This window comes from Amblyomma americanum, chromosome 1 (genome assembly GCF_052857255.1).
Source record: "Amblyomma americanum isolate KBUSLIRL-KWMA chromosome 1, ASM5285725v1, whole genome shotgun sequence".
Taxonomy (NCBI): domain Eukaryota; kingdom Metazoa; phylum Arthropoda; class Arachnida; order Ixodida; family Ixodidae; genus Amblyomma; species Amblyomma americanum.
Window position 1 is genome coordinate 407,761,842 of NC_135497.1, and position 72,089 is coordinate 407,833,930.

Sequence of the window (72,089 nt, forward strand, 5' to 3'; positions counted from 1 at the left end):
GTTTCTTGGTGCAGATGCTATCTTGGAGCGGACTTAGTCATGACTCGAGCGACCGGCAGCACGTTCCCTACCTGACATCGACTGTGCGCCCCGTATCGCCTCTTCGGCTGTCTGTACCACCGTTTATAAAGCTTCTATAAACGATGGTCTAAAAAAGGATCTATAAACGATGGTCTGTACACTTCAAGCCCGACTCGCTACGAATGAGCGAATGTTGCCCGACGCCACCGGAAGAAGCCATCGCCTTCAAGTGGTCTGCACCTTTGGCCGCGCAAGCCCCATCGTCACAGTCATCAAGTGTATCGCGCCAAGTTTTAATATAACCTCCTTGATCGCGCCCATTTAAGCACTGGCAATCACCGAGCGCCTTCAGTGGGCATGGAACAGCAGCAGCAATGCAGCAACGACCAATGTTCTTCTGTTTCTTGGTGCAGGTCAGTTCATGTCCTTCTTTGCACTGTAAACGCACAAGTAATGTCAACCTGCTGCTTGTGCCATGCCCAAGCGTATTCATGTGCATTGTCTGCGAATGTGTATATGTGCTGAAATTATTGCTCCTAGGTGGCGACATTGAACAGAACCCAGGGCCCCCTAAAAAAGATTCTAGCCAGTCCAATGATGACGCAGTCACTCTGTTAAAATCTTTAAACGAAAAAATTGACAAGAACCATAGCGAAATACTCTCCCAGCTCAATGAAGTTCGGCAAACACAAACAAAGCTTGAGCGTCAGATGGCCAGAATGAACGATAGGCTTGTTGCCGTCGAAGAAAAAGTATAGCTGCCTCGCAAGCCTCCAGCGCCCTTGACATTACCCAGGAAGTGTCTGAGGCTGTACAGAATGAAGCCTGGACTCCATGTACGCGAAAACTCACGCGAACGCGAAGGCGACGGCGGCGGCGACGGCTGGCGTTCGCTCTGTCGCTTGTGGGCAACCTCCATGCAAGCGAAGGCGGCAGGCGACGCGAACCCGCGACGTGCGCAGCGGATTCCGTGCTTTGCGCACTCAAGCTTAGAAACACGCCCGTAACCTGTTCTCTCTCTTAAAATTTTGTGAGTGTGCCTCATAGTCAGGGCCAAAGGAATATTTCCTCTACGGCAGCGGTGTAGCGGCAGTAGAGATAGCCACAGGCGTGCTTGCGGAGACGAAGTCACATCACGGGTTCACGGGGGAGGTGTGCTTTCGTTCGGTGCCTGTGCACTCCGGCTTAGTAAAAACACTCCCATAAACTGTCACCGCAACCTGATTGTAAGTGAGCAAACTATAATATACCACTGAGAATGCGCGCCGCGAGTGTTTCTGCACAGTTGGAGCGCAGCGGCACGGTGGATCGAGCGCCGGTACCCGCGGCTCGACACGCATCTCTCCCTGCAGTACGCCCGCTCGCGTAGCCCGCTCCAAATGCAGTTAGCCCTCCGCACCCAACAAGTAGATTGTTTTAATTATTTACATCATGCGGGTCTGCCTCTCAGCTACAAAACCAAATATTTTATCGACGGTGGCGATGACCAAGACGACGGGCTGGTAGGGTTTCGTGAGATGTGCCCGTGAGAAACCGTGGACAAACCGGAAACGGCTTTGGGGGGCTCTGATTGGCCAGTCGCGTGGGGGACTTCCGGGCGACGAGCGAAATTTTCTGTGGGTGCAGATCCGAGCGACACGGCAAGCGACACATGCATTTTGCTTCGCGCGACGGCGTCGCTCGTCGCTTGCCGCCGTCGCCTTCGCGTTCGCGTGAGTTTTCGCGTACATGGAGTCCAGGCTTGAAGCAGTGGCGTTTCATAAACGACTCAACGACCTCGAAGGCAGGTCACGACGCCATAATCTATTTTTTCACGGCCTCCCTGACACGCAAAACGAAACATGGCATGAATCTGAAAAGCTCGTGCGTGAAAAGCTTCTTTCTGAAATGGACCTTGAGCTACCCAGCGAGGCCATAGCACGCGCGCATCGGCTGGGTAAATTTTCGAATAATAATAATAATAATAATTGGTTTTTTGGGGAAAGGAAATGGCGCAGTATCTGTCTCATATATCGTTGGACACCTGAACCGCGCCGTAAGGGAAGGGATAAGAGAGGGAGTGAAAGAAGAAAGGAAGAATTAGGTTCCGTAGTGGAGGGCTCCGGAATAATTTCGACCACCTGGGGATCTTTAACGTGCACTGACATCGCACAGCACACGGGCGCCTTAGCGTTTTTCCTCCATAAAAACGCAGCCGCCGCGGTCGGGTTCGAACCCGGGAACTCCGGATCAGTAGTCGAGCGCCCTAACCACTGAGCCACCGCGGCGGGTCAAATTTTCGAATGACAAATGCCGTCCTGTCATAGTCAAGTTTACGAATTTTAAGATCCGAGAAGCCGTGTTTACTGACCGATGCAAAATGCTGGGATAAAGGTTACGGAAGATTTCTGCTTATCAACTCGCAACGCACGTAAAAAACTTTTTGACTTTGGACAAGCAAGTGGAGAGAAGTGCGCTATTCGTCAGAACAAATTGTTCATAAAGAATAAGTGTTACATCTACATTTCGGCATCAGATAGCATCTGTGAATATCATATCAATAACCAAGCATCCCCACGCAGCCCTGATAGTAGTGCCTTGCCTGCCGATCTTTCTACCGCGTAGCTACCTGCTCGTGGTCATGAGCTTCCAAATGAGATATGTGTTTTGTTCTCTAATATTCGTAGTGTTGTTAACAAGCGTGATGATCTGTGTACTATCATCGACACGTGCGATGCAGACATTCTGGTCCTCACCGAAACCTGGCTGAATTCAAAGATTTGTAATGAAATACTAAACTGCGAAAAGGATTTCATTACTTATCGATGTGACCGTGGAGACAGAATAGGAGGCGGTGTTCTGATAGCGGTCACTGATCTGCATTCTTCACACGTGTCACTTGTTTCTTCACTAGAAATTGTATGCGCCTCTATACGCATTAATCATCGAGACGTAATCTTCTGCGCATGCTATCGCCCTCCAAATGCTCCATCGTCTTTCTGTAGTGAACTTCATGATGTGCTCAATCGCATTTTAGTTAGGTTTCCTTCTTCGCCAATCTTTTTACTTGGCGATTTCAACATGCCAAAAATAATTTGGTCTGGCGCGTTCCCTTCCACTCTGGATTCGTCACCTGACTCGATTGGCTTCATAAATCTGTGCACTGACTTCAATTTTTCTCAGCTCATTTACCCAGCCAACCCGTATCACCACTACTAGCGCTAACATTCTTGATCTTGTTCTAACTACGCTTCGTGAGCTAGTTCATTGGCATTTCTACCAGGCCTCAGTGACCACTCCTTCATCCAGTTTGACCTTAAAGATACTAGCACACGTGTGCGACCGAATCCCAAATATATCAGAGTTTATTCAATGGCAAATTTTCCGTCGATTAACGCTGAACTCGAAATCTTCTTAGGAGAGTGCATGCCAAACTTTTATAACCGTACTGTGGAAATGAACTGGCGCCTTTTTAAAGAAAAAGTTCATTTTCTCGTCCAAAAACACATACCTTTACGCGTCATATCAGGCAAGCAACGTTCCCCGTGGTTCACTGCCGCATTAAAACGCCTTTTAAGTAAAAAAAACGAGTTTATCGTAGAGCGAAAACCACCGGTTGCCCTGATCACTGGGATGTGTATCGTGCCATAACATCTGAGTATCGAAAAGCCTTAAGAAGCGCCAAGCAGGCTTTCTTCCAGAGTACGCTTCCATTTTTGTTGATTGATAATGCCAAAAAATTTTGGAACATCATTTCTGGTCCCAAGCATAAAGCAATAGCTCTGAACGATAGAAGCGGCGCAGCCATTCCTTCATCAGAATGCCCTCAAGTGCTAAACGACGCCTTCTCAAATACTTTTTTACAGCAATCATCTGTTTCTCTGCCCTCTTTTCAGCCTGTGCAGAATCCATTAATGGACCCGATTGTGTTTGACAGTCTTGGTATAGAAGGTCTAATTAATAATCTCAAAATTTCTTCGTCTTCGGGAATCGACGACATAAATTCTAAATTTTTAAAGAATACAAGTGTTTATTCTTCCATTTACTTGTGTGCACTGTTTTTGCAATCTTTGAATTCAGGAAAGCTACCCGGGGACTGTAAGGTGGTACCAATATTCAAGTCTGGTGATGCTCATTGTGCTCTTAATTACAGACCCATATCATTAACGAGTGTCCCGTGTAAACTGTTTGAACATGTCATTTATTCTAATCTGGTTAAATTTCTAGAAAATCATTCGTGTTTTTTTCCTCGTCAGCATGGCTTTCGTCAATCATTTTCTTGTGAAACGCAACTCATTTCCTTCACCCATGATTTATTTGATGCATTAGACAAGGGATTTTTCATTGACTGTGTATTTTTAGATTTTCAGAAAGCATTCGATCTTGTTAATCACCAACTACTTTGTTTTAAGCTCGGCAAACTAAACATCGACCCAAACATTCTTTCATGGATCGAGAGTTTTTTGCGTAACAGAACTCAATTCGTCACTGCAAATAACGCTGATTCCTCACCATGCTCTGTTACCTCCGGCATGCCTCAAGGTTTTGTGCTCGGGCCGCTATTGTTTCTAACATACATAACGATCTACCAATTTCTATTAACTCCACAATTAGGCTTTTCGCAGATGATTGCGTTATTTATTGAGTAATCAAATCCGCTTCAGACTCATCCTTACTTCAAAGTGACCTAAATAAGGTATCTAGTTGGTGTAATATTTGGCTCATGAGACTGAATACTAACAAGTGTAAGGTCATGCATATTTCACACCGGTCTGCTAACGAAAATCTTATTCCCTACAATATTTCAGGTTCTCTCCTTGAGCAGGTTACCACATATAAATATTTAGGGGTTCATATAACTGCTAACCTTTCATGGCAGGCACATGTTGATTATATTGTTAGCAATGCTAACCGCATGCTTGGCTACTTGCGTCGTAATTTTTCCATGGCTCCATCTTCTTTAAAACTGCTACTCTGTAAAACCTTAGTTAGATCGAAATTAGAATATGCGTGCTCTGTGTGGGACCCGGGACTTGAAACTCTTACCCGGGACTTGAAACTCTTACTAATCAGTTAGAGTCAGTACAGAATCGTAGCGCCCGATTTATTTTCTCTAATTTTTCCCGCACTGCTAGTGTAACTACAATGAAAAATTCTTTGAACCTTCCTAGCCTTTCCCTTCGTAGAAAACTCGCGCGAATACTAACTTTTCACAAGATTTACTACCACAATCATCAGCTAAAACGGGATCTTCTATTTGAACCATCCTTCATATCACCTCGCACGGATCATCGCCACAAGGTACGCATTCCATACTGCCGAAGCAATGCATATTTTAACTCGTTTATACCCAAGACGGCGAGCGATTGGAACCACCTGCCCACCTTGCTTGCCGACATTTCTGACACCTGTTTATTCAAAAATGCCGCGGAAAACTATGTGTTTGACTAGGCTGTTTTCTTACGTAATCTGATTTGTATTTTGTTCAAGCTTATGTTTTTTCATTCCTTGCTGTATTACATTACATTTTCCATTTACTTTTTGTTTTCATTTTGCTGCATTGTTTTTACTTTTTTATCCACTCCCTTCTGTAACGCCCCACTGGGGCCCTGAAGGTATTGTAATAAATAAATAGAGCATGGGGCGGGCGAAGCTTTCTCCACCTTGTCGGGGCGACTGCTTCGTGCACGGTGTTTTTACGGAGATCCGGGCGTCGGGGAGGGAAGGGGGGCGCTGTTCACATGTTTGCCCGGCCAAAAAGCCGCGGAGACGCCCTGTAGTCGACGTGCAGCTGCGCGAGAAAAATTGGCTGTGGTTTAGCTCTTTATTGTAGTTAGAAATTTATATTGACCTTTTTAAAGAGAGAGACACTGACATGGTATACATTTACAGCACTTTACTATACAACAAAGTAAGAGTGGTTTGATTTGTGTGTGAAGCTCCATTTGAAAATAAGAAGTTTCGAGGTTGTTTCATTTCTTTGAAATTCTTTATTATACTCCATAACCTGTGTACCTTATCAGAGATGTGCATTACAGAGTAATAAATGCAGAAATTTGCACTGGTGCCTGCTGTGAATACTCACATATGTCGATGGGAAGTTTACAGTTTTCATCTTCATGTGAAGATGTTTTTTTTCTCATGGTATAACAATGCTACCGTCGTGGTAGGTATGCATTCTTTCCATGTTTTATATGAGGACATGCATGGCTGGGCCCTTACTAACAAAGGCATATCAGTGTGATCCAAGGCTCTTTGTTGCAAATGATAGCTGCCAGCAATTCTTTTGTGTCGGGTGCCTGATTTTTATGCAGCTCAAGGAGAAATAATAGCTGAATGGGTATGTACAGGTTTCATTATGGTGCAGTTAAAGAAAATTACATCCGTTGCTTTACAATCCTGAATACAAAGGAAGATCGTTGATGGTGGCGTTCTTTTGTCTAGGAATACTCAGGGAAGACTTCTGTAGAAGAATTGAGGATTGGGCGAGTTGTGTGGTGATCCATGTCGTATTTGGCCAAGAGTCCAACAGATGGCGGCACCGCCCCATTGCTGTGCTTAACTGCACAGTTCGCGGAGCGCGCGAACATGAATAAAGTCAGTCGTTCACCGGACTCTGTGTTGGCTGTTCGTTCCCTGGCGCTCGCCCGCAACGCGCGGGGCTCGGACATCACAATGGCGACGAGGAACACGTGTTGAACTGTTTGAAGCGTTCCTGTACTTCGGAAATGCCAGGCGTCGGCAAGCTAGAGCCGTTCGACACGCAGACGAACTGGGACGAGTACCGAGAGAGAGCTGTTCAGTACTTTATTGCCAACGATGTGCCGGATGACAAGAAACGAGCTGTCTTGCTCACGTGTTGTGGCCCGGCCACATACACCTTGCTGCGGAATCTGCTGGCGCCCGTGAAGCCGTGCGAGGCAAGTTTGACTACCATTTTTGATGTCCTCGGGAGGCATTTCTCGCCACAGCCGTCGGAAGTTGTTGCCTCATTCAAGTTCAACTCCAGAACACGACAGGCGGGTGAAGCGGCTGCTGACTACTTCGCAGCCCTGAACAAGCTGGCCGATGAATGCGGGTTTGGCACCTTTCGTGAGAGAATGCTGCGCGACCGCATAGTGGCGGGAATTAACGATGAATCGATGCAGAGACGACTGTTGGAGCTGCCGGACTTGACGCTTGACATGGCGAAGAAAACGGTTATCGCGATGGAAGCGGCAAACAAGGATTCGCAAGTGCTTTCAACGGCGCCCGCGCCCTTTGTCGCGCCGACCAACGCTGTGTCACGTGACTCTACGAAGCCGAGGCGAGAAGAAACGGCCATTTTGTGCTTTCGCTGTGGTGGCGGGCATCTGGCGACGCAGTGCCGACATCTAAACAGTGTCTGCCACAACTGTGGGATTAAGGGCCATCTCTCTCGTGTGTGCAAGGGGAGAAAAAATGCGACAAACACCAGGAGAGCGAAAGATGTAGCAAATACCAGGAAAGCGGCGCCGCCGTCTGTGAACAAATCTGTGCATGTCGTGAACGATGCCAGGTGTGATGAAGCCAATGAGCGACCGGATGCGCTTCAGGTATACGAATTGTGGAGTCTGCAAGGCACTGCAGGAGTTACTCAGCCATACCGCGTGGAAGTCGCGGTGAACGGAACTTCGCTGCTAATGGAAGTTGACACGGGAGCAAGTGTATCCGTCGTATCTGGGGACACATTTCACCGAAAGTTTCCGTCGGCACGTCTGAAGCCTTCAACTGTTGTGTTGAAGAGCTACTCAGGTGAACTGTCTCCTGTACTAGGAAGTTTGCCTGTGACTGTTCAGCTGGGGAACCGGAAGTGCGAGGAGGTGTTGTACGTTATTTCTGGTGATTGCCCGTCCCTCATGGGGCGCGGTTGGATGAAGGGTCTTGGTTTGGAATTATGCAATGCGAGAGAGCTCAATGCTGTGTCGTCGCTTGAGGATGTACTGGCTGCGTACTCCACTGTTTTTGATGGCAAACTTGGAACTCTCAAGGGCGTGGCTGCCAAGATCACCATTCAAGACAATGCCAAGCCAAGGTTTTTCAAGCCTCGATCTGTACCGTTCGCGATGATCGATCGTGTTAACGAGGAGCTGCTCCGTATGGAACGCGCTGGAGTGCTGCAACCGGTAAGATCATCAGAATGGGCTGCACCCATTGTGCCTATTCTCAAGCGCAACGGACAGATTCGAATCTGTGGTGACTTCAAGGTCACGGTGAATCCTGTGACTGTGCCGGAGAACTATCCGATACCGCGTGTTGAGGATCTATTCGCCAGACTGAGTGGGGGTGAGAAGTTCTCCAAGCTCGACCTCAAGGATGCCTACTTGCAAGTGGAGCTGGACGAGGCGTCCTCGAAACTGCTGACCGTCAACACGCCAAGGGGGCTGTACCAATACACACGCCTGCCTTTCGGCGTAACCTCAGCACCGTCGATTTTCCAGAGGGAGATGGACAACTTGATGCGCGGTCTACCACACGTGGTCGTGTACTTCGATGACATCCTGGTGACTGGGCGCAATGATAAGGATCACCTTCAGAACTTGTGCCGAGTACTGCATCGCTTGAAGGAAGCCGGTCTGAAGCTGAAGCTTGACAAGTGCACCTTCATGGGTCCAAAAGTGGAATACCTGGGCCACGTTGTCACGTCGGCTGGTTTCCATCCTAACCCTGAAAAGACTTAGGCTGTGCTGAAGGCCCCCAAGCCTAGCGATGTGAAGTCACTGCAAAGTTATTTGGGACTGGTAAATTTCTACCGGCGATTCCTGCCAAATCCGTCTGCTGTTCTTCATCCACTGAATCAATTACTTGGAGCCAAGACACCGTGGATGTGGGGTGCTGACCAGGAACGCGCGTTTAGGGAAAGCAAGGAGTTGCTGGTGTCTGCTGCGGTTTTGGCACACTACGACCCTAGGAAAACATTGGTGCTGATTTGCGATGCATCACCGTATGGAGTGGGGGCTGTGCTGGCTCACCGTGAGGACACGGGCGCTGAGCGTCCGATCGCTTTTGCATCAAGAAGTCTCACATCAGCTGAGCGCAACTATAGTCACTTGGATAAAGAGGCACTTGCCCTGGTGTTTGGAGTGACCAAGTTTCGGCAATATGTCTGGGGCAGAGAGTTTGAGGCGGTCACCGACCACAAGCCTTTGCTAGGCCTGCTCTCCGCTGACAAACCCGTGCCAGAGACGTGCTCTCCTCGAGTGCTGCGCTGGTCACTGATGCTGGCCGCTTATAACTACAAGCTTAAGTACAGACCCGGAGCCAGCATCGCCAGCGCTGACTGCTTGAGTCGGCTGCCGCTGCCTACTTCGGAACACACTGTTGAGCGGCCAGCTGAAGTATTCATGCTTGAGGCTGTATACCCCAGGGTTTTGGTGGCGTCTGTTGTGGCGGAAGCCACTTCCAAAGACCCTGTGTTAGCAAAGGTTCGCGAGGCACTGTGGGCTGGAACAGAGCTGCGCGATCCTGTGCTAAAGCCATATGCCAATCGCACAACGCAAATGAGCGTCCAAGAAAATTGCATCCTGCTGGGTTCGCGAGTGGTTATTCCTAGTACACTGCAACCTCAAGTGCTGCGTCTACTCCATGAAGGCCACCCTGGAATTTCAAAAATGAAGGCAGTTGCTCGAAGCCATGTGTGGTGGTCGACCCTGGATGAAGACATTACGAATACGGTGCGTGGATGCCGTGTGTGTCAGGAGAACCAGAGAACTGCGCGGCCAGTAGCTATGACGCCATGGCCGTATCCCGAGAAGCCGTGGTCACGAATTCACATCGACTTTGCTGGACCTCTCAAGAATCGCTACTTGCTGATCGTGACGGATGCTTTTTCAAAATGGATAGAAGTTGTTCCTGTGACCACACCATCAGCAGATGCCACGATTCCATGCCTACGGACTATGTTTGCTGCCCATGGTTTGCCAGACGTGATTGTGTCGGATAATGGGCCAGCATTCGTGAGTGCCTCGTTCAGGGAATTCCTTCAGCGCAATGGCATAAAGCATGTGCTGACGCCACCGTATCACCCGGCATCAAATGGTGCTGCGGAGCGTGCAGTGCAAACTATCAAGACAAAGCTGAAGAAAGCAGTGGGTGGAAGCTTCGACTGTCAGCTAGCCCGCGTCCTGCTGAACTACAGGTCAACGCCGCACGAGACTACTGGGTGCTCCCCGGCTGAGTTGATGATGGGGCGCAAGCTGAAGACAGCTTTGACCCTACTGCGGCCTGACATGAGGTCCACAGTTCTTACAAGGCAGCTAAAGCAGAAAGTTGCGCACGAGCAGCATGCCCATCGGACGCCGCTTGTGCAGCCAGGGGATTCTGTATATGCACGAAACTTTCGAGATGGTCCACCCTGGTTTCCTGCAATGGTGACTGCTACATCGGGCGACCACATCGCCGATGCCACATTGCCTGATGGTCGGTCCTGGAGGCGACATCAAGAACATCTGCGACACGATTTCTCCGCAACCGAAGTGTCTCCGCCGGCTGCAGCAAAACATCAAGTCGGTACACGTGATGTGAGTGCAGATGACCAACAGACCTCTGCCATGCAATCACACCTGAATGCCGGCAGCGAGGACGGATCTGTACAGCACGAGGCTCCACCAAGGGATAATTCAGCACTGGGTGTGCCGGTTGATCCAGAGCTTCCCAAGTGTGAGCCGCAAACACCACCGTTGCGAAGAAGCTCAAGAGCAAGACAGCCCAATGTACGCTATTCGCCGTGAGGCCTGTTCACGTTACCTTCTTTGTGTGGGTGGGGAGGGGTGTCGTATTTGGCCAAGAGTCCAACAGATGGCGGCACCGCCCCATTGCTGTGCTTAACTGCACAGTTCGCGGAGCGCGCGAACATGAATAAAGTCAGTCGTTCACCGGACTCTGTGTTGGCTGTTCGTTCCCTGGCGCTCGCCCGCAACGCGCGGGGCTCGGACATCACAATCCATAGTATTAAAAACAAGCGCTAAAAAACACTGACTGAGGACGAGACTAGACACACAGAAGGCGCTGACTTACAACTGCAGTTGTAAGTCAGCGCCTTCTGTGTGTCTAGTCTCGTCCTCTGTCTGTGTTTTTTAGTGCTGGTTTTTAATACTATGAGACTTCTGTCTTGGGTGTGGAATCTTTATAGTAGCGAGGTAGGCAGAGTCACTTTGGGACATTGAACCCCATAAAACCACATGTAGTGAGGGGCAGTGAAATTGCCTAAAAAGCTTCAATGTAGCAGGAGTCATGAAACTTTCAATAAAGATGGGAATTGACGAGTAAGTGTTAGAAGTGTCTTGGATCCTGCCCATGCAAGGCAAGATGTGGCTTATCTCAGTCTTTTTCATGGAAAGCTGTTCGATTTCTTTATTCGGTAGTTAATGCCTCATTGAAGTGGATGGGGGCATGTGGCTGGCCTCCATCCTTCTTGACCTTAGTGCTGTTGTGCAGTTATTAGGTTCATTATAGAAGCCCACAAATATTCAATTTCAACAAATTTCAACGTTGCTCACAAATATGCTGCGAAAACAATGAGAGATTTGGTTTTTAGGACAGTGTTTATGCTTTTGGAATCTTCATGAAGGTGAAAAAAAATAATAAATGGAGTAGGAGGTGAAATGAGAACCGTTGAAGCAAGTAGTTAAATCCCATAAAAAAAAAAATTCTAGAGTATTCCTGGACCATTGAATGAGCTACTCGGGTCGCTGTCAGCCATGGACTGATAGCCACCTAGCACGGATCATCTGCATTTTGCCTTCTGACGAAATAAATGTTTTGCAATCCAATCCTAGGCTGGATATATATTCATTTCATGAATATAGCAATCTGTTATGTGGTGGTGGTCAGGTGCAAAAGTGCATGTGGCATGTGAATGTAGTGCACATTATGGCAGCTAGATACATTAAAGGCAATCTATGGCGCTTCCATTATTTCCATTCCTTTTATTTCCTTCCATTCCTTCAATGAATTAAAAAAATTTAGGATGACAACCACAAATGAAAAAGAAATGATCTAAGCTTCATATCTTCTTCACTTCTGGTGTAAAATCTGTCTTTTGCTATAATTATCACATAGTGTTGTGATAATTGCCTTGGTAACCATTTGTAACCACTGCTGAAAACTTAACAAATTTTTCTGTTCTCGAGTTGCTAAAGCAGTCATTCAGTCTTTTTTACTTCATTCTTCAGCTGCCTTTCAGCATGTCAGGGAAAACATCGAGGACCTCAATGGACGTGTGGGTGTTCGGGACACTGACCTCATTTTTCTCAAAGGTCTCATGGAATCGCCTGTCATGAGCTGCTTAGTGCAGGTATGGCACTTTCATAAATTTTTGTCAAATCTTGTCGTTTATCATCATAAGGGCATTGGACATTTTATTACTACTTTAAAGTTTTTGTTTAACTTGGAATAGTGATCAGCGAAATTCGAGGAAGTTGAAAATAGCTACGTTCTGCAACTTCATAGGCTGGCATTTTGCATGTTAATAGCAACGTCCCTTGCAGCTGGGCATCTATGCATGTTGTACAAGGCATTGGAGTCACTGCCCTCTCTCTGTCAGAAAGCTAAAAGAGTGTAATTGGCATGGCATTTATTATCATGGTCATATTGTCTACATCATCGCTGTGGTTGTTATTAGTGAGCAATTTAGGTACATTGAAGTGAATGTTTGTTTCTTTTGATAAGCAGGTTTTCTAATGAAGCTTAAAAAGATTTTTGAAAGGGTCTTGTTTTCTTTTCTTCTATAAAAATTAAGTGTAAAACTGGCTTTAAAGCCTGGTGCTGGCACAAAGTCACAGACTACAATGGCAGTCAATAGACTTTTCACCTGCACCCGCAAGCTTAACCAGAAACGTGAGCCACCAGTAATGTGGCCGAGCGCAGTGTTCTAAATGAGGCCAGTGTTGGGGAAAAACTTGCGAAAGTTCTGCCATTTCTTCCACGCTTGTATGCTACATGTAGTGTTGTGCTTGCTTTTGAGTGTGAGCTCTGCCACTTTTGCAGCGATGCTGAATATGTGTGAGAAGTCTTCCTTGCGGAAATTTTTTATGTTCCCTTTTTTTTATTTGAAAAATGGAGAACCTTTGAGAATATTGGAACAATGCAGTCTCCATGACTGCTTAGCCCTTCATATTTGATAAACTGCACTTTGTTACCTTTGGAGTGCACAGGAACTAATTGGGGCTCTTACTTGTCTGTCCAACATGAAAAATGTTTGGTATGTTCAGTTATTGCTAGGGGCTGTAATTGAATCTGCTGTATCACCATGAATAGTTATAACCTGTTGGTTGGGTACCCTTGTATTTATTATGAATTTTAATTCATTAGACGGTCACTTCGGGTGCATCTTGGGGTGTTTGGCATTATGTTTTTTGAGTATGCCCATGAGTGATAAAAATGTATTGCCTCCTCAGCTTCAAACTTCAGTAGTGACCCAGTTGGTGTTATCTGTTGACGTTCTTTGTTTATTACTCATTTTTGTCCTTCAGTAATGCCCTAAGTGAAAGAGGTGTAATTAATATAAAAGATTTGTCACTTCAGGGATAAAATTTTGTTCAAAGCAGAGAAGGGGGTTTTACCTTTGCTTATAGGTTCACATAATAAATCTACCTGCAAGGTTTCTTTTGTTTCACATCTTTTAAATAACAGAGTGTTGACAATTCTCTGCAATAAGTGTTGCATTAGCCACAGAATTTGTAAAAAAAGCTACTGGAAAATCTTGCCATATGTGTCTTCAAGGTTTATTGAGATCAAAATTGTAAAACACTTTACCTTGCTTATAAATTTACCATTCTTAATATATGCATCAAGAAAAACAGTGAAAGCTAGAGGGATAAAAATTACTACCAAATGAGCATTTGGAGTTAGACTGCAGTGAGTTCTTGTATTTTGTTTTTGATGGTTCTTTTGTTCATGGTAGGCCTTGCTCAACGCCCATGATGCTGTAGTTACAAAGAGCTATGAACCTGCTAAACCACTAGCACTTGAGAAGGAGGCACCAGCAATGGCACCTGAGACCCTGAATGACACTATCAGGATGGTGGGAATCTGAAAGAATGATGATGAACCCTTGGTGAGTGGCTGTTTCATTTCCAGCTTGCTGCTTTTCTTATTCTGCATACATGTGGTATAAAGGTGCTTTTGCTTAATGTTTTCAGGGGATAACGGTACGAGTTGAGGATGACAATTTGATGATAGCTCGCATCCTTGCTGGTGGAATCATTGATAGGCAAGGTGAGTTTGAGTGCAAGCTTTCTTTTTCACTAGATGCTAGGATTTGAAGTAGATTTCTTGACTGACTGATTGTGATGCTTATGGCAGTATCAGACTTCCCGACCTTCCTTGTGCAATATGGTTTCATGTGATTTGAGGATTCTTTTCTACTTGTTACTAGCTCTAATCTTTTCCTTTTGTGGAAGAATAATGAATACCAGAATGGTAGTATTTGCTGTCTGTTAGTCCCTAAAGAACTAAAGTAATATCATAGCTACTTTTCTGATTTGTATATGTGTTTTATGCCTTTTAGTGGTATTCATGATAATGTATTTTGCCTTTTTAAGTTCTTGTGTGACTTTTTTTTTTTTCAAGTGGTAACTTATGTTGAAATAATAAATAAATTGGTTTTTGAGGAAAGGAAAGGTATAGGAATGGTCTCATGTCTTACTGGACATCTGAACCCTGCTGTGAGGAAAGAGATGAACAAGCTTACCAAAAAAATTTGTGGTCACTGCATTTTCTGTTTTCAATTTCAATATAGGTTGAGGTGTGAAGGTCAAAGCATGCTTAACTGTAAAGTGTGGTAAAGGCATGCTAAGTATAAACCTCATGTCATGACATACACTGAATGTTCAACAGAGGAAGGCATGTCTGCACTAGTTATTTCATTTAGAACATTCAGTTTGTGTTTCCTCATGGTTACTTTTAAAAGGAACTTTCAGAACATGCACATTTTGTTGTGTTAAAGGGAATGCAACTTAGTATTGTGGACACCTTGCTTATATTTCAGGGTTGTTACATGTTGGTGATACAATCTTGGAGGTCAATGGAGTGCCAGTTCACACGCCTGAGCAGCTGCAGCTGCAACTGAAAAAGGCCCAAGGCAGTGTTGCATTCAAAATCCTCCCCTCATATCACGACAACCTGCCAACATTTCAGGTATGTGTCTGTGACATCAACTGACATATTACAAATGTGAGGCTTTTTTTGTATGTGTGCTTGAATGGTACTTTATTTTGCAGTGTTTTGTGAAAGCACTGTACACATATGAGCCATCTAAAGATACCCTTCTACCATGTAAAGAAATTGGGTTGCCATTCAAGCAGGGTGACATCCTGCAAGTGCTCAATCAGGAGGATCCAAACTGGTGGCAGGTAGGTACAAAATTATAGTCTGAAGTATTCATGCACCTCTCTTTCAGCACATCTAGTGGTCACAAGTGAGCCGGCAATCAATTTTTTTGCTTGGTTTAATCTTCCTTTTTTTTTATTGCATAATCAATGATGAATCAGGCAAAATAAAAAAGGCTGCTTCCTGGCAAACAGTTTTTTTACCCTTTGCTATACACGCAGAGCTGTAATCTGCCCACAAGAGTGCTGAAACTGCTGCTGCTTTGATTGCCTCCGGAGTTTTTTGAGCATTTATGCTTCACAATGCGACGACTCTGCTAGACACCAGCATGCCAGTGATGCATGTCTCGTCAGATGTCAGGCATCAGGTGGTGATACGTACGAGCTCATTTAAACCTGCAGTTTCTTTTATTCTTGCTAGATTGTTGTAGCTTGCTAAAATTCCACATAATATGTCAGAAAAGCAGCAGCACTACAGAAGTGAGTGCTTTATAGGGAACGTGCTGAAGTGAGCATTTTGGTTTATTCACAACACTCACAACTCATATGTGCACAACAGTTTTTTTTTGGCCACAATGACTCTAGAATAGGTGACATGTCTGAACTACTGAGGCTAAGCTTTCACTTTTTTTTTTGTCTCTGCAGTGCATCATGAATCAGTTCATTAGCTGGGCTCTAAAGTCTTAATAAACAAAGTGCACATGTCAAAGATCAGGCAGACTGGCATGAGGTTTTGTGGTGCCAGATTAAGCGGATCTTAATTGCATTTGAATTGATAAGTGTCATCAGGTTGAATCTACTACCTTATTAAAGTATCTCTGTTAAAACAATTATGCTATCAGCTTGTTGACTTAGATTTGAATTGTATTTTCATTATTTTTGTAGTTGTTTTTATTGTGACTAATTTTAATATATTTGTTTGATTACAAAGCCTGAAGGTTTTCATGTGTCATTCTTTGCTTACACAGGCAAGAAGAGTATCTGCTTCAGGTCCGGCAAGCCTTATCCCATCTCAGGAACTTGAGGAACGAAGACAATTCTTTTGTGCGGCCAGAGTATGACTATGCAACAAAGACAAGTATGCATTAATTGCTGCTTTTCATGAGACAGATATGTCACAGGTGTTGAGGACTGCAATGAAAGTATTTTTGCATTTTAATTTCACATGTGCATAGTACCTGTTTTAAGTAGTATTGTCAACTTGTTGCTCGCACGAGCCTGTTCGCAGTCAAGATTTTGCATTTAGATTTAAATTCATTTTGCTGGACTGCATACTGTTGTCATGCAGTATTTTATTTTGACATGAGCAGGCTTTAACCATTATAGGCACGTACTAGCGTGTTTTGCATAACTGCAAAGTTTCCCAGTTTCCCTCCTGTAATGTAAGGATTTTTGTGATTTTAAATAGGTGTAGAATTAACACTCAAGTTCCCCAAACTAGAGGGGAATCCATTATTGTTGTGTAGCTAAAGCTGCATGACAATGAAAGCTTCATTGCTAGGTTTCAGCCAGCTGCCAGTGTTTTACAATGGTGTGTCACCACCGCACTTCAGTGGTTTGGAGCTCTGCCGTTTCTGGTTGACAGCTATTGGATCTCAAATGTGCAGACCACCTTATAACTAGTTCGAGCTTGGCTGACAGGTGCTCTGAGCAAGCATGATGGCAAAGTTTGTTTCACGCTTTTTCTTTATAAAAGGCGTGTGCAGTGTTAAACTTGCCTCAACTGTGGCCCCATTGGTTTGGTTTTTATATAATTTTATGTTTGCATTTACCTTTCTGTTGGGTCAAGCATCGCAAACAAATGGTGAAATGAAAATATTTGTCTAAATGTGCTTGAAGCAATACATGGCGAAACTTTGTAGTATTTTATTGTTTTGGAAAGCTAAGGATACTGCATTGCACAGTTTATTTGTGGCACAAATGTTTTGTTCACTACAATCTAAGCACCTGAAGGCTGTAAATTCATGGGGATGTATGCACAGATTTGAAGGATGTTTTGAAATGTTAAATTTAATCGCTATAACATGGGCAGTGCTTTAGTCAGAGGCAAAACTCGGCATTGCGCGTCCCTCATAGGCCGAGTCGCTTTGGGACATTAAATCCCCATAAACCAAACCAAAACTCGGCATTGCAGTATTATGTAGTTAAAAACATGTGCTTGCAGCATGAGCAGTCATTGACGCCATTCCTCTTTAGATTGATTCATGTTGTTGCTTGAGCTGCTGCTCTCAGTGACCGCTGTTTCATCACAGTGGTTTGTGATTCATTGTCCTAAATGCCATCGTGGAAGGGGTGCTCATACTTGAGCACTAGCAACTTTATGGTTGCTATGGAAAAGGTTGAGAAAATTTGGACAGACTCTATAGTGAGAGTTAGAGAACAAAAGTTTTTTTTGGGGGGGAGGGGGGGGGTACCAAATGCCATATGATGTTTGTACTGAATTTAAACAGCAGTGTTTATGTGTGGTACTGAGGGCCCGTCCATTTATGCAATGAACAATACTTGTGTCGGCATCTGCATATATCATTGGTGAGGTTTGGGCAGTTTTATAATATCTGTTTTGTATTTTTGCCTTTTTGTTCTCACTTGTGAATTGTGCGGGGATGAGATAGAAAAATGTAGTAAACATAAAAAGTTAAAAAAGATACTAATAAATTCAAGATACGTTTGCAGGAAATATTTTGACAGTGATGAGTTATACCATTTGTAAAAACATGAATGTTGTATGAAATAGGTTGCAGTTAACTTTCCTTGCTCCTAATTATGGTTTTCTTTTGCAAGTTTCCTACTTTTATTTCAGCATGAAATTGCTAATTTCCTGTAGACAGAACTTATTCTGGTAAATAATTTCTGGTGGAGTACATTCTCATCATATACTTACAGCTGTTAATATTGAAATTATAGAATTCTAGTGCATCGTACCGCTATTAAATGTTTGCATTATTTACTTTGGTTTCAGTGTGTTGGCTTGCTGTGTATGATGTTTGTGTGGGATATGAGGAAAAGGAGGTGCTGCTCCTTGGCGATCTAAATATGAAATTTGGAACATCCTAAGGAGCTGCTGCAGATATTTTTGTCATTTTTTTATTTTTACAGTGTACAAATGTTATGAACATCAAAGCAGTGAAAAACTAAAAATGTATGAGTTTTGTGCAGCAAACAGCTCAATTTTGATGTTGGCCATTACAAATCAAACTTTTGGGGCATGATACTGTAAGCGTATGCCTTGCGGTTTCTTGTTAATGTACACTGTGTCTTTGAAAGCACTCTACCACAGGCTTTGATTAGTTTTGTTTTCAGTGCATTTTATACACACTCATGTCACCAGTAGACTTGCAGTATTATTTAAGCTTATTTCTTGTCTCTATGTGATAGTGCAACATATTTTGGGCCATTTCCTACAGAAGTGTTGGTTTATAACATGTTAGTTGTGTGACCAGTAGTAGTCTGTGAAGTAAAGCTTGCTTAATTTTATCATTTTTCTAATGCAAAAATAGTTTCTGTAGCCAGGTAGTAAATGTGTGCTTGACATAATATTATCTGTATCCATCTCTTTCCAGAAATGTGTGGTACAAAGATTACTAAAAAGAAGAGAAAAACAATGTATGAGAGCAAGGCATCAGCAGGTATGTTTGCATTTCTGCTTGTGTTTGTTTTTAATTTATACTCACAGGCACGAGAGTTGAGTTAGATATGCACAGCGGAACCTTAATATGATACAGTCACACCGCCCCTCGAAAAGGCCACCAAAATGGCGATTTAGAGTCAAGATTTTTGTTTTTTGGCAATGCAGGTATTTTTTTGTGGTTGAAAGCAACACCTTTTGGCTTACAGGATGTAAATGGCCCTATGTGTATAAATGCATGGGAGAATATGTGGGTGTGTTCTTTTTGCTTTTTTTTTTGCCGGTACAAATATAACGATAATCGGTTATAACGATCAGATTTTCTAGTTTTGTCAGTATTGTTTACTCACGTACTCATCATAACAGTCGGCTCAGCTGGCTGATGTGCTGGAGCCATTATAGTGAAAGTGCCACATTCCTATTGCTCATATATATATGCTTTGAGGTACTGCGCAACAAGAATGCACTGTGAATTTCTGGAGCACTTGGAAGTGCCTGTGAACACATAGCTGTTGTCTGGTGGTACACTCATTGTAGCCTGACTATTACCATCTGCCATTTCCATCTGCAAGCAGTGCTAACATATCTCATTCACTGTGCTGTTGTCTGACTATGCTCACTCTTAAGCCAAGAAACTGTGAGTTATGAGTTCAGTCAGAATTCGCTGTCATCGTCGACTCGGAGAAGCTCATTACTGACCCCACTGAGTAGTTTCTAAGCATCCCAACAAGCTCAGAAAGCATGCATCTAGAATATGCCTGTATGTGCCTGTATGTGTATGTAAAGTATTTGCTTGCCTGACCATGCCGCAGTTGTCAGCCGCTTCCTTGTTCTGACTTTTACCTGTGATCGTAAATGCATAGACAGTGAAACATATCTGGCATTGATTTTTTTGTTTTCCTCCATGGCTCTTGGTGCAGAACTGCTTTGCATAGTAAGGGAAAAAACAGTCGTGGCCAAAGCAAACAGAAAAAAAATTCTCACCTTATGTATATTGTCATATTGAGGTTAGTTTTCTGCATAAAAAAATTGAAAATTGAAAGTTAAAAATTGGTTTCTTGGGGAAAGGAAATGACGCAGTATCTGTCTCACACATCACATTGGAGGACACCTGAATAGGCCCCATAAGGGAAGAGATAAAGGAGGGACTGAGAAAAGAAAGGAAGAAAGAGGTGCTGTAGTGGAGGGCTCCAGAATAATGTGCCGTAGTGGAGGGCTCCAGAATTATTTCGACCACCTGGGGATCTTTGCACACGGGTTTGCCTCCATCGAAATGCAGCGTCTGTGGACGAGTTCGAACCCCAGACACTCTGGATCAGCAGCTGAGCGCCCTAACTACTGAGCCACCATGTGGGGTCTGTATAAAAGCGGCTGATTTAGGTTTATGCACAGTGTGCACATGTGGGGTAAACCAAGTGGTCTCCCTTTTCTCTATCTGCTACTCTCTTCACACCAAGTTGCAGAAAAAAGTAAGGTGCAGTTGTGATGTCCTGGCGTTGTTAGTTGTTTTGAAGGCTCACGGAATGTCTGTACTCGTTTCATGCATTTCCTCTACACGAATGCCCAGGAGGGCTCTGTAGGAACCTGTATAAATAAATAAATAGTTTTTTTTAGTGAGCATGTCATTTGTACTGAAAAAGAGCTTCGCTAACACAAGCACAGCACGTAGCAGTCGTGCAGGATGGCAGAATTAGAGGAAAATGTGTTATATTTGAAAAATGAGAACACGAGTTGCATTGATTATCAACTAAAGGGTCATTTACCATTTACAGATTTTTATTTTAAATTAAAACTGTAAGAGATATGTCAGTGCAGTCTATGCAGGCAAATTGTACAACTAGGTGAACATTATGTACCTGATGTGGATTGATAACTACAAGACTAATTTACTAAAATTAGTTAATAAACGTTTATTTTTTATAATCAGGGGCAAGGTTATATTGCGAAATTGAAGGCTGTCAACATCAGAGGTGAGCCCTGTTTTCAAATTTTCTTAATCGGCAGTGTGGTCCGAAACTTGAACATCAAAAATACACATTTGAAAGCTTGTTGAGTTGGCTTTCCCAAATTGCATAGTTACAAAATGGCGTCACTTCGTGTGGTATCGTCGCTGAAATCAAGTTAACTTCTACAGTATCAAATACACAAACGCATCAAATAGGATCGAAGTAAACATGCATTGATGGAAGGACAACTCAACGATATTGCATGTGCATATTTTTGACGTTCGACATTTCGAACCACATTGCCAATTAAGAAAATTTAAAAACAAGACTCACCTTAGATGCTGGTGGTCTCCAGCTTTGTAGTATAACCTTGCCTCCTGAAATCAAATAAAAACAACTAATTATAGTTAATTAGTCATCTATTTATTGATCTATATCAAGTATACCAGGTGTCCCAGCTAACTTGAGTCAAGGGTTAAGAAATAAATTATTAGAGACAGGCGAGTGAGACCATCTGCATATTGGTGACATCCATCTTGAGCACCACAGGCAATTTTTGTTTTGCTTATAATTAATAGTTGGTTTAATTATTTAATTTAAGAAATATTGACTTTAGACAACAAATTGCATTTGAAGAGTTGTAGAGCGCGTTCAGAAACCCTCATTTTATCATTTACGCTAAGGAAACCCTCAATGGTGTCTTTTTTTTCCCAGCTCCAAAGAAAGCCCGCGAAATACAAAAATAAACCACGTGACTAACACATTCGCACGCCATGATCGTGCTGCTCTCAAGCATCATTTGAGCAATTGAAATCACGTGCAGCTTTGACTCGGCGGCCCTGCAGCAGCGGCAGGCCGATATGTTAGCGGCGGCTACTCGCACCGTCATGTGTGCCAACTGGCTAACGCAGACGAGAAACCACCGCGAACATATCGGCCTGTCGCTGCTGAGGGGCCGCCGGGTCAGAGTTGCAGGTGATTTCGTTTGCTCAAACCACACTTGAGAGCAGCATGATCGTGAACGCACGAATGCGTTAGTCATGTGGTTTATTTTTGTATTTCGTGGGCTTTCTTTGGAGCTGGGAAAAAAAGACATGCGTGTGGGGGGTTTCCTTATCGTAAGTGATGGAGTGAGGGTTTCTGAACGTGCTCTACAACTCTTCAAATGCAGTTCGTTATCTAAAGTCAATATTTTAAAATTAGATAATTAAACTTAGTTAAACTATTAATTAATTGTGGGAAAATTTGCCTGTGGTGCGCAAGATGGCTGTTGCCAATATGCAACTGGTTTCGCTCGCCTGGCTCTATTAATTTATTTTTTAACCCTTGGCTGAAGTTAGCTGGGACACCCGGTATAATGTCCTCCTTGCTGTACAATCCACTTGCACAAACAGCACTGACGTATCTCACACAGTCTTAAAAATAAAAATCTGCAAATGTTAAAAGAAATCAGTGAGCCAGAGTACCCGTGGTCGAACCCAGCTGCAGTGGCTGTGTTTTGATGGAGGCGAAACAACGCAAAAGGCACCTGTGTGCTCTGCGATGTTTAAAGATCCCCAGGTGGTCGAAATTATTCGGGAGCCCTCCACTACAGCACTTCTTTCTCTCTTCCTTCTTTCACTCCCACCTTCCTTCCTTCCCTTACAGAGCGGTTCAGGTGTCCACAGATATGAGACAATTGCTACGCCATTTTCCTTTCCTCAGAAATCAATTTTTCAAAATATCTCCCTCTATATATTCACAAGGGGCAGGGGTGGAAAGCGAAAGCATGTTAGAACATGTGCAGACTGGAAGAAAGCAAAGTTCCAGCAGCGTACAAGGCACGAAGGTCAACAACGTTGATGGTGGTGTAGGCAAGGTACTTTTAGTGCGCAAGCACTAAGTACTAAGCACTCACCGATTTCGCTGATCTTTGTTTGAAACCTTCTTGACCTGAAATAAAATGAACTAAAATAAAACAGTTTATGGCCACGAGTGGCTTTCGAATCTGCAGCAATGCAAACAGATCAGCAACTCTGGCCACTGCATTAGAGCACTACGCCATAGCCGCAGCTGAACATCCCGCACGTTTAAACTGCTAGTCTCTCACGCCATGCTTTGGATGTCATCTTCTTCATCAACTTCCATCCGTGCCCAATGGATCCAGAACACACTGCTATCGCATTGCCCTCTTTAGGTGCATTAAGCGGCCCCATAATTTTTTAGCCACTCACTGATTTCGCCAAATCTTTGTCTGAAGCCTGCTTGACGTTGAAAACCATGCCTCGAACCAAAACTGACACTGAAGTGAAAACCAAGCGCTAGTGCACCTAATTTGCATTTGGCCCAACCATGCTAAATCATCTATTATTTTTTTCATCTGCCAGCCACCACCAAATTCTGACTGAACATTGCTTTCTGTTCTTTGGCTGTGGGGTAAGCCTCAAGGATCAATTGCGCGCATTGGTTTTGGTGATTGTGTAAAAATCTCAGCTTCATGAAACATGGGATGGCATGAGTAGCTGCAGTAAAACTTTGCGAAGTGTGCATATTTTTGTCATCTTTAGTGGCGCTGAATGCTAATAATTCGACCTTAACATACAGTCGCGAGTAAAAAAGATCAGCACAATGACATCACCAGAGCGGTGAAAATCAGTGTGTGGACGGCGCGGCACTATGCTTTGCTGACACACCTGGCACTTTTGTTATCGGCATGTTCGTAACTGCAGTGCCGAGTGTTGCTATCCACTGCTTTGGGGGCACGTCACTAGCTGTAATATTTCGTGACTATACCTTCCTGGCTGACCCTCTGCAAGATGAGAGCCACATTTTGAGAACTGGTGAAAAATTTTCCTGTGATATTACTTGTATTGCATCTTTTGCTGGCATCATCTTTGCACAGTCAGCTTGCATATCAATTGTAGGACAGTGCTTGCTAGCTTCCGAGACTTTTAAAAGACATCAATACCATATCAGGTTCCTACTTTCATCACTCTGAAAAATGTGGTGCGTGTTGGGATGAAATCACCAGGGATACTGATTTTTAACTCCTGAAAGCAATTGTGAGAGGGCTGAAATGTACTGCATGTGGGACCTATTTGTGTGGCAAGTATTAGACCCCTTTTGCATGATCCTTTGGGTAACTCAAATTCTGGTGAACAAAATTCTCTGGCTGCAGCGAGTTTCAATTAACGCAAGCTGCCAGCAGATCTACATATTTCTGGGTTTACAATGCTGTGTCATCAGTATTGTGCACAGCATACTACACTGCAGACAGCATCCCTTCAATTACAACTTGTCAATGCTTCTTAACGTACCACTTCACCTTTACAAGGTGCTGTGTTTGCTGCAATGACATGTTGCATCATGGCATTAGGCTGTCTTCGAAGTCTCAAGTCTCACAGGTATTAGAGGAATATGTTAAAAAATTACTTAGTTCACACTTAAGATATTGATTTCTACTTCTAACTACAGCTATAGTCTCTAACTCTTGTGTGATGTCCTTGTGTTTATTTCTTTGTGCTCTTTTGCCCATTTAGAGTTTGAAAAAGCTGAGCTGCTGTTGTATGAAGAGGTTGCCCGGATGCCGCCTTTTGAGCGGAAGACAGTAGTTCTCGTTGGAGCACGGGGTGTTGGCAGACGTTCACTGAAGAACAAGCTTATTAGCTACGATCCAACACGCTTTGGGACACCACTTCCTCGTAAGTTGCTTTCTGTTTATGTGCTCTGCTATGTCAGGGCACAGGAACACTTGAGGACAGCTGCATCAAAATTTTGTTTTCAGTGAAATTCTTTTCTGTGGCTATTTCTGGCTTTAAAGGTGCATTTATTACTGAGAAAATTAGATTGAAAATAATCCCGCCACTCAATTTAAACTCACGACGCCCTACACGGAAAAGGACTCCCTGATCACGATATTGAATTACACGATAGAGTAGCCTATACCTCATCTCACAAGCTGTTTGCATCACTGTGAAAGGTAGAGCGCTCTCATCCAGTCAGGGCCAAGGAAGACAACAAATAGTTCCTCGGATATTTGAGTAGTGTTGGGACTATTTCTCAAACAGTTATTTCAGTAATTGAAAAGACAGTTCAGAATGGTGTTTTGAAAGTGCAGCAAGTATTTCATTCCCTGCATAAATTAGCAGAGAAAGTCCACACGAACACAGCATTGCGGAGGCCTGCTGCGAAGTGGTCTGCCACCATTCGTGAACGTGGCATCCGCTGTGTCGGTGCTCTGGTGCTCTTTCCTTCCTAGGGATGGAGCCACCAGTTGCGGGGTTAGGGGCACGGAGGAACACGTTTTGCAGCACATGCTGTTCTGATTGACTCAGTTCACCGCAGCCTTCACGGTGCTGCAAACGGCTTGTGAGATGGAGTATAGCGTCTGGAATTTGGGGAAAAAAAGGCTGTTTGCCTGGGAAAGAAGCCGGTGGTGGTGACACCTCTATTTCGTTTCTTGGTCTTTTCTAATTTATAAAAGATATGTTTTCTGGAGGAGTGGTCTCTGTGACTAGCATTTAATAATGCATCAGTACTGGCTGACTTCTATTTCTACTCATCTACTCAGCGTCCCTTTAAAGAAAGAACCCTAAGTGGTCTAAATTAATCAAGAGTGCTCCACTACAGTGTCCCTCACAGCCCATGTGTCACTTCGGGATGTTAAACACCACAGTTTATAATTTACAATTTGTTTACGAGTACAGCCACTTTTATGTTGTGCGGTTGGAGATTTTGAGACAAATGGATTCAAAGATTTTTACAGGTAAGAAGGCTGCATGTTATCTATGTTCCACTAGTGCCTGGCAGAATGTTGGATGTGAAACTGCATGAACTTTTTTTTTTGTGTGTACAGTATGCAGCTGTAAAGGAGCTTAAAGGGACACCGAGGAGAAATTGAAGTTGGCTTGTATCGATAGAATAGCAGCTCCTGATCACAAAAACGCCACTCTTACTGAAAACAAAGCTCTTGTAATGTAGAAAATAGCAAGAACCAAAATACAGGTGTCGCCGCCACAGGCCAATCTCGCAAGTACAAGCGTGATGACTTCCTAGGACAAGAGGCGCCACCTTGGAGGAATTTTCCGTACTTCATGGAAGCCACGAATCTCTGAGACTGGCAAAGGAAGGTTGCGCACCGCACCGCTAGCTGTCAGAAATCACGGAGTCTGCGTTTACGTCACGTATCACGTCACTCCGTTCTGTGACGTCATAAGAGTTCTCCGTGTCCTCATAAGAGTTCTCGAGTTTGAATCAGAGCGGCGGGAAAAACTTTCTCAACTTCGAATCCAAATTTCTTTGAAATAAATGCATCTTTCGCGCTCGACAAGCGGCAACAAAGCCATGAAATGTCGAAGTATCAGATTTTGCTAACAAAAAAAAAATGATAGAGTTCTCCTCAGTGTCCCTTTAACAGGCTGTAGAAGCTGTGGCTAGAACGTGTCTTTCATCAAGTAGTTGTAATGCATTCAGGCTTATGTTCATAGGAAACATACCACCCTTACATGGGCAATAGCATTATTTTTCAGTAAGTTGTTATTGTTGTTATGTTACAGTGTGTCGTATTAAATCATTGTGTCTTTATTTAAATAAAATGAAAGGAGCTTGTTTAGCTCATTGTAAATTGGGAGGGGGAGCAAGAGTCTAAGGGTAAAAAGAATTGTTATTCCACGTAATGCCTCTGATGGGTTGGTATGTGGAACTATCGACTAGCTGAATAAATTACAAGGATACATATGAAGCAAGCAGAACTAAATAAGGATATGAGAAGGCACACGTAAGATAGGATGCAATGAACCAACTAGCCAAACCAAAATTTTGACCTAAATTCAAAAGAAGTAACGAAGGTATCTACACACATTATATGTTTATCTTCATAACAGCAGGCAGTTTTTAAGGCTCTTTATGGCCATGAGAAACATGTTCAATTCAGTTTTGAAGTGAAACAGTAGTAACAATAGCTAGTAATTTTGTTAAGAGCTTTTATTAAGCATTTTTGTTTTTTACATGGTCACTAGCAGTGTCTGAAATGGTTGTGCTTATGTTAACTACCCTCCACTGTCAAGTATAATTCAGTATCGAGCGTGATTGTGATGATACATGATTTTTATGTTTCACATACAAAGGTACTCTATGTAAACTTGGCTACCCACTCACTTTCATGGCAGTTTGACTTTTTTTACCAGGTTTTAACAAAACTGTTTTATTATGTGGCGATGCAGATACATCTCGCCCAATCCGGGAGACAGAAACGGATGGCAAAGTGTACTACTTTGTGTCACGTGAGGTAATGGAGGCAGACATAGCTGACAACAAGTACCTTGAGTGGGGTCAGCATAGTGGTCATCTGTATGGCACCAAACTGGACACCCTGCGCGCAGTCATCCACTCCGGAAAGATGTGCGTGGTGGACTGCAGCCCCCAGGTATGCCCCTTATGCTGCACTTGAGAATAACTTAAGGTCGTGTATTTACTGTTGTGCTGTCATACATAGTTTCTATGTCTCCAAGGCCTTTGACACTTTTGCTGGACTACCTTCTGAATTGGAGCATAATATGCCGATTATGACTAAGCTGAAGTAATCTGGCTATTCGTGAAGCATTAGAACAATTTTTTAGCCCGCAGCTTACAGGTATCCAAGGAAGGGGCATGTGGAAAGTACCTTTAGTTCAAATATATGGCTTGTATTCCTTCGACCTGCTTTGCAGATGTTTTAATGCTTTCTTTGTTCTCTGCAGTATGTAAAGATTACTGTGAGACTTCTTGTGGCACCTTCTGATAGACGAAGATGTTTTGCTACTGCTGAGGCCACTATATTCATTCCAAATGGGCTCACGATGCTCTTGTAATTTGCAGAAATTGAATATTGGCCACTTACCTTGTATCACACTTGCACATAGCTAGCAACAATGGCTTTGAAGTGCATTTAATGAAACTGTGGTATGTGCACTACAGTGATTTTACCTTTTGAATTGATTGCTCACTATGGCCCCTCATTTGTCAGGGCCTTCATGTGTATACAGCAGCCTATACTTGTGTAGCGACATTAACTAAATCAATGCGTACAGCACTTCACTGCGTATTGTGGAGTGCATTGTGGATGCAAATGCTGGCGAGCATTTCCATAAATCGCGTGAAGGTACACATGAACAGAATACAGTGAAAGCTCGTTAATTCACAACTCGTTAATTCGAAATTTTGGATAATTCGAAATAGTCATCGTGGTCCGGTCCGCAGTGCATAGAAGTCTATGCGCGTAACAGCTCGTTAAGTCACTCAAAAATTGATGCCGCCACCCATAATTCGAACTGCGCGCCGCCAAGCGCCGCTGTTGAAAACCATCGTTGGAAGCTTTCACGGCAGAACGATAGATGGCACAACCATCGGGGCGCCGCTAGGGTGCTAGAACAAGTACTAACCAGTCTTTCCTGCCGCGACTGCTTCAAGGAACGACGTTTTAGTGTTTTAGCCCTCGTTTTGCATGCCGCTTGCTGTGAGCTTGTGTCCGTGAGATGTGTTCGCGTGGGAAATACTGCGCCAAGACGGTGAAGGAGAAAGTGGCAATCTTACGCGAGGTGGACGAACGGAAGGCCAGCAAAGTGGAAATCGCGAAGAAGCACGGGATTCCACCAAGCACGTTGTCGACCTACGTCCGAAATAGGAAGGCCATCGAGGATGCCTACGAAGCCGAAGATTTCGCCAGCAACAGAAAAAGGCTCCGATTAGCCAAGTATCCGGAAATTGAGACCGCTGTGATCACGTGGGTGAAGGAAATGAGAAGCGCAGACATTCCACTGAGCGGCCCAATTATCATGGCGAAGGCGGTCGATTTCGCCCTGCGCATGAATGTGGAAGATTTTGTCGCTTCCGAAGGATGGTTTCACCGCTTTCGAGACAGACATAATCTTGTCTTCCGGGTGTTGTCCGGAGAAGCCAAAGAAGTGAACGCAGAAGCTTGTGCCACGTGGCGAAGCGGTGCTCTGCAGCAGTACTTAGAAAGCTACTCGGCACAAGATATATTCAATGCTGATGAGACGGCTTTGTTCTATAAGCTCCAGCCCGACAGAACAGTAACATTTAAAGGGGATTCCCTGCGTCGCATTCGCGCGCTAGAAGACAGAGTGACTACGGTAGCCCTCAGAGAGAAGAAGCAGAAGATAACAGATTGTTTTGCTAAATAAATTTTTTTCGTGCCCTCTAGGCATCAAACGCGTCCATTTTTGCTCACTTTCATTAGTTCGAATTTTGGTTAGATCGAACTGGCCTGGCGGCCCCGTGGAATTCGAATTAACGAGCATTTACTGTACAGTCAAGCCCACTTATAATAGCATCCACAGATATAACGAACGCTTGCTTATTACGAAGGAGTACAGTGCTACCGTCAAAATATGCATTAGGGCTATGGCAATTCGTCTCAGATACAACGAACAACTGTGGTGACACCACTGAGCTACAGCAAACGAGGAGACACCATAAACTTGCCCCGAAGTTGAAAAACTGGCTCTTCCAGCGAGTGGGGAACACCAGAGGGCACCTCTAAGCTCTCATGACACGCTACAAAAAGAACATGTCTATCCAAAAAAGGCCCAAAAAAAGGACTGAAGAGGCAGCATTGAAACTCATGCACAGGTCGATCATTGCTTGCACGTGCACCAACGGGGCAAAACATCCTAAGTGGAAGCAAAAGGGTGATGGGTGCAAGACGGTGGCAGTGTCAAAACTGAAGCTACTGTGCATTGTCGTGGATCAGCTAACTGCAGTGATCTGAGAAATTTTAATGCCTTGCTGGCCATGCTGGTGACGTGGTATGCATCGCCTGCCAAGTCAGCTCCACCTTTTATTCTGCTACTACATGCACACAGTGCCAGACAACAGACAGTGCAGCTGATTCTGTAGGCATGTGCTCTGTGTTCTACTATTGCAGGTGGAAGGGCCCAGAAACGATAGCTGACACTGTAGAAAACTCTTTTGATCAGATGCACGTAGACTTGTGGCAATGCGTCATTGATGCAAAGCTGGTTGGATGTTGCCTCCGATGACAACGCTCACTTGAACGACATTGCAGAGCCATACTATGAGGAAGCCCTTGTGCACAAAGTGTGAGAGCACTCTCCTACCGCTAGAAATCTAATAAAGGTGGTCGACCTGCAACCAGCTGCCTAGCACACTTCAGCCACGATCAGTTGTACCTAGGGCCTTTGGTCTTCAGGTTTTATTTTTTCCGTAATTTGAGGGGTAAACATCAGGCAATATTTTTCGAGCTCAAATATTGGGGAAAATCGGGTTATTCAGGAAAAATTTTCCTAGTTCGGGGTTTTTGGCGTCTTTTTTCCGTCGTAGGAAAGTTTAATACAACGGTTTGTTTTTCTGCTAGGCATAAAATGCCCTATATTTTGCTTATTATTTCATAAATAAGGAATTCACAGGTTCCACTAAAAATTGTTCACGAATTAAAATTTCTTCTTAATCTATTACAAATATTTCATTGCGTACGTTAGCAATATCCTACGAAGCACTGCCACATCTGAGCAAGACCAGTCTGCCTTTATGCGTACAGTGTGAGAACAGTATCACAACGATAATTTTAAACACACAAGGTCTAGGGATTAGGGTGCCGATATCTTTGGCAAAGCTTCATACAGTGACTCCGATAAGTTGCCTTTTCGGCAGCCATGCTTTTGGCCTCTCACTTCTAAATCGCCCTTTTTGGAACTTATCCTATAATTCATCCACCTCATAAAAATGAGCGTTAAAAGAAGTTCATAAGATTCCTAGTTGACTGTAGGCACCCCTCAGGAGTAAACACTAGATATCCACACATTTTATTGCGGTCTCTTGAGCTCTGTGAACTGGAAAACCAACATCATCTTGAAGGCTCATTTTTGGGGAGAAATTTGGTTTACCCCAATTTTTAAGAAATAATTTCGGGATGCAAGAATTGGGTAAAACCCAAAGACTAAGAGCCCTAGTTAGGGTCTGTTATCTTGAAATAGATGCACTTGATATAGTTTTAAAGTAATAAATGCTATTTTTGATGAACTTAGTATCTTTAGCTGTAATATGCAGAGTCGTCTTACTGTGAACACCAGATACAATGAACATAGTCCATATTTCTGTCGGGTTCGTTAAAGTGGGATAGACTCTAGTAGGTGAAAAACATTGAACAAGGTGATGAACAAAATCAAGTACATTGTTGTACGAATTGGATCTTTTGGAAAGAAGGTATAAAGGTGACTGAATGGGGTGGTGCCTCCAGTCTGAACTAGGCTTTGGAATGAAATAGTTGCAATCCAAATCAGTCCAGGAGCTGGGTCCTGTACAAATCAGTCGGGAAATTTTGAACTGGCGGTCGCTTCGGAATGAGATGTGTGGTGGTGGCAAGAATCATTTTTGACATCGCCACACCACACATGCCTGCACAAGATGGGTACTTTGTGAATTAGGCACAGATAGATCTTTCAACAAAGGAAAAAAATCAAGCAAGTTGAGGTTTGTCCTGCAGGGAAAGGTGAATCCAAGTCGGAACTGTTTTTCTTACTCCCCATTCATGCCATGCTGGGTGCACACCTGCACCCGTTGCATGGAGGCTGCACATCACGATTCCTGATTAGCGTAGCACGGTGCTAAAGCGTGATTATCAAAGCAGCAGAGCTAGACATCTCAGTAATGTATAAGCAGTGGTTTTCATAAGTTGGTTTACGTACGTTATATACACTATTGCAGAGAAGGACTTCAGCCGGTGCGTGATAATGCTGTGACGCTAAAAGAAACAAGTGACCAAGGCAAACAACAATGCAGCAGTACCTTGGAATGGGTTGCCTTACTACTCTATTTACTCGCATAATTTGTGCACCCCCAACTTTTTATCTGGATTTTTGAAAAAAAAAAAACTTTTACTCCCTAATTTTGTGCTGTCTGCTGTGCCAGACCACCAGCATGTACATAAGTGCGCGTGGAACTCTGAAATACAGTGCTCCTCTTAGATTAGGTGCAAGTGCAGGACATAAGAATTTCATGAATTAAAAAAAATAAGAAATGGTGCCATCAACAGACATGTGCAAGTATGTCATTTTATGGTTGTCCATGAACTAGACTAAGGAGTAGCTGCAGTGTGCCCCCCAGGAGCTGGTAAAAACTGCCATACAAGTAGGCCAAGTGCATTTCTGTTCAGCAGGAATATGTTGGGAAGGTTGATGCTGCAACCATGCTCTAAGTGAGGAGTGTCAGCAGCAGGAATAGAGTGCTAGTCATTTAGTAGTGCGCCTTATGTGTGCTATGACCCATCTTTTGTCATTTAAAAAAGAAGTAGCTCAGCTGCACCACGAATCATTAGGAACTCATAGTTGGCAATGTCTTCTTGCAGTATCTGAAAATCCTGAACACACCAGAGTTCATGCCTTAGTGGTCTGCATTGCTGCACCTCAGCTGGAGCACTTCCGACAGATGCATGAATATGGGCGTCATCATGGATATGGAAGCAGCCGCAATCTCACGGTAGGATGTGTATCGCATAATGGTAGTGCTAATGTGGGAAACTATTTAAAACTGAAGAGTAAATTGCATACACCCTAACACCTACTCGAGAGGTTTTCCTGTCCTGTTAAATGAGCCACATTTAGGGCTGCTGGTTTGCCTGGCCTGTTAAATGAGCCACATACAGGGCTGCTTGTCTACACCAGCAGCCCTGAATGTGGCTTATTTAACAGGCCAGGCAAACCTCTCGAGTAGGTGTTAGAGTGTATGCAATTTACTCCCAAGTAGACCAGCAGCCCTGAATCCAAGTTTGGTTACGAATTCATTCAAGTTCATATATGTTTAAAGTTAAATATATGTGCTTATATATACAAAGGGTGTGTACATTTAGATGAATTTCTCTTACTGTAAGCTACAGTGCTGCTGTTATCTTGGGCCAACGCCTTTTTGTTTTTGCAAGCAGCAAAGTTTGGCCCAAGTGATGCAGAAGACCATGGATTAGTTATCTTTTAATTTACGCACTTTATTCCTTGGTATGATTTCTTTCTTTGCTGCAATATTAAAAAGCTTTCTTGTTATTTATTCTCCATGGTTAAACTTCTCATTTAATTACTGTCATGTAGTTAATATTAGTCAGCTGGGACCAAGCAGTGCAGCTCAAGAGTGATTAAATTTAACCATATAGTAAGGCAGTTTTTATGCTTCATTTTTCTTGCTCCTTCACAGTTTAATTCTTTGCTCTTGACTATTGCTGCTCTTTGCTTGGAGTGAAACTTGGAATATTTTTTTTTCTTCATAAATTTAGTTTGATAGAGCCATGAGTCGACATGGTTCACGACGGGCAAGGACTCTTGAAAGCTTGGCATCTCTTCAGGAGGTAATGTACTGTTTTATATATATAATTTCCCTTAGTATAGTAGATTTATGCTGCAACATTGCCATAAGCTATACCACTTAGAATTGTGGTTATCAATGAAGTTTGCTGTTATGAGGCAACAGTTAGGCTGTGAGAGCCGTTGTAGTGCAGAGTTAGAGCTAACTTTGAAGGGTATAGAACCAAAATACAGTATGGAAAATTAGGGATTGGCTCTTGCTTTGACTGTTTTTGCTACAATTTATCAATGACGTTTGTGATGTCGAGCACAATGCAAATCTATTTTTATATACCAGGTGTTTCTGCAAAGCCTGCCACTAATTTTTTAAAATAGTCTGAAAGACAGCTTTTGCATCATAGTAATGCCAGTGGTGGCAGATGTCAAGGGGGCTGGTCAATCATGTGAATTGTAAGCTGGTTAACTAAATTCTAATAGATAAATTTTTAACTATGTATTACACTTAGGTACCTGGTTGCAATGAGAGATTTGTAGTTGGCCGTAGTAATGGTCATATCAGTTTTTAGAATTCAAAAAATGTGATTCAAAAGCAGCACGGCTGTGGAGCGTACACAGGGAGGCCTACCAGTACATATCATCAGTGACATCGTGGAAAAAACAACGCGGAAAGACAATGGACGTAGAAAGAACAGACACCACAAGCGCTGACTCTGAACTGATTGTATACTCACAGAACAACAAAAGAGAAGATATGGATGAGGTGCATTTAGATACCATATTTACTTGCATAATCTGCGTACTCTGTTTTCCTAGAATTAAGGCTTCAAAATGGGGGTGTGCAAATTATGCGGAGATTTCGCGAACACGTCCTAAAAACTTTAAAAAGGTTATAACGCAGAATTTATATGGCATACTGCCACGTTTAAGTCGACTCTGCAACTCGCGCCCCACGCTGGTCAAAAAAAAGTTGACTCGAAACATAACTCGACGCATAACCCTCCGCGCTCGCCCCGTTCCACGTTATGTAGTTCCTTGCAGGATGGCATGACGGCACGTGTGCAGCTCAAAGCAAGAAACCCAGAACGATACAGTTGCAAAGTCAGCAGTCCGAGGCAAATGGAGACAAAAGGCGATAAAACGGCGCCCTCATATGCGGCCCAGCTGAGTAGTGGCAAACAGAATAGCCAATGGTTTGGTAGTTATGGATTATGATGCAACTCACGCTTCGTAGGTTACCAGAAGTTTACACTCGCAGCCTATCGTACAGGAAATTGACCACTGGTGTGAACGAGCCAGGTAAACGGTGCACAGTTTACTTTTTCTTACTAGAAGCAATTTACAAACAGATTACCGACTGTTTTTGACGCCACGCACTCGCTTTTCGCAACTGCGCGTGTGACGCAGCCGCACCTATGTTCCCAAGCCTGCTGGTGTGCTTGCGTAGCAGGGAGTGAAAATGTATGGGTAAAAGTATTTGTTTTTTTTTCTTCAAAAATCCGGGTAATAAGTTGGGGGTGTGCAAATTATGCGAGTAAGTACGGTACAACTCCATTTCATGCAGGACAACTGATGGGTCGCTAACACATGTGTGCTTGTTCTTTACAGATATGGTAGGCCTCTAACACCTTCCTTGTTAGTTGATTATGATGCCGAAAAAAAATTGTGGTTTGGTAAAAAAAAGGCTCACACCCACGACATTCACTTCAATGCTTCACTACTTTGAAGAAGGCAGTTTCTTCAGAGATAGGTTATGCTCCTGCAGTCATACATTTAAGCAGCGGCCAATTTGTCCAATGTACGTACTACCACAGGAGAGCGGAATTTTATAGACCACCGCTTTTTCACAAGTGGCGTGCTGGTTTACAAGGTTTACTGCACATCCCCTAGCCCTGCCATGCCCTTCACTACCAGAGTGTGTTCCGACCATAGCGCAGATTCTGCCACGTTTTTTGGGGGCCAAAAATAGCACATTGATACTGTACTTATTACCGTCATTTTTTTATTTGAGTGAAATGTTAAACACATGGAAGAACCGTTACTTTTTTCTTTTTCTTTCCCACTTCAGCAATCGTGGGTGATAACCTCTTGGTATCTTTAACTTTCATAAGCACCTTATTGAGGCGAGGGACAAGACATCCTCAGGAAACCCAGCCAGCCTTAATCTGCCAACTTGTTCACAGAAATTGTCATTCATTGAGTTAGTACCTGACTTGTGCAAAGATGATCCCAGGCAAGCCGCAGCAGTGCCACATTTCACAATTTTATAATTTCCTGACTGAAAATTTAAAAGCGGCTTCACTGACCTTGGGGAATACTTCCAGCACACATAATCCTGCTGAAAACGGAGTTTAATGTCTAGGAATAGCAAATGGTCATCAGTGGGCCTGTCGAAGGTGAACGCACGTCCAAATCCACTTTCTTTAAATATTTTGACTACATCCACAACGTGCTTGATAAAATTAGGTCTGTCTACGAATGCCAGATAGTCTTCAATGTACCTGAAAATCTTTTTTGAAAGGCTGCTCAAGTCTCAGCAATGCACTTATCAACCCTAGAAAGGAAATTATTGCTAAGTATCGGAGCTACTTTTGAAGAAATGCATACGCCAGTTTTTTTAAGAAACAGACAGCCGTCCAATTCAACAAAGGTAGAAATGAGATAAAAAGTTAACAACTCTAAAGAAGAAGCAACTGAAATATCACAGGCATTAACATTAGCGTTCTTCATCGTTATTTGTGATGCAGTCACTAACATTTCAACACAGTATCTTGCTGGAGGCGACTAGAAAAGGTCCTTGACATCTATACTGAACGCACAGATTGCACCATGGTTCTGGTGTCTAAGGTAATCCACAACAGCCAAAGAATTTCATGTCTTAAATGGGTCTTCCAAAGCAAGATCAGTTGTGAATCAGCTCTTTTGGTGTCTGTTCTTTCTATGTCCATCGTCTTTTTGCGCTGTTTTTTCCAAGATGCTGTATCAACTAGCTCAGATGTCAGTATTACTTCATCAGTGGCATGCGTGTCATGGGACTTTCGCTGTCCTGCCAGGGCCACCGCTCGAGAGCACCAGCCAGGGCAGTACATAAAAGGTCATGTAACACATGCTTCACCGAATGACGTGTACTGCTTGAGATCCCTGTGTGCACTCCACAGCCATACCGCTGCTGAATTGCAGGCTGTAAGACAAAATTCCTTGCGGAAGAGTGCCGGGTGTAATCGTATTTTTATATTGTAAAAACTGATATAGCCATTACTAATAGCCACCTACAGATCTCTAATTACAACCATGTGCCAAGCGTAATAGTGAAAAAATAATCATGTGAATTTTGTATTCAGCTTACTAGTTGACATGATTACCCTGTTTCCTGACATCTGCCACAACTAATACTCGTATGCTTCAAATGCTATCTTTATAATGCAAAAAGCCAGTTAATAAAAATCACTGGTGGGCTTTGCTGAAACACCTGGCATTTAATGCTCATAGAGAACTAGTTAACAGCTCTGTGGCTTCTATTGTGTCAGATTCCTTCTATTCCGGGTAATCAAAGGTGTTCTTTTCTATGCGGTATAGTCAGATTCATTTGGACTTCACAGTACTGACCAAACTCACTGTAACTAACCCCGGACTAGGGGCATTGGCAATAAAGGTGTTTCACCACCACCTTTGTAATTATTCAATGCTCAGGTGATACTAAATATTATGAGCAGTTCTGTCATGTCTTTCTTGTGCCTTCCTCAGAAGTCAACATGCTACATACAATCTTTTGAAAATGCCATTTGCTACATATTTTGTACTGTCTGTAATGTTGGGAAATTTGGTTGTCCTACCAATATAAGAGTAACGGAGCTTACACAACTTTCCATCTGTAGCTGTTTTGCTCAAAAAGGAGCTTTAGCTCAGGCTCAACTTTAGTTTTCATATTCAGGCGCATGGAGAATGTAGAAATGCTCACATCAGAAAGTCGCTGCACTATTTGTACATGATTGGTTTTATGCTGAAAGAAGAGATTAGAATCAAATTATTTGAAGTGGGATTTCCTAAGTTCTCATGTTTCTAAAAATTGCCAAAAACGCACTGAATTGAAATTTTCAAAAATATATTTTTTTGGCCTAGTCTGTGATCTTGTAATGAGAAAAAAAAAACATGTCACATTGCTGTAAATTGCACCTGTTAGAATGTTTAGAGGAAACGAGATTGGCATCTTCAATTACATTGTGGTAAACTACGACGTTGGGTGTTATTTGCAAACATGGAGGAAGAAAACCTCAAGAGAGGCCCACGCTATCTGAGCTGCATGTCAAAAGGTGTGCTGGAAGTCATGCACTTTCACAAGGACTACTGGGAGTCATTGGCCATCGGCACAGCAGTAGTAACATTGGGCCCAGCTGCATTGTCTGCTGTGCATGCATGAGCACGCTGAGATGGCAGCCAAGAAGGGGGGGGGGCAGAGCAGGAGGGAGCCTTCACGTGCGGCTTCAAAAACTTAGGCATAACCGCCTCTCCTGAGTTCTTTCCGTCCTCCATGTTTGAAATTTATTTTTTATAGGTGACTGCACAGCATAGAATAAATTTTAACATGCCAGTTTTGATTATGCTTATGTGCTCTATTAGGTGTAGTTTACAGCATTGTGAGGTCTGTTTTTAAGTTGCAAAGCTATAGAGCCGTAAATGTGAAATTTTAAAAAGTTTTCTTCAAGTTTTGTAACCTTTGGCAACGTATTAGTAAAAATTTAGGCTTAGATTGAAATTATGCTTCCGTTAGTGGCTAGGTACTGAAATAGATATTACAAGTAGTCTTTCTCATTCAATGCGCCGTATTTCATTCAAATTAATTCAGCAGCTGCCTGTGGGAGCAGTTTGGTGGCCCTGATGTCTATGCATAAGAGAACTACCGTATTTACTTGCATAATTTGTGCACTTTTTTTTTTGTCTTTGAATAAGGCTTCAAACAGGGAGTGTGCACATTATGCAAAAATTTTGTGAACACGTCCTAAAAAACTAGAAAGGTCATAGCACACAATATATACTGTATTTTGCCGCCTATACGTCCACACTATAACTCCCCCCTCACTGGCCAAAAAAAAAGTTGAATTCAAATATAAGACACAGAGCTGCTCCTGCTCCACCTACCTTATGTAGTTCCCTGCGGGACGGCATGACAGTGCGTGTGCAGCTCAGTGCAATAAATTCACAACAATACTATCAAAGCCAGCAGTCAAAGGCAAGTGGAGATAACAGGCGATAAAACAGCGCCCTCTCATGCAGCCCGGCTGAGTAGTGGCAAACTGAAAAGCAAACGGTTCGGTAGTTTCGGATTCTGGCGCATGCGCACCTGTTCATCCGGGAAAGTGACCGCCAGCGTTGCCGAGCCGGGTAAACGGTGTGCAGTTTGTCCCCTCGCCACTTGTACCTTTCGCAGCTGCACATGGCAAAGCGGCCACACCATTCTTCCCAAGCCTGCCTTGTGCGCACCTGCGTCATCTCGTGCATGCTGGGGGTCTGTCACAGCGGAAAACATGGGGAGCGTAAAATGTGCGGGTAAAAGTTTTAGCGCGAAAGCGCTACTTCACTAGCAAAGCTGAAAAACCCGAGATGTGTGTGAAGCATCAACCTTTGACGGAGCACCAGTGGTGGAGGTCTTGCTTGCGCAGCTGCACTGTCAACGCATGGAACCATCACCCCCTCCCCACGCGCGGCTGCCAATAATGGCTGACGATAAGACCTTGCATGTGGTTGCCTTTGAGGCGATGTCTCAAGTGCTTTCGCATGTCCTACTCGGCTTTAACAGCGTTAAAACCCTACCATTTTTTTTTTATAAATCCAGGCAATAAATTAGGGCGTGCAAAATGCTTGCGGGCGCAAATTATGCAAGATAATACGGTACTGTTGGGCTCAAATTCAGGCTTGTTACTAAATGCCTGCTCAAGACCAGTCACTATGATCGCTGGTCAGGTTTATGAAGTTTTCATGGCTGTTACGCTATAGCTAGTTCAGTGCCCTGAAATTGTGCATCGCTGATTGTAATTGCTTTGGATAGTCTGTAGGATGGTCATTTCAGTTTATAATTTCAAGCATAGCACTTGACCATAGTGCTGCTATTACTCTATTAATCTTTCGAGTATATTCTGCTTGCAGCTTATAGATTATGATGTGTTTATTTCACAGTACTAAGCAGAGGAAATTTTTTGGGGCTTCAAGTAGTGCTTCCCTGTCATGGTTGTGTATATTGCAGAAGAGAAGAAATCAAGAATTTTTCTCATAGCGAGCAATATGGTTATTATGCCTCTTCACGTAGTGTGCAAGGTTTACAGATTAAATGCAGCGGTGCTACGCAGAGATGTGTGTTTTTTTGGTCACCATACCGTTATCTCGAAAACAAGTTTTGTTTGCCTTTGGCCCCACTGATAATTTAAAGCATCGCGTATGTCCTGCAGCTTCTAGTGCACTCCAGCCAGGTTGTGTCCAGCTAGGTTGAATACAGCCAGGTTGTGCGATCTGATTCAGAGAATTTGCGATCTGATTCAGTGCAAAAAGTGTGTATTTGAGCCTATAAAAAGAAGCTTTTGCTGGTACTTTGAAGTGCAATAAAATTAATCTTACTGAATTAGCAAGCTCTTTTTCTGTGCAAGTTCTGTTTATATTTTTTTTATGCCTTCTGCTTTTTGTTTTGAAAGTTGACTGTTTATGGTTGCATGGTACAATTTTTTCTATTTGCAGAGAAAGGGAAAAGTATGTATTCACTGTAGTGTAGAAAGTAGTAGTAGTTTCAGTTTTTTTATTGCATTTATTTCTGTTTTCATTCTTATGTTTTGATGCATGCATTTTTTTTCTCGACAGCAAAAGGGTCGAGTATGTATCATAGCTGTAGACATGCGTAGATATCCTAGTGGGTGCTTTATGTTGGAAAAATTTCCTTTTATTTATAACGTCATTCATGTATTGCAGTGTAGCTGACAGTGCAGTTATTTGGTCTGATTCTTGTGTTGTATTTCTTAACTTCTGTGGAGCCATACCATTCGTGTGGCTGGACATTTGTGCACGTTGTAATGCTTAAAAACATTTGTCTGCCGAAATTAGTTCACTGTGGAGACATTTGCTTCCTTACAGCCGAAGCTATTGAACCAGAACATGAAAAATCCTTGAGAATTCTTGGAAGAACGTTCTTGTTACAATTGACTTATTAGGGAGAGGGAGAATTGGGAGATGTTGATCTGTGAGGATTGACTGCAGGTGACAAATTATTTTAATTATGAATTTAAATAACTTAATAATACTCCAAGTTGCTAGGCTAAGAATTGATAACAATCCTTGTCGTTTAGTTTAACGTTGCTGTTTAATAAAGACTGCTTTTAATGTCACTGCAAAGTGTAAAAAAGAATAGTTTTCTAAATTTTTGCAGTCACATGTGCGTCTTTAATAGAAGCTGCTATTGCCAGAGGGCAGGATAATCACTGAGCTGCGATTATAAGCCATGAATACCATTGTAGCCAGAGTTAAGCCTGCCTTTTTGTACAGGATGAAGATCTCAAGAGGACCATTGAGGAAAGTGCCCAGCTTCAGAGAGCTTATGAACACTATTTCGACACAATTCTTGTAAACAACAACTTTGAAAAGACCTTTGAACAGCTCAAGGATGTGATTGATTCACTATCAACAGAACCTCAGTGGGTGCCCATTTCATGGGTGTACTGAAGTATTTTTTGCAAGCGTGCTGGCAAGCGACGCCCTCTGAAAACGTGGCTGAAGCCAAGGGTGTCTTTTAGTTGGCCTGTGCCAACAAATTTTGTCAAAAGCAAAGACAAGGTCTGGAAGTAGTAGGTTTTAAGAACATTCTTTTAGATAACAGGCTGATCCTAATCAGGTACATGCTTAAGTACTGCAATTTTCCTGCAGTTTGTGTTCAGAAAAAAAATTGAGATTGTGTGTTGCTTTTACTGCTTAGTTGTGGTTGTGTACTTTGCAGATGCCATAACTCAATATGAATGAGTCTCATTTTGTAACTACGCCCTCCCCCCCCCTTTTTTCCTCCTTTTTTTTTCATGCTACTTGTGTTGGCACCCAAAGAGTGCCTTCCACAGCCATTCTAATTCCGTCCTCTTACTTGATATCTTGCCTTTGAAAGGCTGTACTGGCTGTGACAAGTATGAAAGGAGGTTTTAAGTACTGCATTCAGGCATTTAAGTTGATGACCTTTTGTTGGCCAAATGAAGAATCTCAAAGATAGCTGTCTGAGCAGCATTGTTTTACATCAGATGCTGTTTCGTGTGTTGTGCATTCCATTTTGAAGCTGTTTGTTGATTTTGCCTTTTGATTACATACAGATGTGTGCACTCCTCACATGAAGGGTAGTGTGTAGACTTGTGTTATGTGTGGAGTGAACACAGGTTTCTTGCCACTGTGTATAACCGGTGATGCCACCTGCAATACATAAACATACATATCACTCATAGTACATCATATCAGTTGCATCCGGTTCCATGCAGAGCACGATTATGTTTGACTGTTGCACTTTTATCTGTATAATGTCCCAGTGAGATGACCTAGATACAGCGCGTTGAACCATTGTCTATGTTGTGTTTGCTAGTGAAAGCACATCTGATTTCTTTGCCTGTGCTCTTCTTGCTCTGTTGTTAAAATAAGCAATGGTTTTAAATCTGCGAACATCATTAGTGCTTACTAATGACTGTTCAAATGGCGTGTTATTTGTTAAAATATGTGGGACTTTGTTAGAAGAGGTAATAAATGATCTGATATTATCCTTCATTTTTATGCAAGATATAGGACTTGTGGTGATAACGAGCGAAGATTATAAGAGTAACTCAACTAGATTTGATGTGAAGCAACAAGTTTGGAATATGCATGCCTTTGTCATGGCACACATGTCACAGTAATTGTCTTTTCACTGATGCTGGGGCCACAATTACTGAAGCCAGTGCATAAGGTATGGATTTTTGACTGAGGCAGGCCCAGTGTAGCACTGTACAACTTGTATGGTCTAATTTACGTAAATATGGATGGATTTTAAAGGGCAACTCAAAACGTTTCTTGAACGTCTTGAGTTGGTAGGCGCATCACATTCCTTAAGGTCCCCTCTCTCCGTCACAACAAACCATGTTTAAAAACATGAAGTGGAACAGTTTTAAAACAGCTAAAATGACAAATTGAAACCCAAACTCAATCCATGGCCAGGGATGATGCTCCACGTGAAGCAGTGATGATGCCATAAACATTACTAGAAAAACACTTGTACGCATGTTGTATGGCTGAAATAGTGGCTGGTGACTTTGAATCCTTTCATAAAATGCCTGAGACGACCTAATATGAGCTTTGCAAAACTTTGTTAGTGAAGCAGGGAGCGGGTATTGACATGTGGCACATGTTTGTGACGTTGAAAATTCAGTGTTGCTCATAGAAATCGTCTGAACTGAGGCCACGGAAATGCAAACTTTAAAATCAATTTGTGCCAGAATGAAATGTCACATGGCTACCAAACTTGGTGGGAAATCAAAAAATTAGGACAAGAAAAAAATTTGCAGTATAAGGTTCATTAAATAATGGTAGTCTCAAAAAACCTCGCACACGCATGCACACACGCACACACACACATCACCACGCACCTTTTGTGAAGAGAGAAGAAGGCTCTTGTCGCATTAGATCAAATTTTGGTGAGTTACTCTTATGATGTATATGTTTCAGTGCCACAAGTCCACTAGAGTACATTTGACAGAAAAATGAAATTGGGGAGATCATTTGCAGTAGTATTGTACTATAGCCCAGAGGCTTGACCTGCATATTCTTCTGGTAACATTATGCTGCAGACACAGGTTTAACGGTACAGACACACTGGCGGCAAAACGTGGGCGGCACGCCAGTGGCGGTAAGCCGCTTGCCGCGAAAGGATAGGTCGAGGAGCCATTTTCGGCGGCTTGCCGCGTGCCACAGACCGGGGAGACCAATGATGAACGCCCGAATTAGTCACGTGGGGAGCGTCAGTGCCGCCACCTCTTAGCTCCTAGCAAAGTTGCCTTCCACAGGCTACAGCGAAGCCACGCGTGTTCCTCCACTAGCAGGGACCTCGACCGGTCTGGCAAGAAAGGAGCTTTGTGCGGCCGCGCTTTCCTGCGCACTCCTCGCCACCTGTGCCGCCAGCGGCTTGCCGCACGTTTTTCTGCCAATGTGTTCGTACCTTAAGACAGCAGATGTGATGGTTTTGGGAAACAGTTGAACCTGTAGCTAGCTTATGTTACTTGTTGACTCAAGCTTCATTTGCAGAAGTGAAATGATGCTTTTAAGCATGTGGGTAAATAATGTACATGCTTGCTTTATATATGAATGCACGAATAATGAATTGGGTTTGCTCGGTCGCTTGGGTGTGCTGCTGAGCTAAGAAGTCCTTTCTGTGCAACTTTGAGCAGTGAGTTAAAGCTCGGCTTAGCGAAATGCGTGCTTTGGCGCAGGATTATGTTACAGAGGAGAAATTGGTAGAAAGATTACATGCTTAATATCATGGAGTACCTGTGGTTTGGCTTGTCTTAACAATGTGAGTGGTTTTGCTTTTCTGGCAAGAATGATTCAGATGAGACAATGAATGTGATTGGGAGGTCTCGCTTCATTATAATCTGTACTTGTGTGGTTTTACGAGAGGTACCTTGCAGAATTTTGCATGGGATGTTGCCTGTGAGCAAAGATCAAATACATTCCAGGTTCTGGTGACATGCAACTGTCAGTCTATTTTTATATTCATAGATAAATGCATTTTAACTCTGCAGTGATAACATGTGCAACAGCAACACTTTTGTGTCATTTGACAAGTGCTCAGGTATTCAAATGATTCATGATAGAGGTGCTAGTAATAACCAAGAGTGATATGCTTTGGCATATTCATATTTTTATGAGTAATAAGTTTACTTTATGCAGAGGTCTGTGAATTTTGACACATATTTTGGATATTCATATACTGCTGATTTGTATGCAGCCTTGAACAGTCAAGTTTATAAAACCAGAAGCATCTGCCTTGCTTTAGGAAATGTTGCTCATTTGTGTAATTTGTACTTTGTACTTCATGACATCACAGATATGTTTGACTTTACTTTTCTTGTAATAGCATAGTGCATTTTGCATCATCAACTGCTACCAATTGTGTGCCATGCAGAATTTTGATGTAAATTGTGATTACAGGCAGTGCACAGCTCTTAGGATTTCACCACGATCTTCAAGGTGCTTTCATTTCAAGAAGGAAACATGCTTTTCCATGCAGTAGGAAATGTGTGCTTTCATTTCTGTCATTAGCATTGAGGGAAAAATATATAATCAATGTGATGCTTATTTAGTGTTTAGGCTTGCAAGTTTGTCATACTAATAGTCTTTACATGTTTCTACTTTGTAGTGGATTGGAAACGGTTGCTGTTCATGTCAGGCGACATGCTCTGCATATGAAAGGTTCATGTTCAAAAATTGGATTCAGTAATAATTGGTAATGTGTTGAATAAATATTGTGCTGCCGGATTTGTTCATCCAAAAAACTTCCAATTTTAGGCAACACTACTGAAGGGAACATTGCAATGCGTTATTTTTGCTCTTATGACATTATTGTACGCTGACATATTTTGAGGTATGCACTGTAAAAGTGCAGGTGTAGCTACACTGCATGATTTAAATTTAAGTGCCAGTTATGAACAGATGGGGTGGGGTGGGTGGGAAGTCGGGATTTTTTGATGCCTCGGATGATAAATAGCATTCACACTTCCCTTAATGGTTGCAGCACACAGTTTTGTCCCCTTTAGCTCTTAGTGCTGTGGCTCTTAATGCTGGCTGTCTGTGTTAAATTTGAGGAGCTTCACAGCCATTTTTTTTTTTCTGTGAATAGGGGGCAAAGAAAAATAGCCAAATGACTGTTTGATGTCCAGTATAGCTATTGTGAATCATTTATTGCTTTTCATTCAACCTGAGCCTAAATCCCAGTCTGCTGTGGAAGTGTGCACAGCTACACACAATGATAACTGTTTAATAAAAGCGAACTTCCAAGCTTAAACTGTCTATACTAATGAAGACTACGTGCTGTGATGCGCGAATTGTGTGCATTGTTGATCATAGTGTGACCGTAGTGAGATTTTGCTTCTGGTTACAAAGCTGTATTTCTGCCTTTTTACTAAGTGGTGAAACCTGTTCCCAAGAGTAGTGCACTTTTCAGTGGCCTGTGTAATTTTTGTCATTTAGAAATATGGAAGCAACACTTGTGTGTCTTGGACCTCAATTTGGAGCCATTGCATTAGAAACAGATCTCACACTGTTTGAAGACACTGTTGCATTACAGATGAAACAGACTGGCATCATGTTTTCATGGCACTATACAGCCATTTTCTTTTACACCTGTGCTTGAATTTTCATTTGTTAGTTTGTGTGTGCTTCTGTATCTGGCATCTTTACAACTGAAATTTTTATAGATCTGTTACCTGGTTGCCATTCTGGCATCATCCGTCCAGAGGTGTGCCTTTGACAGCTGCAGAATAAAGTTGGTGTTCTGTTCATTACAGGACACTTCCTAATTTTGTGCATTCCACTGTCTCTGTATCTTGCATGGTGGGCACTGAGTACTACTTGCTGCATGCCACAGTGGCTCTGCAGTATTCAGTTATCACATGCATATACGCCATATTTGCATTGCAAAATGTGTAGTGGTTTTAAGGCATTTTATTTTCAGGACTGGTGCAGATTGGGGGATACCTTTTTGTGCTTTTTGTCTGGTAACACACTTGCAAAAAGCCACACATGTTCTCAGAATTGAATTTCAGTTCAGTGCACTTGATAAGTCATACAGGTCTGGAAGCTTATCATTAGGCACTGTTCTCTTATTTTACACGTCATTTTCTCTGACCACATGTGCCATAAAGCTGACCCTACTTTGAGAGCTTCCCTGGCCATTCATCCTGGAATTTTTCTTTTTTTTTTGTAGAATAAGCTGTCAACACTGAAAAAATTTACTCATGTCAGGCCATTGTATGCTTTTGCATGTTTAGTTATATTTAGTCGTGCTGTGAATGGTGCAATAAGCCATGCCATCACACAGAATGTGCGTTTATTGTGAGACCTATATTTTCAGGTTTGATGCACCTCTAAGCATGTGCTGTGTCGCCACACTAAAGATAATCGACTGGCTGCATTAGGCTGAATGCTGCTTCAAGGTGAGGAAGAGTGGTGTTGGTAAATTGTATTCGGTGATTAGCCCTGTTATAGATTCTTCTGGGTCAGTGAAAAAGGGTAGCACAGTAGAATAAAGATGGGATTCACACCAGCACTACCACTAAGTAAGCGTTCACAATTCCACCCCATAGTCTTTGTTTTGTCATGCTACCCTTCACGGTTCTAAAGCACCAACTCATTTTTCAGTTGGACACTTTTATGCTAAACTGATCTTTGTTTTACATTAAGGGTAAACAAAATGTCTGCACTTTGTAAGTGTTATTGGTCAAAATAATTAGTTTCCTTCATTTCCAATAGTATATACGAAGTGTCCTATGAATTGGAGGCTGCCAAGGGTTTAAAAAAAAAGTCTACAGATTGTGGAAATTAAACACAAGCAGTATTATTGGGGGTTGTTGAGTGCTAACAGCAGCATTTTTCAACTCTGCCTAATGTCGAGCGCCAAAAGAAACCAGGTATGTTGTGGCTTTTGCAAGGAAATGTTCTTTGCGCTCTGGTCGAAGTGCCCAATGTGTGGGCTGTGCAACTGGCAGCACTGCCCTGGTGGCTGCCGACATGGCGCGCTCAAGTTTGCCCAGCCACACTGGCTACTGCGGAGCTCCCACACCTTTCTTTCATTTTGGGGTTTCACGCATTTCCTTAAAAACAAAATAGATCCAGAATAATCCTGCATTTGTAGAAATATAGAGTACGTGGCACCATTTTGCAGTGTCTTGTACTGGTCTGCAACTTACTAATCAGCAGTTTGCACATTTCTCCAGTGGTTTGAAAAATAATCCTTACTAATAAGTTGGTGTGAAATGAAAAAATGCTTCTGCTTGCTTTAGATCGCTGCCCGCTGTATTATCCCAGCTGTATTTCCTTAGTGTGTGCTGGCTTTATTATTTATTTTTATCCTGTAGTTTACGTTGCCTAACTAACTAGGTTCCGTGCATAAAACTTACTTATTTGCCGAATGGATGGTGTGGGAGCTTGGTTATCGTTGTGCAGGGAGTTGGATTACAGGCCACCTGCTGAGGTTGCAGTCCATAATTTGATTACGAGTTTACGCTGCATAAGCGCAGGCATTCAGAAAAATTACAGAGCTCAAGAAAAATAAAATCCATTTTTGAAAACTGCGAACACGCGTTGTATCGACTTTGCCGAATTTCGGGCGATCAATTCAGCAGGCCGATCGGTATAATTTCTTGGATCGTTCAGGGAGCTGGACATGTGAGAGCTTTGTCCTCCAGTACTGGGCTGCTGCCGCCTGCCTACACGCGAGTCCATTAGTTTTGGAATTACTTATTCAATAGAGCGGAGGACTCGTGCACGCGAGCAACCCTGCCACGGCACCTCGCACTTTAGTGAGACCTCGCTGCCTGCTACCTATCCCCCTTCATTTGCTATTCCTATTCTTTTCTCCTTCGCACTCTTTGTTGACCACACACTAAGAGATTTTGGACATGGCATGCCGTTTTTTTTTTCTCCTTGTTCACTGAAATTCTTCAGTAGACTTTCTTGATTCACGACCTAGTTCTTTCACATTTCCTTTCGTGGTTTCTGCGCAGTTTCTTGAAGGCCGACTCGCATCGACTCACGCGCTGTGCGTGTCGTTTTCGCTCGATTCTCTTCGATGCCCCATCGCGCCGTAACGCCGCTCCCCGCTCTATTTCCAGGGACTCCAGTGATTCCAAAGGTTTTTTTTTTTTTCAAAACGTACGCTGTGGTAAAGGTAGGGATTAGCGATTGTTAAGGTGGTGGTACAGTACCGCGGACCATTGGCGCAGCACAAGTGTTCTTCCTTCAGCCTCGTGTCGCTGCAGGTTTAGGTTGTTCGGTATAAACAGGCTGCACTTACTGTGCACAAGCATCTGCGGTGTTGTATTGCCAAAAGACCGTTTACAATATTCCAGCGTGACGCGGCATATACGTGCGGTACCTTGCTTTGGTAAAGTGCGTTTTCTGATGCCAGCGTGTTATACTAAATTTATAGCATTCAACACAACCGGAGTGTTCAGTGCCGAGAGCAGATTTCACGCTTGAAGTGGCAATACGTCGAAACGTTTCCGCAGGTGTGTCCGAGCGGCATCGGAAAACTGGGTATTTTCATTAATTTATTTTATTTTTATATTTCGTTTGTTTTTAATTTATTTCAATTATTTATTTTATTTTATATTTTAACTGGGTATTTTTATTTTAGTTTGGTAATATACAAAAAATTGCTTGTTTACTAAATGGACGCTTTCTTCGCCATAGTATGTCCGACGGATGACATCAGAAAACAGTTGGGGCATGTTAAGTTGCAAAATGTGGTAGCTAACATCTTAAATATTAGGCGTCCTGCTGTTAATCAGAATTTTGGAGCTTGCTGTTAGTAATAGCGATAAGCCGCTGCGGCGCAAGGAATTTTTGGCCTCCCGACGCGTAAAACCGAAACCGGTGATTCGAAGCGCGCATTGCCAACACGGCGGCGTATGTCACTTGCTCTGCGACACAGAGCACGTGACACGCACGCGATCAGATGACCTGTGCGTGTGGGGTGCGGCAGCGCGCGCGCGGCGCGATACGCCGAACACCGCAGACGGAAGCTTTCGTTGTTACGAAGGCGGCAGATATCCGTTTTTGAGTTTTCTTTTGAAGACGGGGCAAGGTGTCATTTCTGCCCATTCGGGGGTCATGCTTTTATACCCGAAAGGCGAGATGCTTTTATACCCGAACCGTTCATTCAGCGGAGATGGTACGAAAATAGCAGGTGGCGGGTTTTGATCGCGGCCGTGCACCGCGAACGAATTTTGAGGGAAGCGAAACGCGAAAACGTTCATGTGCTAATATTTCTGCGCACTTTAGGGTCATTCCACGCCAAACTATCTCCCGATTTATTCCAGAAAATTTACGGCTTTTTATCGCTCTGTCGAAAGTAATTTCCCTCTATAATTTTGCGGAAATTTTTCCTGTCATGCGGCAGCCCTTTGAACTTTCCAGACGAATGCAAGACTTGAACTCATTAAAAAAATGTACAAGAAATTTTTATTTTGCGGTTCAAGTTTTTGCGAACAATGCAGAAGCATTGTACTTTAGTATCAGTCAGCAATAAACAGCCAGCAGAAAACCTTGATGTGTTTTCAGTTCATTAATATATCCCCAAAAGCATCATTTTTATCATTTTTTTTCCTCAAGAACGTAGGCGACATTTATGAACAATATAAACCGCTTTATCAGATTTCTTGGACATAAACATGCATTACTCTGTTAAAATGTTTGTACTCGAATAGAACAGAATAAATCTCACGAAAAAAAAATTGGAAGTTGCAAATGAGGCGATTTGTCGCGTTTTCACCTTAAATTCCACACTGAGTGGTCCAGGTAAAAATACAGACTGTGGTCCCTTTGATAGCTGATGTTATCGTAATTTCGCTCAGCGTTATTTATCGAAGTGTTTGTTGTTTTTCTTTTAGGCGAGAAACGAATATTTGAAGTTCAATGCCACCAGCAATTGTCCCATATTGCCACTACGCCACATGGCACACTCGTCAGTTCCTAAGAGGCACAGGCCGGCTGTTTTGTGCTCCAGAAAAAAAGTTCGTTCCTTACTGTGCATGTGAAGATTCGAGTTCAATGTCGGTACGGGTGAAATGCGTTTCCGATGACAATGCAAAGAATTATGGAAAAATCGTCTGCTAGGTACTTACGATTTCAATTTTTTTTCCACTGCTTGAGTTGGGAAGAGACTGTTTTTTCAAAATATTATCAACTCTTAGATTTTGCACCCTGATGATAGAGCACTTAATTAGCTTTCATAAAATATATTACACTTGTGTGTTCGCGATTTCAGAGATGCTTTTTAAATCCTTTTTGTGGTCACGTCTAGCGGAAAGGTGGAAGTTTTTAGAGGTTTTATTCGCATTTTTCTCACTTCCCTTTCTTTGCAATTTTTAGGTTTGGCGGCCTTCTAACGGAGCACGTTATTAGCGTTCAGCAAATATATTGCACTTGGCTATTTGCGACTTCGGAAATGCTTTTGGATCTTTTTTCGTGATCGTGTCGAACGGAAAGGTGCGAGTTTTCAGATGTGCTTCATCCGCATTTTTCTCAAAATAGCATTTCTGGAAGTTCGTGTACTTTTTTCTCAGGAACTATTAGGCGTAAGCAAATAAAAATTTTCCCAGATTTTAACCAATGCCTTTTACAATACTAGTACCAGAATCGAAGGTACAAGTCCATTTTTATTTTAACGACAAAAAAAAACATTAATGGGTCGCAATTTGATTGCACCTGTTGTGCCGCCAAGTATAGGTTTTCTTTGGCTTCAACATTCAGGTTGACTTTTTACCGCCTTTCTAGTGTGATAAAAGTTCTCTAGCTGTTTCATAACAATATACTTATACAGGCTGTCCAGGCTAACTTTTGCCAAGGGTTAAAAAATAGGATATTTGAGGTAGGCCAGGGAAACCACTTACATATATCTACCAGCCGGCTTGCGCATCTAGACAATTTTTGTATTGCTATTAAGTAGTAATTAAGATAATTTTCCTAAATGCGTAAATATTGACTTTAGACAGCAGATGTGAATAGCAAAGTTAGCACCGTCAGAAAACCCCCATTCCATTTATTTGCGATAACGAAAGCCTCACGTGTACCTTTTTTCTGAGCTCAAAAGAAAGCCCGCGAAATACCAAAAAATCACGTGACAAGCGCATCCGCGCGCCACGATTGTGGTGCTCTCAATCCTGGCTTGAGTGAATGAAATCAGCTGCTGGCATGGCGCGACGACACCATTGCTCCGGCAGACCGATATGTCGACGGTGGTTGCACCGTCACGACCCCATTGCTCCGGCAGGCCGATATGTCGACGGTGGTTGCTCCGTCACGACCCCATTGCTCCGGCAGGCTGGTATGTCGACGCACCGGCCTCCCGAAGCAATGGGGTCGTGACGATGCAACCACCGTCGATATATCGGCCCGCCGGAGCAATGGGGTCGTGACGGTGCAACCACCGTCGACATATCGGCCTGCCGGAGCAATGGGGTCGTGACGGTGCAACCACCGTCGACATATCGGTCTGCCGGAGCAATGGTGTCGTCGCGTCATGCCAGCAGCTGATTTCATTCACTCAAGCCAGGATTGAGAGCACTACAATCGTGGCGCTCGGATGCGCTTGTCACGTGATTTTTTGGTATTTCGCGGGCTTTCTTTTGAGCTCAGAAAAAAGGTACACGTGAGGCTTTCGTTATCGCAAATAAATGGAATGGGGGTTTTCTGACGGTGCTAACTTTGCTATTCACATCTGCCGTCTAAAGTCAATATTTACGCATTTAGAAAAATAATCTTAATTGCTAATTAATTATTTGCAATACAAAAAATTGCCTATGATGCGCAAGCCGGTTGGTAGGTGTATGTAAGTGGCTTCCCTGACCTATCTAAAATATCTTCTTTTTTAACTCTTGGCTAAAGTTGGCCTAGACACCCTGTATACTTCAGTATCCAAACGTGTAACCTTCATGCACGTTTGTCAGCCTCAGAGATCCGTGCTGAGTTTCGGCTATTTTGCCATCACGTTTGTACCTTGTGCTTGCGAGATTGGCCTGTGGAGGCGATACGGCGATAGCTGTATGTTAGTTCTTGCCCTTTCCTACATTACGAGAGCTTTGTTTTCAGTAAGAGTGGTCTTTTTGTGTTCAGGAGCTGGCATTCTATTGACGCAAGCCAACTTCAATTTCTCCTTCGCTGCGGCGGCGAATAGGCTGTTTCCTCCGTTGCGTGAGTGGTTAGCCGGTACACTGGTACGTTGTTGTCAGGGTATTGCTGCAAAAATATATCTTAGGAGCCCTGCTATACGTGGATGTCCGCATGATGTCACTGCTTGTCAGCAATGCAGAGAGTATGGGGACAGGAAGTTTGCACAATGTGCAGTGGAGCGCTTACAGCACCATACGACAGAGCAGTTGTCGTCAGCTACTATTTCTAAAGACGACTTGCGTGGACCTATGTAAATACGAGGCGCTGTTTGTAAACAGCCATCGCTGCGCGCACGCAACCAAGGGGAGCGCGAGGTGTTTTATGCATGAATGTCCGTGTAATGGAAGGCCTTATTGCGGCGTGCGTGTATGAGGATTTGTTATTTCCGTAGAGAGAAAGGGGAAGGGGATGATATATTGATTCTTTTTGTAATTCTTTTTGTATTTCGTTATTGGCTCATGCATTCGCTGTGACTGGAAGCATGCACTCGGACGGGTGGATGGTAAGAACCTAATATAGTCGTACGAAAAGATTGTACCAGAGTGACCTTATCAATTACGTGCCTTGCATCCACTGCTTATGAACAAATAGAGAGCGCAAGGCGTGGTTGTTCCGAGATAAATAGTGCGCGGGGAAGGCGATCATATTGTTCTCGCTTTCCACAGTAGACGTGATTAAAAATATGTATTCATATCTAAACTATCACGTTGTCATTGAAATTTATGAGCACGAAAAAACGCGAAGCAGAGGAAGTTTTAGCAGTTAAAACTTATGCGACAATGGGAATGTCTCTGCCTTATTTTCTGCGCAAGCCGCATGGCAGTAGCTCAGTACGTCTTGCTTACCAGAAGTGCTAGAGGCAAAAAATAAAAATAAAATACGCTTCTAGTTTTGTCATTCACCCATTGTACAAGTCTCCAATGACGATGTTAATTATTTTAAATTTCTTCCAAAGTGCGCGTCCAAGTCCATGGCTCCGCAATCACGCCTGCCGTTTTTGCGTGCCAGGCGGCGATTTCTTCTTCATCTCTGTTGAGTCGTTTTGCACCGTCGTCGCGAGTAACGGAGGACTGGCTCACAGGAGGTCGCCAACATTCACAAAAAAGCGCGAGGTTGTGACGTTTGAAAACAAGCAAGATTCTACCTATAGGCTGCTCCCAGAAGTAGTGGTAGCTCCGCCACATTGGATATAGAGGTGGCATGTTTGCGCGTTTATATAACAAACCTGGTTGCGTCTTTCTGCCTCTGTAACTTACGGCTAGAAGTTTACTTTTCTGGGCGCCACATCCCGTGGCAAGTGCACGCAGCAATTGCTGAACAGAGAGGAAAAGTTCGCGGGTTCTGTTTCGGCAATCAAACGTGCAAACGTGTGGGCCAGCGGAAAAAAAATAAAAATCAGGCGTGACTCACGGCGCGTCGGTTTATCGCATCAACTGAGTAAACATGGCGCAGTAAAGAGGAGTAAGCGTATTGGAGCCAAAACTGCGCGGGCCAAGCGCGAGTTGTGCCCCTGAAGCGGCCCTCTGATAATGGCAGCGATGTGGCTGTCATACGCTGCGTACTTTGACCATCGAAGAAGAGTGGTCCGCATGATTTGAGAGTGTCAGCATTAACCGGCCGTTTCGCTACTTTCGTGCACATCTTTAGCTGTCGACTCGTATGTTGTTTCAAAAAGTGGGCTTTAAATTTATTATTTCATGAAATGAAAGACTCGCAATAAATTTCCGGACGATCATCCAACGACCGCTTGTTCGGCGCATGATATTCTTCATATTTGCTGGGGCGACTTTATTACTTCACTACGACCGAACTAGTGGCATTGAGGAAATTTTATTAGTTGCAACTTAGCTATAGTACAACATGCCTCAGCAGCAAACTGCCTTATTTCATATTTGGGATAAGAGCTGGACTGCGTCTGCTCTGCTATAGGCGAACAACTGCTGTTGCGTATTATGGGAGCCCGACGAAACATGTCGGCTCCGGACGATCGAGGAGGGAGAGAGCGAGCGAAAGCAGAGCGGAGCGGAGGCCAGACGCGCTGCGCCAGATGCCGAGTCACTTGATGCCAGGCGCGCATACCACTGCTCGTGTAAACAGCACGTGAGGAGCGCCGGTGCCTGCTGCGATCAGAGCTTGGGAACAGGAACGCCCGAACGACGACACGGCACACCGTGAGTGCGCGGCAGATTAGGATTTCGAGCAGTGCCATTGCCGTATTGTGCAGTGAGGTGGCGTTCAAATCAAATTTTATTTTCCTGTCTAAAACAAGGACCACCGCAATAACAATCGCTGATCGAAACTGAAATGATATTACTGTGAAATTAGGTGCAATTTGCGCCTCATTTCGCCTCAGTGGCACCTCAGCGCCACCTCAGTGGCACCTCAGCATAGATTTTCGGTCTGAGTATGCGGCAAAACGCGCTTTGTTGCAAATTCAGAATTTTTCTGAAATTTCTTTTGGTCTATTCGAGTTAGAACATTATAAAAGAATATTGCACCAACCTTACAGCCGAAGAAGCGGTTTATGTTGCGCACAAATGTCGCCTAGTTTTCGAAAAAAAATCTAAAAATGGTAATTTTTGTGCTAAAATAATGAACAAAACGTACCTAAAAAATTTTCTTCTGGCCGTTTATTGCTAGCTGATACTGAGGTACAATGTTTATACATCGTTCGGGAAAATTGTGAGCTGTGAAAGAAAAATAACTATTTTGTTAATTTTTTAATGTTACCTAGTTTTGCCTTTATCCGGAAAATTCAAAGGGCTGTCACATGACCGAAATTTTTTTCCGCAAAAATATTCACTTTCGACAGTGCAATAAAGAGCCATAAATTTTCTGGAAGAAATCTGTGAGGGTAGAGCACGAACTCTGGCGCGTCTGGCGTGGAATGACCCTTTAAAGAAATTTAAGGGGACGAAATTATACCGGTGACCAACAGTGTTGTCTTGGCATGTAAAAACCAATCAGCCGTAATAAAGTACGCGCCTGCTCTGGTTTCAACCATCGTATTGACTTCCACGCAGTTAAATGCGATGAAGCAGACCTGACGCTATAGCTGCCAGCGACTTCTAGAGTAAGAAATAAACCCTTGCTGACCCTTGCCAGCACCGCGTGCGTAACCTCGTCCTGTTGTCAAGAGCACATCACGTGATCACGCACTTGTGAATAAACTGTGCTTATGTATAGAGGGAGAAAAGGTAGCGGTGTTCTTGCTGCTGCAAACGAAAGCCAGTTGTCCGCATTTTTGAGTGTTGCAGGCAAATTTCTTCATTGCAAGACTCAATGTGCGAAAGCATATGAAGATTTTTTTTTTCCAAATGAGCCAGATCCACCTATACGAAAACCGAGAAATGGACGAGATTTGGTTATCTGCACAAACAGTAGCGCTATCCAAGATGTTATATGGTATGGTTTACATGTTACAGAAGCTCTACACAACGATGTATTGAAATATATGCAAATAATATAGTCAATATGAGCATGTAAACTTTGGATTTGACTCTTTGCAATGTGGAACTCTGCGCTTGACACAGTTTTGTCCAGAAGACGTTTTATACGGCCGTTTACAAGCGCTGTTAATGAAAACAGTGCCTAAAAATTATTATGGTGCGAATACAGCAGAGAAACAGTTAAAACATTCATTATGTGCAATCAGGGGCAGTGCTTTGCTTCAACAGAAGCAAGCAAATACGAACAGCAGGCTTCTGTCGCAAGCGCTTACGCGACAACCTTCTTTTCCAATGTCCACACTTCGGCAGCGGCAAAGTAAGCTACCTAGAATATATGGGATCTATATATTTTACTTCACTGCAGCATTCTAAATCAATGAGTAGCAGCGAACTGGTAGGCGCGTTCAGGAGGCAAAACGTCAGGACAGTGGCTAGTATTGTCGTTTTCTGTCTGTATCTACTATTACGCTTGTAATAATGAATTGAGAAAGCCACTTGAATTGAGAAAGAAGTCGCCCAACTGAGTGCTTTAACGTGCACTATTGCAGAGGCGCATCCTTGCTTCATCGGCGACAGCCCTTGCAAAAATATTTTGAGTTTAAGTTGACGCTTAATTCAATTTTCTCATTAGAACCCTTTGATAATAAATTGACTAGGTTTTGAATTTTTCTATTGACTTACGATAGCAAATTGGCTACTGCGTTAAAACTGAAACAAAATGCAGAGTGGCAATTAGACTCAACTGAGCTCATTCGTTCTTTCGAACGAAAATTTAATGTCTATCCAGTGCCTTAACTCACTGACCTTGAATGGTAGCAGCCTACAGCTTGGTGCTGAAACGTTACCGGAATGCTATAAAATTATTTATTTTGGTAAAAATTCATAATATATGCCGTCCGTCATATTCCTGATCTCGCTGAAACATAATTCACGCTCTACATGACGCGTTTTTAAGCTTTGAATAACATTTTATAACCGGGATCGCCAAAGTTTACAGCAAATACCCTCTGCCAGCATTGCGAAAGCAGCAAGTAACAGGCACTTGGAGACCGCACTACTACACAGCATAAACATGTTACAGCCATACAATCACCTGCCCTAAACCTACATGCTCCTGCTTGTATACTCGATATGAAGAGTGTTTCAGCTAGTATAAGTTGCGAGTTGTTAATAACCGCAGATTTCAAAAAGGATTTAAGCGCCATTGCCGCATGCTGTGGATGGAAATGTTTCATTTCCATTCATTTATTTTTTCCCTTAAAGACCCGAAGGCATTACATAAGGGGGGAGCAAAATCAAGGTCAAAAGAGAAAGAATAAATTGACAAAAGAGAACAATAACAAAACAAAAAAGGGTATGTAACAGTTAAATGATCTTGTCACGCGTATACAATGCAAAGTAAAATTCACGGGTTTGAAACACGAGAAATATATATATATATATATATATATATATATATATATATATATATATATATATATATATATATATCAAATAACATCCTGTATATCTTTTGTCCCTCGACACCGGAAGAGGTGACGTACAGCCGCAGCACTCTTAGATGTCTGCACACCAAGAAAAACACGCTTTAGGCACGTGTTATAGAATTCTTTGAAAGTTGAAAGGAACAGCTCAGATATTCACGCAACATTGTTTCGCAAATGAACATCCGTTGATGTCACCTGGTGGGGCTGAATGAAGATCAAGTAGAATTATTCAAAGCTTGCCTTTGCGCGGACATTTCTAAATTTATTAGGCATCTGTACTTTCGCGCCTAAATTCAATGCACAGGCCAGGTGTTAAAAAAGTGCTATGCAATTTCTAATTTTCCAAGCTTTTGGATAAGTCAACGACATTTGCGAATCTGCACCTCCGATTCCAATCCACGTGTCAATAATGGACCCTTTGCAAAACTCTGGATGTCAGTTTCCCTGCACAGCGAGAACCCCTTCAACATGGCGACCCGGCCTCTTTTTTTCGGACAGAAATTAGGTGCAGCTCTAGCAACTTCTGGTCACAAAATATTTCCGCGGGTCTCTCGTGCACACTTCTGCAGTGTGCTGTATTCGCAGTAAAGGGGTTATGCGCTCTTTTGGCAAGTCACTGCTTGGCAGGTGCAACCCACCTGCCGCGTGTTGCACTCGCGACGGGGGGAAGAGCAACTGTGTCAAGCTGCTGCTCGCCAGGTGCGTGCACGGCATAAGTCTTTCTGTTTGTCTCCAGCCCTGCACCCAACTTCTGCCCTTGCTTGGGACAAGCCGCGCCGCCATGGTAAAGGAGGTGTTCATGTTGAGGGAGGCTAACTTTCGCAGATTTTCAAATGATCTGCGAGGCTTTTCTGGACGTGATCGCATCACTTTACATCACGCGAGGTTTCTATCGTCAGACAGCGCTCGGAAGCGAGTAAATACCGTTCCATAGCTACTCCACAATGATTTATTAGGCGGTGCACTCTGCTGCTCACTGTCGGAGCAGATGTTGTCAATACTTATCGGCAGAAATAAACTGAGCGGAGCAAAAAGCAAAAAAAAAGTTAGAAGGCCAGGACGTATACCCTGGCCCTAAAATTTCAAGCACATATTTGAAAAAGAAGTCTGGCTATAGAAGGGGAACATATGATCAATGAACGAAAAAAGAACGTAGTATTAGTTTGCCGATGACAAAGTCCAAGTTCATTGGTGAGGGTGAGTGGGGGCAAGGATATGACATAAGACTACAATGTTTTTCGAAAATAACACAACATGCGGCCACTCCTCACGTTCGTCTTCCCGTCACTCTGCGTTGGCTAGTCTCTGCGAGGAAGACGGGGCACCGGCTGCAACTCAACGTCATGATGCAGCCGTTGCGCCATGCCTCCAACGTCCCGCTGGCCATGAATGAAGGCGACCGTGGCGCGCGTATTCTTGTTGTTCTTGTTGTTGTTAGCCTATAAGAGGATGGCACATAACCACACTGGCGGATCGGCCAAGAATCGGGTGGCTATTCGCCTGTATTCAGGTAATTAAAATGAAAAGCACGCTGGAAAGCAACACTGGAGGATTCTTCCTCATGAACAGAAAAGGGATTAAAGTTTTGATTTCAAAATTAATAATAATAATAATAATAATAATAATAATAATAATAATAATAATAATAATAATAATAATAATATAATACTAATAATAAAGACAGGGACTGGAAAGAGTTATTGAGTCAAAATTTACTAATTGAGAGGAAAGAAAATTTTGTAACCCTTAGCATGGAAGTCGGTAAGATTCTAGCAGGAAATTTATAACAGCGGTACAAACAGATCTGTGGATGAACCCAAATAAGGTGGCGCCAAATGATAGCAAGAGCGGGCTGCTTAAACTAAGACCAAGGGGCCGCAAGGGCTCCTCCGGCAACCTTCTTCTCAATCAGGTGTATCGGCGACAATAGAGCAAAAAATGCTCAATGGATTCAAGCTCATGGCAAAATGCACAAATTGGAGAGAGCGCCAAACCCAACCTGTGCAAATAGAAATTTAGAGGAGGTATACGGCACCGCAGCCTGTCAGAGATACTTCAAGCTGCCGAGATCGACAAACTTGCCTGTTCCAAGAATATCTGAGGTGCTGATAATCCGCCGATGTTATAAGTTTTGTGTCTTGCGTGCTTAAAAACGCACGTCGCCGAAACCTAGATGCTGTCATATAGGCTGTAGCCGGGATGATAGGCAACACGGGGCCGCTTAGGGAAGCCTTCGCGAGAGTATCAGCGATCTCATGAACTGTCATACTGCTGTGACCGGGAACCCATACTAAATGAACAAGACTCAAATGCGGAGGAAGCAGGGACAAGAATGTGTTGAAAATGGAACCGTCAACATGCGCAGCGAGGGACGAACACAGAGATAAAGAATCGGTAATTACTGCCACTGCGGTAATAGAGGGGTCTAGCTTGCGTAGAGCAAGTACTACTGCCAGAAACTCTGCTTGAAAAATAGGGGTGAAATCTGGAAGCCGCCGTGAAAAAGACCAGTCTAAATGCGAACAGAATATTCCCACACTTGCCTTTTCATTGCACTGCGTCGGTTGCTATTGCAATTTTTGTAGGTAGGGTCCTTAGATGATCGTTCAGTAGACCATTTGGAATACAGGGTGGCAAAAGTTTTGCATTTTGGGGGTAAATATCGTCGAAAACAATGTGGACTGCGGGCACTCTGTATAGCGCAGGAAGGATGTCATAAATCTTCACATCTAAAGGCTCAAGTGATCTTTGCACAAACACTACCTGTGGGGTATGAAAACGAGACCAGAGGGCACTAAAAAAGGAGGTCGGCTGGCAACAGATAATGCTTTGTGAGCGGTGGAAATGGGATTCGTGGATTCTTAGGTAAGTCTTCACAGTTAAAAATTGAAGTCGAGATAAGAGAGAGGGAATGCGGGCTTCAAGGTACAGCACATTGGTAGCCACAAATTTTGGGAGGCCGAGGCACATCCTAAGTGCTTCCCTCTCCAAAAGGACGAGAGGACGAAGTTGTATGTAGCCGAGCCTGAAAACAACACAGATCTAAAATCCAAAATTGACATACATTTTGTAGATGTTTAATAGCGCATCTCTTCGCATGCCGTACCGGTGACTACACAATCTACGCAACATGCCCACGGCCCGAGGCCCCTTCACCGCGACATGGTCAATGTTGGGTCGCCCGGTGAGTTTCTCGTCATAAATGACCCTTAGGTATTTTAGGGATTGAACCTGCAGTATTGGTTGTAAGTGGCAAGTGAGAGAGACCACTACAGGATTCTGTAGAGGGAAAACAAGGATGGCACACTTGCTAGCATTAAAATTCAGGTGTCAGCTGCTCAGCCAGCGCTCAAGTGTACTCAGATATGACTGCAACAGACCATGCAGGGAATGTATATCCGGCGCAGCCGCAAAAAACGCAATGCCGTCCGCATAGTAGTAAGTGCGTAAATGTTGATGGAGAGGAATTGAGCTCAACAGAATATTAAAGAGCACAGGAGAAAGAACAGCTCCTTGCGGTACACCTCTCGTTTGTTTCTACCTCTCTGGATGGACACCATTATGGACGCAAAAGAATTCCCTATTATAAAGAAATGCAGATATCCAAGCAACTATATAATCTGGAAACTGGAGAGACTGTAGCCTATGCATTAGGATGGAGTGTTCTACACTGTCGTAAGGTTTGGCGACGTCTAACGCAACCAAAGCCGTGACCTGGCGTTGACGACGAGCAAGGAGAATTCTGCTCTCAAGATCAGCATGTGCATTCCATATCGAACACCGTGGCCGGAATCCGAGTTGACACGGTCTGAGTACATTTTTGCTGTCCACGAAGGCAGACACCCCAATTAGTAACACCCTTTCTATTAATTTTACCACGTTTTCTTTTAAAGAAATTGGCCTAATATTATCCAATTCATAGCCTCCCCCCTGATTTTTATGTAAAGGGATCACCTTGGCCAGCTTCCACTCAGGAGGCATCCAAGCGTGTTTGATAGAGTAGTTTATGAGGTGCAATAAGGAGTCAGGGGACTACTCTTAGAATCTTGAGCATTTTTGTAGTGACACCATCAGGGCCAGGAGCAGCCGCTAGTAATCTCTGCACAACTTGGGAAAGCTGCGATAGATTAACTTGTGAGGCATTATTATTTGGCACCACTGACGCAAACAATATTGGTCGCAAAGGCAGTAGAGACGAAAGCCGCGTTTGCAGGCCCGTGTAAATTAATTCATCCGCCTGGATAGCTTCTTTAGGTGACATAACTAACGACTGTAAATAACTAGAGGACGTGAGCAGTTTTCTGGACCGTAGAAAGCCGAATAGTGCACGTCGGTTGCCTGACTTCGAAAGATAATCGAAATGTTCTGATTCATATTTTTCCTTCGCACGAGAAACTGTGCGTTTAAAGGTGGCTGCAAAAAATTTATAATCACTAGTTATTTGGGCATTGGTTATGAAGAAACTTTTCCATGCTGCCTTCCTCAGCCTGTAATCTCTTGTACAGTCCGCATTCCACCAGTTAGAAGAATTCCCTTTTGTTGGCCGCACCAGAAACTCCGTCTTTTTACGGCATTTTTCTATAGCCAGACATATGCTTGTTGACTGGTGGGCCTCGGCGATGCTAGACACTGACGCAAGGACAGAGCGCACCGCCGTCCGAAATCTGTCATAATTTATATGTGGCCGCAACTGAGAAGACGCAGGAGTTACACGACATACGATATCAAAATGAATAGGTATATGATCACTTGAGGTGCCGCAATCAACAGTCGACCAATCCGTCACACCAAATCCAGGACTAGTGAACGTGAGAACTAAAACGGATTGAGTCCGTGCGCGAAGATAAGTGGCCGATCCTGAATTTAAGCACATCAGGTTGTGATCAGAAACCCAGTCCCAAAGGCGCTTGCCACATGAATTAGTCCTAAAACCCCAAGACACATGGTGAGAATTGAAGTCCCCAGCCACGAGAACTGGGTTTTTACAGTTTACGAGTAAAAAATCCAGAGGTCTAACATCCTGGACTCCATTGGGGAAATAACAATTTGCTATGGAAAACGGAGAGCACCAAGGAAGTACCAAGTCTAGTGCCAAAATCTCACAGTCAGGAGACATTTGTTGAAAAGATACCTTAGCCCTGTGACAAAATTTTGAAGAGACTTAAGTTAGTAAACCAGCTCCTCTTGACCGGCGATATATGCGAAATGAACTGTAATTTTTAAAATGAAAATGGTTGTCGGTTGAAAGCCAGGTTCCTTGCAGAATTATGACATCCGGATTAAGCTGGGTAGAAATGCAGAGTAAATCTGTGGAATCTGAAATAGAGCGACAGTTCTACTGTAGAACTCGCAACGACGCTATGGTTGCGAAAGCCTATCAGCAGCAACTGCCTGTCCCAAAATGGTATCCTTGGGCTTGGTGTCGAGCTGTTGCTTCTTTGGTTTGGGCTGGGCACGTGGAGACGACGAATGAGATATGGGGGACCCGCTGCGCTTGAGAACCCGCCAATCAGGCTCCATCATCTCGGAATCATAGATGATGCCATCATCACTCGAAGTTCCCGAGGTAAGTGTCGCGGAAGGGGCTGTAGTACGTTCATGGGGCTGAGGTGCTTCAGGAATTGTAGACCGGGTAAGAGTAGAGGGAATTGCTGTAGAGAGAGGGGGCAAACCGGCCTGCACGGCATGTGTAAGCTGAGTCGCTAGAACGTTTGTAAAGCACTCCGATACACTTGCGACAATCCTTTCTACCATTTTAGACATGGAAGCCTCCACAGCAGCCGCAATTGCCTGGGACAGCGTCGAGTCTAACATGGCTCCTTGACGAGCGGTCACACCTGCATAACCGTGGGCACGTTCTTTCAACTGTGTAATAGGGTCATGGCGCGAACACCGTTTTCTGTCAATTATCTCTATAATTTGGATTTCCTGCGCTCGGGAGGGACAATTTGAGTAGTTTGCAGAGTGGGCCCCACCGCAAAGGCAACACTTCTCGTTCTGCTCAGTGCAGGTGCTCGTTGCATGACCATCCCCACAGTTGCAACACCGCAAGTTGGATTTGCAACCACCGGCGCTATGGCCATAGCGCCAGCAGTTGTTGCACTGCAGAGGCCTAGATGACAAAGGGTCTACCCGAAAAATTAGAGGCCATGCCTTGATTTCAGAGGGGCAGAAAGGTCCGACAAAGGTGGCAATCACAGATTCGGTAGGCACCCGCATGTTGTTTACATCCCGGCTACAGCGGTGCACAGCAACAACACCTGCAACAGACACAAGCTCAGAGGTCTCTGCTGGAGACAGGGAAGAGTCCATAGCCGAGGTCTGGCGATCTACACAGAATCCCGCCGCGTCCAAACTGGCGCACCTCTGAGATTGACTCATAATGAGAAGTGGCTGACTGGACAGCAGCCCGAACAGCTGCAGGGTTGGTCATCTTGATTGCACCGCCATCCTGAGGCACCAGCGCAACAGGGATACTGCCGACGCCGCTGCGCAAAAAAAAAAAGCTTCCAAAGGCAGGAGATCAGGGGATAGAGAAGCCGACCAGGGGGAGCTCCCCTGGCCGGGAGACTGGGTAGACATTGCCCGGGCTTACCGCCTTACCACGTGCTTAAAGCCCACAAAACGAGAAGCCACCCGAAACTTAGCTGATCGTTCCCAACAGAGCAGAGCAGGTCAGAATCGAACACGTCCAGAACAGAACCACCGCCGTGGCGCGTCTTCTCTGGGTGGTGCACAAGTTCTTCCTTGTATTCTATAGCACCACGGAGGCCAGGTGGCAAGAGCGCAGCGGTTGCGTTGGCAGCAGAGTCGGAAGGTAGCACGAAAGAGTCGAGTAGCAGCCTTGGGCAGCGGCAGTTCTTTCGCGTGTCTTTCAACATCGCGCTGGCCATATGGCTCAAGCCCTGAATATTTATCATCAGTAGGCTGCACCGTGAGGCAGATGACTCGGACGATATTGCTAAGCAGGTGTTGAAGCTGGTCCGTGAGATCGTGTGCGCCTTCGATGACACAGCTGGAAGGTGTTGCAAGTGAATCACGCGCGTCAAGACCAAGGGTTTTCGTAAGACTAAAGACACCGGCACAGTCCTCGACGATAGCCAGGCGTCGCAAACACATACGGGGCCTTAGAAAAGGGTCCGTCGTAAGATGCAAAACATGAGTGACAGCACAGTGAAGAATCAGGAGGGGTATGAGGCGGTCACCTTTACCATAACGGTGGTGGTCTGTGCACCACGAGTACCAAAATTTCCCGGTCGTAGGCAACGATGGCTTCGTACCCGACCTGCGCTGTAGATTTCACTAGCTCCTCTCTGTCACCAGCGTGTTATTTGGTGTCAAGTATAGAGTTTTTGTACTTGGAGATACCATCGATGACGGCGCTCAGCTGCGTAAAATTTTAACGGCGCTCTATGGCCGTGGCGAATAGCAGGACGTTGAGTGCCGCACCGACGATCGCTCGTACACCAGCTACCACAGTATCGGAAGCGCACGGCTAACGGAGAAAACCTTGATCTCTTGAGAAGTGCCGGGCCATAACCGCAAATGATCCGGAGCCGTTCAAACCCCCTTTGCCGTCCATGAATACCGCCGACGGCTCCAATTTCGGTACTCGCATCAACAGGCTGCTGAAACGTCTTCGCGTAGAGCTAGATAGGGAGATGGAACATCATTTCATGGTGCACAGTGGTACAGCAAGGCTTAGGAAGGGACCGGAACTTTCGCTGCGCGGCCTGCGCCAAAGGCGATTCGGCGGCACCTATGCCCCGAAGTGGGCGAGAGTGGCACGAGCTCCCTTCATGTTTCTCTTTGTCGACATGAGCTAAAACCGCGTACAAACAGCGAAGGGCGGCTTCGTTTGAAGGATTCTTTTTTTTAGCCAGTTTTTAACATGACAGCGTTAAGGTTCCCGTGTCGCAGAAAAGCCAGCGTCGGTGTCGTTGGCCGCGAGCGAAAAATTTCCGAAAAATCCCCAGAGATGTAACCCAGGTAGCAGGTGGGCCAGTTACGTCACGTGACCTTGTGACGTAATCACAACCAGCCCACCGCATTGTGAGCACACTGGCCACCACAGAGGGTGGCAGTTAAATTAATGATTTCTCGCGAGAGGTTGCTCTGGAAGTGCAGCCTGGGTCGCACAAGCCCCACCGATGGCAAGGCAGCAGCTGTTATTGCAGTGCAGTGGAGCATAGCATAACCAGTGCAACACTGCATCAGAAGTGGTATGAGGAGTCCCAGGGATCTATGAATGTAATGCAGAGAATGACCAATTCCGCATATATACCAGCAAACAACGTACCTCCCCACGTGCGCCCAGAAAGGACGGAATGTCCCAGTCCCAGCACAACATTTATCGAACAAATTCCAGGCCGTAGAGGCAGGACACAGACACAAGCAAAAGGGCAGTGCGCCCACTAATGACCTAGTAACGTTTTTTCGAGGGTGTTAAGCAGAAACAAAAACAAATCATAGCATATTGGTCCCAGAAAGGTAACTGGGAGAACGTTTTTGGGACCAATGCTTTTCAATAAAAAATACAAATTGACTCCTCGCTCCCTTTTCCCTCTCTCTCGTGCCAGAAGCTACGGGGAGAGGATTTTGCTCTTGCACTCGCCGTTTTGAGAGATCAAACAGTTTTGTTCGAACAGCCGAAGGAAGCGCAGTTCACCCCGCATCTCTCTCGTGGGCCGTCGGCTCCATGCTGCAGGCAGGCAGGTGACGGCGGTCTGCCTTTTCATCGCACCGCCGGAAGCGGCGGTCACCAACGTGCCCGCCTTCTATAGTGTTTCCAACTTCAGCACAGTGCGGCGGTCGCTGCAGGCATCTCCAAATACCAGCAGTCCTCGTTGCGCCACTGTCTAGCAGAGGCGCAGTAGTGGGCCTCCCGTCGCTCGCCCGGCTTCCTCGCTGGACGGAAGCCATCTTGCGCACACGTATTCGCGCAGCCCCTAGCCGCTCACGCGCAAGCCCCAACGAGCGGCTGCTCTTGCTCTCATCACTGGGCTGACGTGAACTTCGTAGCTACGGATCCATGGCAGCTTTCCCTCACACCTCGGCGTGCCCACATAATTCCTTTTGGAACTGATGCAGCGGCGCGCGGCGCATCGCAAGTCTTTTGCGTAGCTTCACGGCCCTACAGCATAATGGCGCTCTTACAGGCGTCGTTCGCGGCAGCGGATTTCAAGGCAATGGGCGACTCCTAGCGCGCACTCTGCATCCCTCAGCGCCTCCGACGACTGTGGCGTGTTGTTGGTGGCAGCGTGGCCGTCCACTGCGGTCATAGGCGGGAGAGATCTTCGAAGGCCCTAGAGACTTTTGCTGCGTGTGCCCATGGATTAACCTGCTCTACCTACATTGCCGTCCTGTCGCAGCGGTATAGTTTGTGTTGTGTTCGCGTCGCTGACTCCCAACCCACCCCCACCGGATTACTTGTGCCTTGATCACCTTGATCTCGCCTTCCACGCCGTATTGTGCCGCACGCGCGGTCTGCTGTACCATGGGTGCGGCGCGCCAGGGCTCCTACCTCAAGACGTCCCCCCTTTCCATCCGGCTCCAAGCAGTCTTATCTCCACACTTAGACACAAGAAAATAAAACGGGGGTGTAACGCGTATGTTTTAGCGTTCGCTGTGCCGTGAGAAGGCGCAGGACAGAAGAAGGCTGCGTTGAAGTCATATATATATAGTTGCGGGTTTCCGTTGGCAACGTCGTCAAGGTATGTTGGTTTATGCTCGTTTTTTATTTTCGTCTAGTAGAATTAATTTTTTCCTGATTTGATAACACGCTCAAGCTTACTCCGAGGCTCATGCGAGAGGCAAAACGAGAGGGAGGTTTCACCCTGCAGAAAATCTGTGACCTGAAACCGCGTATCTGTATTGTACGCCCACATCTTCTTTTCTTTTGGCACCCAGGTTGCTCGTTACATGCGCTTGCTTTTGCGTGTGCATATACTCTTCTGTACCCTTTAGAGTGTTTGCTTAAGGTGCATCAACTTTCAGCTTGTATTATGCTTTTATTGCTTAATTTTTTCAGATTTCTCAGAGCTAGAGAAAAACTTGGTCATTATTATATGCTGGTGCCGTAGTGCTCCGTACATTTTGTGTTAAATGGTGCATACATATGCGTCTCCTGTTTGTATTCATTTAAATGCAAAGAGCACATCTAATAATCTGAAATTACATCTGTATTGTGCTGCTATTCCCTGTTGTATGGGCGGGATCGAACGACTTTTTGAATTTATATTTTCTTTGTGTGTAAAATTTTAGCACATTTCATCTTGTGGCGGGAGCAGCGCAGCAAGAAACAAAGAAGAGAGAGGCGGGAATAGACGCTAACAGCCAGATTTTTAATGCACATTCGTCGAATATATACACCTCGTTCGTGCTATAACGAAAGGACAGAAGCATGACAAACGCATAAGAAGTACACGTGGTAAAACATTAGGGAAACGCACGCAGATAATCAATTTCGCTGTCACTAAACGCTATCGAAAGTATGCTGACGCATACGTCGCTCTTTTGTAGGATGTTGAAGGCTTCTTCAATCTCCCTGGTCTGTTGTTCAAAATATGATGTGATGGCCATTGTGTTGCTAAGCTGCAGGTCACATTCATGCTCTCTGCAATGTTTCGCAAATTCACTGCTGATGGCGCGGTTTAGGGATCTTTTGTGCTCTCGAAGCCGTTCATTCAAACAGCGCCCTGTTTGACCAATGTAGGTGCGTCCGCATGACAGAGGTATTTCATAAACCCCCTTTTCACACATTTCACATGTTTTTTTTTCGGTGCTTTTTCTTGCATTAATCTTTCTTTGCTCGCTGTTGACTTTGGCGCACAGGGTTCTTAATTTGTTGGGTGCTGACATGAGCACATTTACACCAGCTCTTGCGCCTACCTTTCTGAGACTGCGGGAAATGCCATTAATGTAAGGAATGACAGCGTACGGGTTCCTTTCTTCTGATGTGGTTGTGACATATTTTCTGCCTCTAAGTGCTTGCAGAATCCCTTCTGCGACACTGGACAGCAGTCTCGTCGGGTAACCTGCTGCTTTCAGCCGACTGTTCTGGGCGTCAAAACTGCCTTGAACTTCATGATGACAGGATCTCGTCAATTCGGATCTCATTGCAGTTTTTGCTAATGACTAAAGGACTAGAAAAACTAGGACTAGAAATAACGAGTAAACTCCCAGAAAACAACGTTATGCGATTTCTTGACTTGACGCTAGCCTTTCTAGGCGCTCACATATGCTGGCGGTACGGACCACGAAGCTAGAAGGGACTGCTCCCCTACACACCTGCGCACTCCAAGATCATCAAGAAGGGGCAGAAAAAAACAGCAATGAGAGCCGCATGGACGAGATCCTGTCATCATGAAGTTCAAGGCAGTTTTGACACACAGAACCGTCGGCTGAAAGCAGCAGGTTGCCCGACGAGACTGCTATCCAGTGTCGCAGAAGGGATTCTGAAAGTACTTAGAGGCAGAAAATATGTCACAACCACATCAGAATGAAGGAAGCCGTACGCGGTCATTCCTTGCATTAATGTCCTTTCCCAACGTCTCAAAAAGGTAGGAGCAAGAGCTGGTGTAAAAGTGCTCATGTCCGCAACCAACAAGTTAAGAAGGCTTTGCGCCAAAGTCAACAGCGAGCAAAGAAAAAATCAATGCAAGAAAAAACACCGGAAGAAACATGTGAAATGTGTGAAAAGCGGGGTTTATGAAATACCTCTGTCATGCGGACGCACATACATTGGTCAAACAGGGCGCTGTTTGTATAAACGGCTTCGAGAGCACAAAAGATCCATAAAGGGCGCCATCAACAGTGAATTAGCAAAACATTGCAGAGAGCATGAATGCGCTCAGCAGCTTATCAACACAATGGTCATCCCGTCATATTTAGATCAACGAACCAGGGAGATTGAAGAAGCCTTTAACATCCGACAAAAGAGCGATGTATGCGTCTGCATACCTTCAATAGCGCTTCGTGACAGAGAAATCGATTATCTGCGTGCGATGTCTTAATATTTCACCACGTGTACATCTTATGTGTTTTTCATGCTTCTTTCTTTTCCGTCTTATACGAGCGAGATGTATGTATTCGACGAACATGCATTAAAAATCTGGTTGTTATTCAGCGTCGTGTCCTGCCTCTCTCTTTGTCTCGTGCTGCGCTGCTCCCGTCACAAGATCATGCACCAACCAGCCCAAATTTTTACCTTGTTAAAGCACATTTCATGGAAACAAGTAAGTCTGAATGGCCTAGCCAGCAAGCATTCACGCCAGGGGACAGATGTATTACGCCACCTGTAACGTAAGCATGTGCCTGAAATTTGGTACATATGTGCGCTTGGATGTCTGAAGTCTGCATGCAAAAGAATAAATAGTTTTATTGAGCCAGCACGGAGATAGCGAGCATTAACCTTTTGGGGCTGTCCCCGGGACGCACAACTCTTAGGACACGGCTAGTTGTGGGGACGTTTTTTGGATGTCTTCGGGAAAAATGAGCCCCTCCTGGGGAGATTCCAAATGTCCTCATGGGATATTTCTGGGAGATTTGGAGGAGGTTTTGTGTTGGGATGGGCATCAACCCACTATCGCTATCGCGTCACACCGTTAAGGCGGAGCTCAAGTGGTTTGGTTGGTTTATGGGGTTTAACGTTCCAAAGCAACTCGGGCTATGAGGGACGCTGTAGTGAAGGGCTCCGGAGATTTTCGCCACCTGGGGTTCTTTAGCGTGTTCTGACGTCGCAAAGTACACGGGTCTTTAGCATTTCACCTTCATCGAAATGCTACCGCCGCGGACGGGATGCAACCCGCATCTTTCGGGGCAGCAGCCGAGCGCCATGACCACTGAGCCACCGCGGCGGCACCGAAGGTAACATTCAGCTTCTGGCTTCTCGCCGTCGCGCTTCTGTATACCATGCATTAAATAAAAATTGCTGCGAAGGGATTTACCTGCATTCTGCACATTTTATTTTGGGGTTTCTCTTAATCTCTATTGTTTTGCGGATTACCGCCTCTTTCACACACCTTCCTCTCAATTTCGAATACTGGAGCCTTAATCTGAGCATCGGTGAAATTACTCAATGTAGCGTCAATGTACACTTGTTCGCGCCGTTCTCGGGGACAGGACGCGCCACATGCCCGGGAAGCGTGGCGCTCTTCCTGGTTTGTGCGACTACCTGCGGTTCTTGCTTTCCTTCTCGTGCGGGTGCCCTTGACCCCAGCGCGCACTTGGCTTTTCCCTCTCAGATGCAGTTGCGCACACGCTCGCGGAGATGGAACGGCGAGTTAAGTTCCACGGTTGAGTGTCGTATATACCTCGTCGAGCGGCGGTCGCTTAAACTTAGCCCTCGACACACACACACACACACACACACACACACACACACACACACACACACACACACACACACACACACACACACACACACACACACACACACACACACACACACACACACACACACACACACACACATATATATATATATATATATATATATACACACACACACACGCCGTCCCTGGAGTGTGAACATCTATGGACTCTAACCGAAACCCCTGAAAGCGAAGGCAGACGCCAAGTGCTCTGCGTCCTTATTTCGTCTTTCATCGTTTGTGCTGACAATCAGGCGAGGGAATTTTTCGCTTCGCAATGCGACTTGTTCAAGCTGCCTCAGAAGACAGATATTCGCTTTTAACGAGCGGAATTACAGATTGATATGAGAACACTTAAAGTATGCAGTGTATATGGGTATGTAGTTTTCTATTGCCTCGGTGAGACAGCTCCATATTAACATCTAAGCCTATAGGCCTTTAGCAACCCGACATTGGAGAGATTTAGCACAGCTGTACGGCGAGTACGGCAAATACGGTAACGTGTACTATACGTTGCCGTTGCTGCTGTTGCAGTGCTTGCTTAGCCGTGTTCGCCTTATGGTCACAATTACCGTAGTTAGCGTATTTACCGCACGACGGTGTTAAACTCTCTATTTTAGTGATGGTATAGAGGTCCGGCATACAGCGCTGACACGAAACGCTGAACATGACGTGGCACTGCAAAAACCGGGTATATAGGGACTAAAGTGTATTGGTTTGATGCGACAGATCACATTTTATTTATTCAGGAGCAATAGGCTGCGCTGAAAGTTGAAGGGCAAATCAGATATTCATGTAGGGCAGATCAGAGGAACGACTTTCGCTGCGGCAGCGTAAACCGGTCATGCGATGACTAAATCATGAAAGTTCTAGTCACCTGTCTCTACTTAAGATTTAATTTCTTTTTTGCTGAAATCAACAGACAAGCAATCACGCCATTTATCCGCATGATGATGATATTGCGGTCGTACCATTTGCAACGGATGGATGGATGGATGGATGGATGGATGGATGGATGGATGGATGGATGGATGGATGGATGGATGGATGGATGGATGGATGGATGGATGGATGGATGGATGGATGCATGGATGGATGCATGGATGGATGGATGGATGGATGGATGGATGGATGGATGGATGGATGGATGGATGGATGGATGGATGGATGCATGGATGGATGGATGGATGGATGGATGGATGGATGGATGGATGGATGGATGGATGGATGGATGGATGGATGGATGGATGGATGGATGCATGGATGGATGGATGGATGGATGGATGGAGCGTCCCCTTTGTGTTGGGAGATGCCACCATGCTCGACATTTTTCTTTGCATTTATCTAAGCTATCTGTCAAATTTAACGGTATTATCTATAAATCTGCGATTTTTCTTTAAATACAAATTACACTGACCTTTATAGTTTTTGCCAATCTTTAATCTTGAACTTGCACCCTTGTGTTGACAACATTTTATCGTCCACTTCCGTCAGGCGTTCTTCATAGCATCACACTCTGAGCTTCCCGTGTTTCCCGTTGCGTTACCAGTTAGGGCCAGGCCATCCGTCAGCCACCAGTAGTGAACACAGCGCAAATCTGTGGCAATATTTTCATTTATTGTTGAGCGAAAACTAAAGAGCGGGCTGTGAGATAATG

At 44.1% G+C, this 72,089-nt stretch overlaps 1 protein-coding gene across 1 annotated transcript; it reads left to right on the forward strand.

The window, feature by feature from the left end:
• The first annotated feature begins 13,940 nt into the window (after positions 1-13,940).
• LOC144115777 (protein PALS2-like) lies at positions 13,941-41,961 on the forward strand. Its single transcript, XM_077650278.1, is given in 13 exon segments — positions 13,941-14,074; positions 14,160-14,235; positions 15,008-15,156; positions 15,240-15,371; positions 16,316-16,384; positions 16,386-16,425; positions 18,908-18,973; positions 24,437-24,598; positions 27,119-27,321; positions 32,260-32,293; positions 32,296-32,390; positions 33,175-33,246; positions 40,721-41,961. Coding segments are annotated over 12 exon segments (1,242 nt in total). The 5' UTR covers positions 13,941-14,074; positions 14,160-14,192; the 3' UTR covers positions 40,898-41,961.
• The last annotated feature ends 30,128 nt before the right edge of the window (positions 41,962-72,089 follow it).